General features: G+C 35.2%; 3 protein-coding genes and 1 pseudogene across 3 annotated transcripts; 1 reads left to right on the top strand and 3 right to left on the bottom strand.

Moving 5' to 3' along the window:
- The window catches only part of LOC143567874 (plant intracellular Ras-group-related LRR protein 8 pseudogene), a 1,310-nt pseudogene extending 785 nt beyond the window's left edge, over window positions 1-525 (bottom strand).
- An 18,409-nt stretch (window positions 526-18,934) lies between these two features.
- LOC143567873 (protein TRANSPARENT TESTA 9-like) lies at window positions 18,935-34,191 on the top strand. The gene is made up of 21 exons (XM_077054165.1): window positions 18,935-19,014; window positions 21,556-21,607; window positions 21,699-21,775; window positions 21,886-22,019; window positions 22,178-22,274; window positions 22,979-23,036; window positions 23,360-23,468; window positions 23,564-23,687; window positions 24,825-25,011; window positions 25,103-25,404; window positions 26,380-26,468; window positions 26,547-26,617; window positions 26,784-26,885; window positions 27,057-27,122; window positions 28,115-28,252; window positions 28,333-28,438; window positions 28,523-28,591; window positions 29,271-29,329; window positions 29,429-29,588; window positions 32,102-32,268; window positions 33,760-34,191. Exons 1-21 carry the CDS (start codon window positions 18,962-18,964, stop codon window positions 34,012-34,014), a joined length of 2,475 nt encoding a protein of 824 aa, XP_076910280.1. The 5' UTR covers window positions 18,935-18,961; the 3' UTR covers window positions 34,015-34,191.
- Window positions 34,192-36,157: 1,966 nt separating this feature from the next.
- LOC143567872 (RNA-binding KH domain-containing protein PEPPER-like) lies at window positions 36,158-40,313 on the bottom strand. Its single transcript, XM_077054164.1, has 6 exons — window positions 40,068-40,313; window positions 38,548-38,791; window positions 38,100-38,251; window positions 37,822-38,016; window positions 36,983-37,171; window positions 36,158-36,271 (listed from the first exon to the last, which is right to left on the bottom strand). The coding sequence occupies exons 1-6, from the start codon at window positions 40,311-40,313 to the stop codon at window positions 36,158-36,160; spliced, it is 1,140 nt and encodes a 379-aa protein (XP_076910279.1).
- A 10,721-nt stretch (window positions 40,314-51,034) lies between these two features.
- On the bottom strand, window positions 51,035-54,835 carry LOC143567870 (putative membrane protein At1g16860). The gene is made up of 4 exons (XM_077054163.1): window positions 53,984-54,835; window positions 52,468-52,623; window positions 52,175-52,386; window positions 51,035-51,342 (listed from the first exon to the last, which is right to left on the bottom strand). The coding sequence occupies exons 1-4, from the start codon at window positions 54,782-54,784 to the stop codon at window positions 51,153-51,155; spliced, it is 1,359 nt and encodes a 452-aa protein (XP_076910278.1). The 5' UTR covers window positions 54,785-54,835; the 3' UTR covers window positions 51,035-51,152.
- Window positions 54,836-72,089: the final 17,254 nt, after the last annotated feature.

Here is a 72,089-nt window from a genome sequence, read left to right as displayed (position 1 = left end):
AATTATAAAGTATAAAGCTTTTTTATACATATGTATACATATATACATATACATATGCATACACATACATATGATACACATACTTATACATATGCATATGCATGTGTATAAGTAAAAAGTTTTTTATTACCACACCAAGAATAAATAGCTTAATATATCAAGTAAATTATAAAAGAAGTTATCCATCTATATATGTATAAATTACACTTTTATCAATTAAGAAATGCTATTAGAAAAAAAAATGCAACCAACAAATTCCCAAACAATCCTATCAATAAATACAAACAATTGCAAAATGAAATAAAATGGTACCTGAAGATTATTTTTGGAAATATCCAATTTATAAACAATCCCTAAATTGAGATTTGAGGTTAAAGGAAGAGTGCCTAATGACATGTTTTTTAAATCCACAACTGCATGCATCACACCTTCTTCTTCTTGTGTATTATTTCTCCCAAAATGATCTCTTTTTGACCTTGAAAAGTCAACATTCATCATTCCATGATCATGATTGACCATCATCATGTATAAATGTGGATATATATTTGTATGTTTATCTCTATATACTTCTACAGTACACCAAAAATTTCAGCATTCAACACGCCTAGAATGTGTTTATGTGAGATGAGAGATATATATGAGGGTATGATTTTGACAAAAAAAATTTGTGTTGAATGAGACCAAAGTGGAGAGATTATAGTGAAATTAAAAGGGAGGGAGAGATGTACGGATGTCTTAACAAAAAAATACTCTCTCCTGCTATTTGCACCTTTCTAATTATCAAAGCATCTCTCTTTGAGATAATTATTTGGGAAAATCCCCAAAGTATCCCATTTTTAAATGGTGATTCCAAATATGTTCTTTCAAAATTCAAATTCTTCATTTGTCCCTTTACTAACTCGTCTTCAGCTCTACGTTAGAAAATCGAGACAACATGTTCTTAACTCGCCGCCTCCCCGCCATATTAGCTCATAGTCCGTCGTCTCCCTGCCATGTTAACTCAAAACATATCGTCTCACCTCCATATTAGCTCAAAACTTGTCGTCTCCCAGTTGTGTTAGCTTAAAAAAAATCTATCTTGTCTTTACTAAAAACATGGATCCAAAACTTAATTAAAAAATATTTTAAAGTTTATTGGTTTTTAAGTTCTTGTATATTGGATTTTGGATGATAATATTATTCAGAAAACTCATGCATACCATCAAATCATTTTATATGTAACTTGTTTAGATATAATTTTTTGAATAAAAAGATATATTAATATTAGATTTAATTTTTTACCTAACACAACGGGGAAGCAACGAGTTTTGAGCTAACATGGAGGGGAGACGATGGGTTTTGAGCTAACATGGCGAGAAGGCAACAGGTTATGAGCTAATATGACGGGGAGGCGGCGAGTTAAGAAACATGTCGTCTCGATTTTCTAACGTAGAGGCGAAGACGAGTTAGTAAGTGGACAAAGGGGGTATTTAAATTTTGAAGTGACATATTTGGAATCTCTCTCTGAAAATGGGATATTTTGAGAATTTTCCTTAATTATTTTACCTTTTCAAAATTTTATGGTATTTATTTAAAATGTGTAAATTTTATTGTTCTTTTATTTTATTTAATGGATATGGGTGTGTGATACGAACCCAGTGCTAGACCCGACTGAAGCCGAATGGAGGGAAATTAGATGGAGGGAAATGTTTGAAGTTGTAAGAGATGGGGTGTTAATCCACGATGTTAGGAGTGGGGATTTCAAGTCATACACCTTAGTTTAGTTTAAGTATTTGTTTTTCTGTACTTTGTTTTTGTCGATGTTTTTATGTTATCAAAATTAGGGTTCTTACCTTGTAATTGGAGACCTTTCCTTCTCGAATTGGGAATTTTCATTTTAGTAATTGAATCGTTTGTTTAAGTCTAACTCTAGATTCTAACATTGGTTCCATTGCCGGGAACAACACGTAAATCTTTGCACCTCTAAATCTAACCGTCAATTCCCATCTCCACAATTAATATCGGAAACACATTGGCTCCTCGAACCCGAAATAATTCAGACCCACACCAACCGATCCCTGACCCTGTGACTGTCCAACTGGCATCCATTGCAGCCTCCATGGAATCCCTACAAACTGAAGTTGCCACTCTTAAAGCACGTGACAAGAAGGGGAAATTCAGCGAGGGATCTAGCAGATTTGATGATGAATATTCGTCGGGACGTAGTCATCGCCATTACTGTCCCTATAACAAGATCGATTTTCCTTCCTTCAGCAATGGGGACCCAAGAGGGTGGATTTTAAAAGCCGAGAAGTACTTTTGGTACTATAATATCCCTGAAGATGAAAAAGTAGATGTTGCATTTATGCATTTAGAGGGTGATGCTATAGATTTCTACTCCTGCCTTACCGTTGATCAAGCTATTAACATTTGGGACGAGCTGGTCTGAGCCCTTCAAAAGAATTTTGGGCCTACGGAGTTCTAGAACCCGGACGTGCATTTATGTAGCATCAAACAAACTGGAACTATGCCAAAATATCAACTGGAATTTGCCAAACGTTCATCGCACATGACTAATTGGCCCAAGCACTGCCTCTTAGCGATATGCCTGAACGGCCTCAAGGAAGATCTCAAAACCGATGTCCGAATTCATAAACCAAGAACTGTTTACAAAGTTATGAGTCTAGCTCTTGAGTTTGAATCTAAAGTTATTCATACTAAATCTGGGAAAATTCCGAATTCTTCTTCTTTTTCGGTCAAGACAGATTCGACCACGGCGGCCTCTAGCACTTTAACCCCCGCTTCTGCAACCCATAAACTAGTAGAAGTTCGTTTCACCGATTCGGAAAAACAGGGTCGGTACATTTAGGGGGGGATTCTATCGGTGTGGGGATAAATATAGCACCGAACACCGTTGTAAGACGGGGACCTTTAAACTCCTGGAGATGACTGATACGGGAGAAGATTCAAAAGTAAACGAGCAGAATTGTAATGATAAAATGGCTAAAATCAGCCTTCACGCGTTATTTGGTTAATCGTCTATCACCACCATGAAACTTCCGGGTATTTTAGGCACTACTGAAGTAATGATTCTGATTGATAGTGGGTCCACACACAACTTCATCTCAGGTAAATTGGTTAGTGATCTGAAACTTTTTGAGAGAGCACTAGGATCTATATCAATGATGACATCGTGTTAATCATTGCATTGATGATACGATTATGGTATGAATACGATTAGTGTGTGTTTCAGTGGAGAATCCGGCAGAGTAACGATGCGATATTGTGATAAAATAAGAACTGATTACATTACTGTTAATCGTTACACCATATATAGACGATGACACATTCGTTAACTTAACCCTTAACGAATGTGTCATTCGTTACATTAAAACTAACGAATGAACATACTCATTCGTGATACATTTATCTTAACGAATAGCCCTTCATTCGTTGTCACATTCGTTAAGCATGGTTAACAAATGTGGCTTACATCTTAACAAATGTGGCTTATTCGTTACGGGGCGTTACGGGGTAACGAATAGCTTTACATTAGAGCGAATGGGGATATTTACCAAAATACCCCTTACATTATCAAGTAATATAATAATAAACTAATAAAGACCGAGACATGTACCAAAATACCCCTTACATTATCAAGTAATATAATACCAAGTCGTGTATCAACAAACTCCCCCTCGTCTCGAGCTCTTTATACTTTATTTCTGGAACATCTTCGTCTTCCAGTCATTGCAACTATGAATCTTGAACACATAACAGACTCGAACAACAAGCTGAAACTGCATCGCAAGATCATAATCGCTTACGTTAGCAAATCGGATATGATTCTGAAATAACGCGTCGTTATCAGACTCCGATAAGTTAACAAGCCACATCGGATCGATCACACGAATAACACTCGTGTTAGATCCGGTACCCAATACAATTACCGCTTCACCCGTCCTATTATCATAGTACCATCGGTTGAACATGGTGAATAGACTCTGAGGAAATATCTTCATTGGAGCCCTCTTCATAGTCTTCGACGGCTTAATCTGCAAAATTATTTTTCTCCAGCTAGTGCGAGGATCAATCTCATCAATGTATTTGTGAGTCGGAACTTGAGGCTTGAAGAATTTGAAACCAAATCTGGTCTCATGTTGCAGATGATCATAGAACCACTCAGCCCATTTATCTTTTCCTCGGTTAACAAACGGTCGGTTGGCTAGTGTTCTCACATCCCATCTTAGCATAAATAAAATATCGTGTGGACGCTTGAAATAATAAATACCATGCTCCCACTTGACGATATATACTTTAAGCTCCGCATCATACTGCCAAGCACCCAAGTCACCCTTCACATCTTTTGAACTCTTGTACTTCTTAATTTGGTAAGCTGATGCTCGAACCTTTGCTAATCTGACTTCCTCCTGCTTGTGATATCGGAAGGTCTCGATCATCTTGTTCATACGCTTTACATCTTGCCTAAACATACCATCCAAAGCATGTTTTCGTTTCTTCTCTTTTGTTGATAAGTGACTGGTTTCTGCTTCTTTATTCCACTTTTCTCGATCTCGTCAGCCATTCTGTTTTAACAAAATAAAATATTAGTAAAATATTCAAAAATATTCCACTGATTAACGAACGAGCTTCTCATTCGTTATTATATTTAAACGAATGTCCCATTCGTATGTAGTTATGCATAAGAAATCAGACATATTAGTTAGTGATAATGAACCAGCTTATTCGTTAAGCATTCATACTTAAAACAATTATTCGTTATGAATTATACAAATCATTCGATATCTTAGCGAATAAGAGAATCATTCGTTAATTCATAACGAAACTGATTTATCATTCATTAAATGAATAACGAATCTGTTTTTTTAACTTAAAATTTGACTCTCAAAAGTCAAAATACAAATAATTTTGACTATTTAAGGTCAATGACGACGAATGTCATTGATAAACCCTTTGATTTCTTATCAATTTTCACGATTAAACTCACTAAACAAACTCGAAAACCATTTTAATACATTACATGATGATCATCAATTACTATCATCACCGAGATTGATAGTTCTTTTGAGTTGTTAATTGTTTGGTTTTTAATCAGTTAACAAATTTATCAATTAAACTCTAAAAACCCGATGTAATATCCTCAAACTGATATCATCAAACTCGTCAATACATGTAGAATACAAAGGTGTTAATCAATTGATCTAATATGCAGGTAATGATTTCTAAGTAAAATTTGCAAGAGTTTCTTTATAGAAGACGATGTAATAGTAAACAGGCGAATGACGATTCATTCGTCTGCCTTGGGATTATAAACCCTCAATTATTTCACGTGAATCGAGGTTATTCGTTAATTTTGAACTAACGAATGTCCTCAATCGTTAATTTAAAAAGATTCTTATTCGTTAAACATATAACGAATCTGATCTTTATTTGTTAATACTTAACGAATGATACGTTAATTATCCATTCGTTAACCTAGAATATACGAATGTCTTCCATTCGTTATGCTCAGCGGAAGCGAATGTGTCTTCTATAACGAATGTGGTCATTCGTTATGAATAAATAACGAATGGCATGTCATTCGTTAATACCATATTAACGAATCACCAGTTACTTTAACAAATGAGAGAATGTCTCATTAATGATTTAAATAATCATTTAAAACCAATTAGGGTTTTGAAAATGAATTAAATAATCAATTTAAAATCAATTAGGACTGTATACTATAAAATACCCGAACCATCAAAGATCGGTAATGTTTAACTTAAACGGATTTTTACTTTAATACATTAAGCACGAATTAACTTAAAATTTGGGGTAACAACCTTTTCCTTTTGTTTTGAATTATTCGTTAGCTCGGTAAATCGAAAATAAAGCAGAAAAAGTAAAATATTTTTGGATTTTTAAATTTTTAAACCAAAAAAAAATGCAGAAAATGTAAAGCAGTAAACAACTAACATCTATCAAAGCAGTACATATTTTTGTGAGTCGAGCAGGGAATCATATTGATCAAAATTTCCATCCGTCACAGTTTTATTTTCAGCTTTTATTATGATTGGTTTTAAGTCGATTATTGGTATTGTTTGTCCACTTAAATCTTCGAACAAATTTTTCAGAACTTTTGTTGATATTTCTTAATTGGTTCGATTAAGTACAAACATCAGAATTGATTAGCTCAAATCTTGATTCAAGCTTAATTTGATTTTCTACAAATCACCCCCACTTGACTTAAACCTTAGAATCAATTTGATGTAAAATGATTGATTTTAAGCAATCATAGTCCGTAATCCCCACTACAAAACATACCTCCGTTATCAAGCAATACCCTAAGGTCCATTCCCATGGATGAGTATGCACGATTTCATCTGTCGGTTTACAGATATTGTGTCCCTTGTGATCCGTTTCTTAATGGTAATAAGATGCGAGCAAGGGGACAATGTATGAGTCACAGCATGGTTTGATCAAGTCTGTAATTCATTTTGTACATAAAGTACATTTTTGCGATCAAGTTTAGAGACTTAAGCAGTTACACTGCGGGTTCGCTTTTTCAAGCAATTTTAATATTCATCGAAATGAATACCAGATGTAAAACCACATAAAGACCCAATGGAGTCAGGAACCCTAAAGCATCCCATCAATACAGGATTTAAGGCCATGAGACCATACATCGTTGAAGCGTTAACCACCAACTAGAAGCTTTTTCTTAAAACTGTTTTCAAATTGATTGGAAGGCTTGAGTATGACTGGATTATTACATTTCTGCCATCATCATCAAGACCTTTTCTAGAACCAATCTCCCTTTTTATTTGGCAATTTATGTTTATATCACTTACTAGTCCGTACTTGTTTGTCAAAAGACCTACCAATACATCAATGCAATTAAGCACACAGTCTTTTATTACTTACTTTTTAGTGGACTTAGGATCAAACGACCAATGTACTATCATTTTTCCTTTTTGCTTCAAGACTCATTTTGAGGAGCATTTTTTCAATGTTTTTGACTTTTTCAATATATGAATGTTTTTGGATTTTTTAGTTTTTTTGTACAAACAAAAATCACAATATTTTTAGATTTTTATATTTTTTTCCCCCTAAAAACGACAAACAAAATCAAAATAAGAAAAAAAATGAAAATAAAATGATTCAACCAAGCTATTGAATGTCAGTTAATCTTTTTAAACCGTTTATACCAAGTAAGTATTGAAAACGTGTTTTATCGAACGCCTTGGTATAAAGGTCAGCCTTTTGAAAATCCGTGTGATTTTTTTCAATATCAATAAGTTTCTTTTCAAAACAATGTATGAAGTGATAATGGATTTCAATATGTTTAGTTTTGGAATGTTGAACCGGATTTTTGGTTATTGATATAGCGGCTAAATTGTCAATATAAATGGGAGTAGTAAGAAACTTCAAACCGTAATCCCGTAGATGCTGCTGGATCCAGAGAACCTGTGAAAAGAAACTCGAGGCCGCCACGTACTCCGCTTCGGCTGTAGAAGTTAAGACCGTTGTCTGCTTCTTACACTGCCAGGAAACAAGCCGGTTTCCTAAGAATTGGCAACCCGCTGTTGTAGACTTGAAGTTGATATTGCATCCCCCATAGTCCGAATCAGTATAAGCCGTGAGATCAAACTTATCTTCCTTGGGGTACCACAACCCGATGTCTGGATTTCCCGTCAGATAATGTAAGATGCGCTTAACTGCCGCCAGATGAGTCACTCGGGGACTCGATTGGTACATGGCACATAAACAAACAGTAAACATTATATCAAGCCGTGATGCAGTCAAATACATAAGAGATCCAATCATGGCTCGATACAAGGTCGGATCAACGGTATCCTCTAATTCATCCGGTGATAAACTGTGACCTACGAGAAGAGGTGTCGAAGGGATTTTTCCTGCAGATATCTTGAATCGGCTCAAGACATCGTTCACGTATTTTTTCTAATGGATAAAGATCCCAGAATCAGACTGGTGAACTTGCAATCCCAAGAAGAAGCTCATCTCCCCCATCCAACTCATCTCGAATTTGGTTTGCATCATCGTCTCGAAATCTTTGCACAAGTTGTCGTTCGTCGAACCAAAAATAATATCGTCCAAATATATTTGGACGAGGAGTAGATCCTCACCAACGTTCTTATAAAATAAGGTACAGTTCACAGTTCCCCTCTTGAACCCACTATCAATCAAATGGTCAGCCAACGTGCTGTACCAGGCTCTCGGGGCCTGGTGTAAACCATATAGAGCCTTGTTCAAACGATAAACACGCTTAGGATAGTCTGGATCCTCAAAACCGGGAGGCTGATTCACATACACTTTTGCATGAATTTCTCCATTCAAGAACGCCGATTTAACATCCATCTGATAAACGTTAAAGTTCTTGTATGCTACATAGGCTAGAAATATGCGTATTGCTTCCAGTCGTGCCACCGGAGCATACACTTCAGTGTAGTCAATGCCTTCTTGTTGATTATATTCTAATACGACCAATCGTGCCTTGTTTCTCACGATAACCCCAGGGTCGTCTTTCTTGCATTTATAAACCCATTTCGTCGGTATAGCTCTATTTACTCGATCGGGTTTGTCAATAAGATCCCATACACCCAGTCTTACGAACTGCTGCAGCTCATCCTGCATAGCTTCAACCCAAGACGGTTCCTTGAGTGCCGTCATGACACTTGTCAGTTCTATCTGAGATAAAAAGCGAGTGTATCATGCAATGTTCAGAATCCCTGTTGAGTGCAAATCCGCATAAGCACACAAAATCGGATCATCTGAAGGAGATACGTTACAATTAACCACATCGTCGCATACATTAGCCAACTGGTGTCTTGTTCGAACACCTTCGTTCACATCCCCAATAATCTATTCCTGCGGATGATTAGTGTGAATCCTTAACGAAGGATTCGCAGGTACAGATACATTATCACCAAGATTGGTGATATTTTCCTCTGTTGTGTCTAAAGAAACAGATGATGAGACATCTTCAATTAGAATTGGCTCATTTGTTTCTTGAGCTTCATCCAATGGAATTGAAGACGAATCAACAAAATCAGCATCATCGGAAGATTTAGAAGTATCATTCAATGTCTCTGATACGTTAGGAGTGTCATTTACATCAACAGACGAAGAACTTGGAATAGGAAGACATCGTTCTTCCAAATAAGATCGAATAAAGTCTTCAGGTATCTCCTCAACCACTGGTGTAAACGAATTAAATAACCCATCATAGTCGAATATCCAATCAGGACCTGTACCAGCTAGAGGTGTAGTGTAGCTTTGACAGTCTACGTGATACCATTCTTCTACACATCCCGAAGATAGATTGAAGATTCGCTTCTTAGGAGAGTTATACCCTAATAAGTAACACTCAAATGCCTTTTCATCAAATTTCCCAGCATCTTTCTTCAGCACCGTACATGGACACCCGAGTGGTTCCAAATACTTTAGATTAGGCTTACGATTATTCAGAAGTTACTAACTTGCTTTCTTTAACTTCTTACAGTTAGGACGCGATTCAATGTATAACATGCAGTGTTCACAGCTTCGTTCCAGAGTTGACTGGAAGCTTGGAATCTGCAAGCATTGGTCTAGAAGCTTTGATCAACGTCCAATTCTTTCGTTCAGACACGCCATTATGTTGAGGAACATAAGGCGCACTAAATTCCTGATGTATTCCTTTTTGAATACAGAAGAAATCCAAAACATTGTTTTTAAACTCAGTTCCATTATCACTCCGAATTCGTCTCACTTTCAGTTTGTTAAGTGATTCGATCTTTGTAATAAGGTTCTGAATTAAAACAGGTGTCTGATCTTTAGAACCCATAAATAAAACCTATGAATATCTCGAGAAGTCATCAGTGACCACCAAACAATGTTGTAAAAGTCGTTAGGCAGTCCTAGGCGGTCGAATGGGGAGTTGCGAGTACTCGGGAGTAGTCGGGGATTACTCGGAAAATACCTAAGGAGTACTCGGCCGAGGCGGGTAGTACTCGATCTAGGTGGGGAGTAATCGGGGAGTACTCGGCCGCCTACTCAGGAGTTTTACAACATTGCCACCAAACAATAAAAATCACCCGCAATACTGGCACGATTCGCTGGACCAAATAAATCCATGTGAAGTCATTCCAGTGGCGTGATAATCGAGTTAATCGATTTGCACGGGTGTGACTTCTTCTTCTGTTTCCCCTTCTTGCATGCGACGCAATGATCATTTAACTTGAAGTTCTTGAGGGTTACACAAATCATATTCATCTTGCGAACGTGGATGTGCCCCATGCGTCGATGTCATAGAATCGAGTCTTTCTCCGTGGCCTTGGAGACAAAACACGTTTCAGAGGGTGAAACATGTACATTAACACTTCAAGGACATAAATATCATTTGATCGAGGTGATCGCATGACAACCATTTCTTCAGGAATTGTGTATCCCGATTGAAGGATAACACATTCCTTATTTGTGAAAATAGTAGTATATTTCTTATCACAAATTTGGGAGACACTTAGCAGATTGTGATCTACTTTTTCACAATAATTAACTTTCTCAAATGTAATCCTCCCATTTGAGCCTTCTCCTTCTTTTGTAATCATTCCACCATTATTACCAGCGAATGCAACATAACCTCCCTGTACATATTTGATATTATTCAGAAGATCAAGGTTGCCAGTAATATGTCGAGAGCATCCACTGTCTAATATCCACTTGTGACCTGATACAGACTTGGATGAACTCTACACAAAAATGTAAAATGATTAGTTCAAAAAGGCAGCCCAAGCCTCAGTCTTGGGCTCTCCTTTTGAGATTTTCGGAGATAAGTTTAAATTAACACTTGCATGTGGTATTTGAGAATAGGTGACGGGTTTCTTGGTTTTCTTTTTCAGCTAGCCGTCACGAATTATTCCTGAGTCCGTGTTTTTACAAGTAGGTTGAGCACGGTCAACGAATTTGTTAATTACATTAGATGCTTCAACCTGAACCACTTTCCTCGGGTTGACGTTTGAATACATTATAAAAGATTCATCAATTTGAGATTCTTTTGATTTAGAATTACTTTCAACCAATGGAATAGATTGTTTAGGAGTCAACTTGATATTATCAACCTTGGCTTTGCATTTCTTAGCCACGTGACCGGTTTCACCACATTTAAAGCATAAACGAGAATCTAAAACTTTTTGTGGTGGAACACTTGTCTTGCAATCATGTGAAGGTTGAAGAATATCACTTTTTGGCTGTTCAATTGCTACCGACTTTGAAACTTCTTGAGTTAATCCCTTTTTATGTTTGTAGAATTCAAGATTGGTTGTGCTCAAAGAATTCTCCAATCCCGAGGATTTCACAAACTTTATAGGTTGAAAACCAGGTTTCTTTTGAACATTTTTAGATTTAGATTTAAGAAATCGTTGTTCAAGGTCGGCAACCTTTGAAGTATCATCTTGAAAAATGCTTTCAATCATTTCCGGCCTAAGAAGATTCAATGGAACTTCCTTGTCCGAGAACATTTTTGATAAGCCTTTTATCTTAAACACTTTCCCTTTGGTTGATTCCTTTTATGGATTGATGAATTTCATCAAATCCTCATCAGACACGGTAGGTTTGCCTTATTTCTTTATATTAACAGAATCTTTCGAACTTTTCAATGACTCGCCCGAGGGCTTCGAACCATACATAGCTTGTTCGAATTCCTCAGGATCACACAATATATGATTGTCAGAAGGTATGTTATCATTTTTGACAATCACATCCGGTTCTGTCAATTCCTCAATTGAACCGTCCAATTCATTTTCAGTAAAGACTGAATTGCTTTTAATATGAATTGGTTCATGAATTGTTGATTTAGTGGTTTCAACATTCTCATATTTGACTGACTCAACAACAGGCCTTTCTGGATTTGTAGATTGTTCTACAACAGGAATACTGCTGTAATCTCCTTTGAATGGAGGAGGAATTTCAACATACCCCAATCCTGCTTTACCATTTTTCTTATGATTATTATTGACTACAATAATTTTGTTTAAGAAAAATGATGAATCCCGAAATTTTCCAAGTTTATTCTTTAATTCCAAAATTTCATTTTCTAACTTGGTAATGCAGGTTCGAAGTTTGAGAATTTCTTGAAAATGTTGCTCAACTACCACAATCTTACAGTTAACTTCAGCTTTTAGGTCATGATTGCTAACAGACAACTATTTAATTTTAAGTGTCGATTGTTCCAACAATTTGGATTTTTGTCTGAAGCATTCATTGACCATGAAAAGTTCATTTGTGAGTGTAGTGTTATGTTGTAAAGCTGACTCAAGTTTGACTTTGAGTTCAACACACTCATTAACAACTTGTGAAGTTATTGTTTCCTGTGATTCATTCACAGATACATTAATTGAAGATTTAGTACATACCTCTTCAATCTTAGCCATGCAAGCAAAAGATTCGGTTTGCTCAGGTGAACTATGATCAGAATCAGTCTCTGAATCAGACGTGTCACTTCCATCAAATAAGTTATCACCGCTCGCATCTTCAAACTGTTCGACTGGTTCTACCATAGAAAGATTGGCTTGATTTACCAGTAGACGTTGAGACCAATCCAAACCTTCATTGGCAACTAGAGCTTGTGAGGTTGCCGGCTTATTCTGATCCCCTTCTGAAGATTTCTTCTTATCAGTTCCAGACGAACTTTTTCCTAAAGATCTTTCAGCATTACGAGGACCCGTGTATTCTTTCCTTGGCTTATCACATTCTTTGGCGAAATGACCAAAGTCTCCACAATTATAGCATTTGACTTTCAATTTGTCAAACCCATCTCTTGTTTAGAGTCGGTAGATCTTTTCCCGTTCGTTGCATGAATCTTTTCACTTTTCTGACTATCATAGCCATATTCCACTTAAGATCCATCAACTCTAGATCATCAGGGTCGATCTGATCATAATCCTCATCAGTCAATTCACTGGTTGCAATCTTACTCCCAGCAAGTTGTTCGTAAGATGACATAAATGCACTTAGAAATGCAAACTGTTGCTCTGCTTCTTTTAGATTAACATTTGTTTGAGAGCTTGAGGAACTTGTACCTGATCCTGAATTGACCCCAGATACCATAAAACATACACTAGGCGAACTATTACAATTAGAAGATTCTTCTTGTGATGTCTGTATGAAGAATGTGGTGATCGGGACTGAGCTTGAACTATTACTAGCAGGTAATGAACCACCATAAAGAGAAGAATTTTGATTTTGATTATCCTTCAACGAGGTTTGGCATTTCAAGTCATATTCTCTTTCTTCTAACTTGTTGATGAATTGTTCAGCAGTGAGTTGATCGTTACGAAAATAACCATTCTCCTTCAACACCGGTAAGAAAGTAGAATAAGAAGGTGGTAATGCATTCTTCAAGGTGTCAATCTTGTCCACCTCAGTCGGTTCAAGTTTAACAGTAGTCATTTCCACAACAAGATGACAAAACCGACTAGTCATCTCTTCCACAGTCTCATTTTTCAACAAAGTAAAATTTCGAAACTGAAATTTTACTAGTCTTTTTACTCTCGAGTGTGTTTCCCAAGCTTCGAGTCTTCAAAGTAGCAAATAGAGAAGCACAGGGTTTTTATAGTGCTGTATTGATGAAATATTTGCTCGGGTAATGCCATCGTGAGAGTAGAGTAAGCTTTGGTCTCACTTTCAGCATCCTTAATCTCCTGAGCTTCATAATGTTCATGATCCTTCGTAGTCCAACCAAGTGTTTCACTTCCTACAAGAGGAGCCTTATAAACAACATCTAGAAATCGCACACTACTCGGGTGTACCGAACCAAGATGAGCACGAAACCTCAGTTCCCAACGAGCAAAATCAGATAATTTCAGAAGTTTCGGACATTTATTGTGTGAACCAATTTCGTTATCCATCGACAACATCTGCTGCATTAACGCATTTTGTGAGGCTAAAGCATAATACGTGGCTTGACTCTGAGAAGCCATGAATTCACTCAACTGAATAGTCAAAGGACTAAAACTATCAAATAGCAAAACTAATACTGTTCACAAATAGCTCACTGTACTAGCGAATGAACACTGTTTTAGCGAATGAGTATGCAACTGTGTAACGAATGAGAATAATAGAAAATGTGTAACAAATATGAACGAATCAGAATGATAGCGAATGTGTAACGAATATGAACGATGAAGGGTTAACGAATGGTAAAATGAAAAGTTAACGAGTAAGAGTAGTGAATCTGATCAGGTAACGAATGTGTTTAGGGAACAAATGAGGAACAAGCAAATGACGTTTTAACGAATGATCAGTTAGACAATGTAACGAATCAGTATTCAAACTGATAACGAATCAGTCTTCATATGTTCAAATCGTATTGAATATCGATTCTAAGTCCAGCTATGTCCAAATTAACCAAAAACTATCTCAAAACACTCGGAATACACATTTGAACCTCACTGTACCAGTTCGTAATCACAAACATCCAATTACAAACTCAATTCAACTGTTCACAGACCTACGTTAACATCCATTAACGTCACAATCCAATTACACTTCAATTCCGTTCAATTAACACTCAAGTAGAACTCAATCCTCCATTAACCAATTCAATTACCTTAATAGTGAACCTAATTACCATTATATCAGTCCAATTACCACTAATAATATCCTCTGTTTCACCACTCACTGATTCATATCAATTGAAACTGAAATTTATCAAATCTGTGATGAATTCATACTGTTTATCAGCGAATTAACATGAAGATCCGATCTAGTGGCTCTGATACCACTTGAGAGAGCGCTAGGATCTAGATCGATGATGACATCGTGTTAATCATTGTGTTGATGATACGATTATGGAATGAATACGATTAGTGTGTGTTTGTGTGTGTTTCAATGTAGAATCCGGCAGAAGAACGAGGCGATATTATGATAAAATAAGAACTGATTACATTACTGATAATCGTTACATTATATATAGACGATGACACATTCGTTAACTTAACCCTTAACGAATGTGTCATTCGTTACATTAAAACTAACGAATGAACGTACTCATTCGTGATACATTTATCTTAACGAATAGCCCTTCATTCGTTGTCACATTCTTTGTGCGAGGTTAACGAATGTGGCTTACATCTTAACGAATGTAGCTTATTTGTTACGGTAGCTTTACATTAGAGCGAATGGGGATATTTACCAAAATACCCCTTACATTATCAAGTAATATAATAATAAACTAATAAAGACTGAAACGCCCAAGTCGTGTATCAACACTTTTCACTCAATCTATTTCTTCTTTCGGTGTCCAAATCGGGAATGGTGATATTCTCCGATGCAATCAGATTTGCAAGAACATCTTGCTGCAAATTTCGGACCTAAAGTTATCCCAAGATTTCTATCAGTTTGCCTTAAGGGGTGCTGATGTGGTATTGGGTGTTCAATGGTTAGTATCGCTTAACACAGTTCAAGCAAATTGGAAATAGATGTTTTTGAAGTTCACCGTCAACGGAAAGGAATACAAGCTACAAGGACTACCACCAGACCTTCAGCAGAGAGCTACGTTTAATCACCTCACTAGTTAACCTTCTGAGATGCACACCACTGGACCAGGGGCTCTGTTTTAAGTCACTTGACATGAGGGCAAGTCGATTCTTCGGGCATGTTGCATTGATACGAACCCAGTGATAAAGATAGGTCATGTTGGATCAGCTGGATCAAAGCAAGCCCAATTGAAGCTAAATGGAGGGAAATTAGATGGAGGGAAAATGTTTGAAGGTGTAAGAAATGGGGTTAACCGGTTTTAAGTCATAACTATTCCCACCTTAGTTTGAATGTTTGAAGGTGCAAGTACAGTAGAAACTCGATAAATTAATACTCGATTATTTAATAAACTCACTAAGATAATATTTTTTGCCGGTCCCGACTCGGGGATATGGTGCTAAATTAATAATTCGCTAAAATTATAAGATAATACAATTTTGATAATTTCTTTAGACCCCATATAAAATATAAATTAATAATTCCTTATATATAGCATATTACATGAATGATTTATGAAGGTTATTTGAAAAATGACTCAATTGTCTTTTGCTTTTTGTTGAAATCAATTTCCCCTTGAATCTCGTCTCTAATTTTCCTTAGCATGGTAAGAACTTCTGGTGTTGTTTTCTCATAGCTCAACAAGAAATTGTTCAATGTGATTGCCGCTTTAATAGCTTCGTTTCGCGAAGGGGGCTCCATTGTAGAACTTTCGTCATCTTCTTCATCGATATCATCTTTATTAATTCCAAGAACGCTTTCAATAATTTCTTCATCAGTCAACAACTGTGCAACTACATTTTCTTCTGGGTGAGTCAGAACATTCTACTATAAATTAATAAAATATTAATTAATATATAAATTAATAATTATTAATTTATCGATTAATTAATAACTCTTTTAATTAATAAATTTTGGTGGTCCCAAGTGTATTATTTTATAGAGTTTCTACTGTATTTGTTTTTCTACACTTCGTTTTTGCCGATGTTTTTATTTTATCAAAATTATAGTTCTTACCTTGTAATTGGAGACCTTCCCTTCTCGAATTAGAATTTTTTATTTCGGTAATTGAATCATTTGTTTGAGTCTATCCTAGATTCTAACAGTGTGTTTCATCCTGATATAATTTTCATTGCAAAACTGAGGTTTAGCCTGGTAAAAATTCATGCCGGAGTGTAGATAAAAATAAACTTATCATAAGAGTGTCTTTTGCTTTTTACAAAAAATTATTTGTTAGAAGTTATAAAAAGTTAACATAATCTTAAATATATATAAACGAAACCTTTAAAAGCTCTCTGGTTGTTTCCTACATTCTCTCAAGTCACCAAATTGCTTTATTTGTAATGGAGGCTTCTCATGTATTTGACCCGAATTCACGGATATGGGTCTCACCAAACCCAGATATCCAACAGGTTATAACATCTCATTAAATTAAAAATTAATCTCATCAGATATTTGATATGAATTTTCTATAAAATAGAGATATACTAAAAATTAATATCCGTTTTTTTAAAGATATTATTTATAATTAAGAAACAATTTTATAGTAAAAGAACTAAGCGGGTCATAGGTTTCACCAAACCCAAATAGTTTTTAAACCAAATTATAGCATCTCATTTATTTGTGAAATCATTTCATCATCAAACCCTAAGTATATTCTTAACTTCCTTACAATAAATAAAATTAAAATCCAAAAGAATATATATAAATTTTAGAAACGAATAATGTAAAACAACACTGTAATACGAGGGATAAAAACTAGTTAACGAGGGATAAAAGCTAATTAAGTATAATAAAATAAATTAAGTAAAATACTTACATCGTGTGTTCAAATTACAAGATTACAACGGTGCAAATAGATAGATTAACCGAATGCCAAATGTGTGTTCAAATAACTTTATATCATATAGATATTTGATATATATGATATTTTAACTTACCTTATCATGTTTTAGCGCTTTCAAATAAGATGTACATGTCATCTTCCATTGGCTAATTAGAGCATTCTCAATCCATTCTTCATCTTCATCTTTATAATTATACTAAAAACACCATTTTTTTCTCTGTCATTTTCAATTAAATAATACTTTTTTTATAGTTTTATCATTACGTTTTCTCTCTCATTCACTCGCAACCACTTTAAAAAATATTAAAAAATTATATAGATGAACAATTTGTTTCTCCTTATTTAACCATCATCATCATCGTACTCAGTATATCCCACCAATAGCAATGCTATGGTAGGGTCTGAGGAGGGTAAGATGTAGACAGCCTTACCTCTATCCCATAGGGATAGAGAGGCTGCTTCCGGTGTTTTCTCTCCCCCTCTCATAACCACTATTAACCATCTCTAAAAAATGAAGAACCCCCTTACATAATTTGAAGAATCCATTGGAATGCTTTTAGATCATAATGGTCACAAATGTCATATTAGCTACCTTGTCTTCATGCTTGTCTTGGGATCCTAACGATGTTACTTTATCCTTGGAGAAAATTTTCAAAATGTTTCATTAATGGAGAGAGATTTCATTTTTGTCCATATAAATAAAAGTTTTTAGAAATGTCCCTTGCAAGCACGTCTTTGACGACGTGTTAGGCATCAACGCGTCTTTCAAGACCTGTTAGCTTCCAACGCACATATTTAACGACTTATTAGCCTCTAACGCATCTTTCACGACCTGTTAGCTTCTAAAGTGTCTTTCAATACATGTTTAGCCTATAAATTGTTTTTTTAATATTGCTTTATTATAATTAATGCTATACATATTTGTCTTTTCTTTTATAACTTGTAATATATAAATTTATATATAATTTTAAATATGTAGTTGAAACGTGTTTATTTTTCCTACGTGTTGCCACCGCCTCCCAAATCACCCATCACCCGTATTTCTCCTCAAATGCCCCCCCCCCCCCAAAGCCCACAGCAAACCGTCTTATAACTTATATAAGTTATAAGTTAAAAAATTGTAATTTATAACTTATGAACTCACAAAGTATAACTTTCTCAAATACCTTCTAACTTATAAGTTTCCCCCTTACCATGTCCTATCCCTATCCCTATCCCTATCCCTATCCCTATCCCTAACCCATCTTCTATTGATACTAAAATAAATCATGCTTTTAACTAAATATAAACTTATAACCTAATTTAAACTCAAAAACTCATTCTTCTCCAAATAAACTTGTGAAATAAATCAAGCAATCCTAACATAATAATCCGTTTGCCAGCTCAGCGTTGGCCTCCCATCAGACTGCGGTAATATCATAATCATAACCATAACCTTTGCTTTAACCGGAGTTAATCGGCAACCGCCATTTTCTCGGTCTTCGTTAGGTTTTTAAGTTTCGAATTTGAACCCTAATTGCTCTAATTTTGATTAATGTCAAAATAATAATCATCATAATCATAATCCTGCTGATCGGAGAGAAAATCATCATCATCATCATCATGTGGTTTTCGTTCTGGAGATCCAGAGATCGATTCACTTTAGATCAACTCAGGTTAACTAACTAACTTACTCCTTTTTTCCTTTTCTTTTTAATTAATTATTATGAAGATCATTTGTGTTTGTTAGGCCAAATTATTAGGCATTGAGGTTTAACAAAACTTCATATTATATGCATTGTTTATTTAGGCATGCGTATTTCGAAACCAACAGGATTTGGAGTTTTCATTATTAGGTGAATGCGATTAGTGTGCGTACATGTTTCTTCATAATAATTAGTGTACTGTGCATGTGATTTGAACTCAGCTAACAGTTTTTCCTTTTTAATTTTGTTTTGGATTGAATGCTGCTCTTACGGTTTAGTTATCGGGTTGGAGGATTTGTGTGTTAGGGCACAATTGCACAAATACAATTATTGTGTCACGTGTGTAGTTTCAGTTCGTAAGGGAAGCCAAATTAGCATTATGAAGAGGATTTGTGTTACTTAGGGCAAATTAGTATGATCAGAAGAGCATTGAGGTTTAACAAACTTCATATTAATTGTTTATTTAGGCATTTGTATTTGGAAACCAAGGGGATCTCAAATAATTATAATTAGGTGAACGTGACTAGTGCGTATGTTTCTTCTTGGCATACCGTTGTCAAACGCATTATGGCATATGTCATTGTTTGCTCTAAACAAGTTGCATGTTTGGAGCTTTGCTGTTGGTGCTGATATGTACAAGAACAACATACATTCCGTCATTCTAATCAGAGTTATTATTAATCGTCTGTGATAGAATCTAAAAATTAGACTCAAACCACGATTCAGTTACTGAAACATAATAACCCAATTCAAGAAGGGCAATCTCAAGTTACAATGTATGAACCCTAAGTTTTAGATAGTAAATGTCGACATCCAAAACAAATGTTCGATTAGGCGATTAATACTAATACGGACAGTTAATAGAAACTATAAACTGTTCCCGCTACTGCACTATATGCGAAGCATCTTGATTTAGGGTTTAAGCAGGAATCGAATACTAATCGAAACCGGGCACTTATCGGTCTGTCTGTTGGTTATGGGCCCCTAGGCATTATATTTAAGTCATTGGCATTTTATATCCAGATTCTACACATCCTATTGGCACCATTAAACTTGCACTTTTAGACTAGCTCAATTTGAAATCCTCATATTGTAGGCTGCTTCTCAACCATAGTTATTAAAAGCCCTTGCTTCTTGCGCCTAGACCCATTTCTCAGGTGAGGCTTAATAAATGATCTTCTAGTTCCTAGGCGAGTGCTTCAGCATTGTCTATGTCAAGAACTGAGAAGACAAAAGCCGAGCAAAACAAACGCATGGGGTGCTATTAAAACTTAGATATAGGATTTAGGAACTTGATTTGGTATTTCTAGGAGTCAAGGATATATAGAGGCATGGGCCTGTTTAACAAATCATTTTCAAGTTAGGTCATACTTGATTTGTTATTATCATATAACGTGATGCCATAATTAAGAAAAATGTATCATCAGTTCTTTTCTTGTATGACCTCTTGAATCACATTCAAAGCTAAATTGCAAGGAGGAATACTATATATTCATAAGAATAGTGTCTGATGTATAGGTTATTTTGTTCTAGCTTCTAATGGGAAATTGGGAATAAACATTTTGTAATTTCCCTACTCAACACATGTTAGACTACCTAGGGATGAGCTCGGTACCGTACCGGTACCGAAAATCCCGATCCCGAAAATCGCAAATTCTTGGTACCGGTACCGTGATGGTACCGGTATTGAAGGTAAAAATTCGGGAAATACCGGTACCGGTACCGTACCGATCCCAAAACTCAAAACTTTGGTACCAATTCAGTACCGACGGTACCAAATCGGTACCGATTTCAGGTACCCGGTACCGGTACCAATACCGAATTTGCTCATCCCTAATGACCCATATCAATACAAGGATGGATGAGAAAAAGGTTCAGCATCAAATTACTTAAATTCGGTGCAATAAGCATATTTAAACATGCATATTGCAATAAAGGTTATAAGTGTATAACACAACAAAGAAACTTGTCAAGATATCTCAACTCAAACCATAATAATAATAATAATCCATGAAGCTCAATCAAACTCTTTTGTTATACCATATGCAATAACTCATAATTGAAGCCTAGAAACATTGAGAACCACAAATAAGAAACAAACTGTAGTTAGGTGAAGAGATACATAGGAGAAATAGGAAGCAAATTCAAGCAGATGACGAGTATGTATAAATAATAAAAAGTAAAATAGTGAGGAGAGAAGTACCAAACGGACATCCAAACCCTAGTTATTGGAGCATTGTTATGCAAGTATTTTATGTTTTTTTGAAGTAAATATACAAGATGGCACAAGCATTACTTTTCTAAAACTGCATGTAACCATTTGTGCAAAAAGTGGCATTTCTCCTGTTCATAAAGTTGGATCCTTTTGGCCTGCATCTTATGTTTGCTAAATAGGCAATGATACATAAAACATTTTAGTTTATAAACCAAGATCAAGTTCATAGGCATGGATCTATGTCCATTCAACAATCTTGATCCGTATACCTGGCTATTAATTTTCTTCCGCTGCAGATATTTAACTGACCATCTGATGAAAATTCAAGTTGTTGATGATTTTAACAAGGTAATGCATCCACATTTCAATTATCCATGATGTATTGTATTTTCTTTCTGAATGCACAAAATTGCATATATTTATGTTTATTTTGCAATAGGCTTTTGTGATCGAGGCATTGAGATCAATTGCAGAGTTGATGACATATGGCGACCAGCATGATTCAGATTTCTTTGAGTGCGATTCTTTAGATCTTTACTTTGTTTATACTTTTTCCAATTATGATGTTTAATGTCATGTGTGTGTGTGTGTACATAGGTACTTATTTAATGATGCCTATCTAGCAGGGTTTTTATGGAGAAGCAGGTCATGGGGGAATTTATACGCATACTAAAGATCAGTAAGAGCGTGATTGTTTCAGTTCAACTGCTACAAACAATGAGCATAATGATTCAAAACCTGAAAAGTGATCGCTCCATATGTAAGCTGGTTATTTTGGTAAACTATAAAGATGTGCATCATAGAATAATTACACAAATGTATGTGTTTATATGTGTGGAATTGATGTGTGCATCCTTATTTTCTAGAAATCCTGTATTTACTTGATTTTCTGATATTAATATTTTGGATGATCTGCAGATTATTTGTTCAGCAATGAACATATAAACAATCTTATTACTTATTCTTTTGACTTTCGGAATGAAGAGCTATTGTCATATTATATGTCCTTCCTCAGGTTTGCAAATTCATTAGCCCATCTGCTGGTTTTCAGAAATTGTCCTTTTTATTTAGACTAAATTACAAATTGTAACCTTTATACACAAATTATAAATTGTAACCTTGAATACTAGTTACGGTTTTTAACCTTTAGGATAACACCCATCCATTTGAGATGTTAATTAACTGCAAATAGGTTGCATATAATGGGCAAACATGACCTTTTACCCTAAAAAATCAACTTGATGGAGAATAGATTAGGGGAACCATTTACATTTTCACTTGTGAATTTACCGTGAATGAAGTACCGTGCATCAGCTTATTGTTCATCAAGAACCCTTCGGAATGAACTACCAATCCATAGGTCATATGTTTGAGGCAGAGATTTTAGGAGGTTTAGGGTAAATCGCAGGGAAGAAGGAATTAAGGGGTATGCTACCATGGTGATATTGTTTTTGGGTAAATTGAAAGAATTAAGGGGCTATGAATGTGACGTGTGCAGTTAATTAAAAGGATATTGTGCCCACCATGTGCAACCCGTGTGCAGTTAATTAACGTCTCAAAATGAATGGGTGTTATCCTAAAGGTTAAAGACCGTAACAAGTTTTCAGAAGTTCGCATTTCATAATTTGTGTAAAACATTGAGGTTATAATTTTAATTTACTCTTGTAATTATTGAATGCTTCTGTTGATGTCACCGATTTGAATTTGCATTTGTTGTAGAGCAATCAGTGGGAAGTTAAACAAGGATACCATATCTTTGCTTGTGAAAACTGAAAAAGTAAGTTTGTTTTTGCTCGTTTACTCTCTTAATCATTTTTCAGTTATAAATCGATTTTCTATTATTGACCTTAACAAACACCTTTTTCCAACCACTACCCACATTGCACCCACGTTATAAATGAATTGTATTGTAACAACACCATTACATATGATATTAAGTTGGGATATATGTATTGCATGCCCAACTAACCACTCTCTCTATATATATATATATGTGTGTGTGTGTGTGTACATATATTTGTATGCATATATAATATCTACCACTTGTTGTCTTCTGTTCATATACATGTATTTCATCTCTTCGTGTTTTTGTGCATCTAGGAGGATATAGTTGCCTTTCCACTTTATGTTGAGGCAATTCGTTTTGCCTTCCATGAAGAGGGCATGATTCGTACTGCAGTTCGTGCATTGACACTAAATATATATCATGGTTAGTTACTAGCTTTTAACATCATTTTCACTTCCCCAATTACTCTTGGTATATTATTTTTACTACAATTCTTACTCGTGTTTATTCTTTTGCAGTGGGAGATGTATATATTAATAAATATATCGCTAGTACCCCTCATGGTGATTACTTTTTGAACCAAGTTAAATTTTTTAGAGAACGTTGCGTTAGCTTAAATGGAATGGTATCACCTACCACAGAGTGCGTATAATTTTTTATCTTTATTTAGCATTACTTTATTATTTTTCATTGAGTTCTAAAATAGTTTCTAAATCCCTATCCTTCACAAATATAGGGATTGGTATGGGGCGGCGGTCCTTAGGGTTGTAAACGAATTGAATGAACACAAATGGAGCAAGTTCGTATTCGTTCGTTCACTTTAACCGAGCAAATGACCGGACACAAACAATCACATGGACAGGGTTTTCTTGTTTGTGCTCGTTTGTTAAGAAAATGAACGTGTTCGTTTTTGTTTTCGTTTATGTTCATTCGTTAACAGTATAATTGAACGGTTCACGAATGTAAACAAATGGACATAACTGAACATAAATGAACGAACATAATCGAGCTAAAACCGATTATATTTAAATGTGAACAACAATGTTTTGGGCCTCAAAGCTATTAAAACTGACTAAAGTGTAATAGGTGTAAAAGTGTAAATGAATATATTAATAAATGGAAACGAATGAACTTAAACATGCATAAACTAATGAACATAGATGAACATAAACGAATGCTCATGATCATAAATGAACGAACAAGACATGTGTTCATGTTCGTCTATTTAACTAAATGAACAAATTTTTTGTTCATGTTGGTTGGTTCATTCATTAAATAAACGAACTTCCCATCAAACGGCTCACTAACACTTCACTGAATGTTTGATTCGTTTATACTTCTGCTTACTGGTCCATTTTTTTTTCTGTTCAGTTTAAACTAATTAATAAACTTTTTATCATTCCGTTTTTTTTTCTTTTCAGTTAGAAAATTTAAGCTGTTAATAAATTTGTTTTTAAACTACTGTTAAATTTTGTTATATTATAGCAATATATTACGAGTTTCTAAAGGCATAAGTGCATAGCCTTTTAACAGTTTAATGATATTAAGAATGCTTAATGAACAAATAGTAGAAAATTGCATATGGAAAAACAAACTGTACTATGGAGGTGTAAGGGACCAAGCCTTTAGGGCCTAAATGTGCTTGGACTGATTGCAACTTTTGGACCTAAATGTGGGTCCGAGCCCAGTACAGGTCTTGGGCTCAGGCCCGTTTGTGCATCTTGCCATTTAATCTTAGTTTCATTTAATTGAGCTTTTTTATATTTGTCAATGATGTAGGAACCAGAGTACAGAATCAACCTCTATCATACTCTCAGCAGTGGATGAAATTGAAGACAATCTATATTATCTGAATGATGTTGTGTCTGCTGGGATTCCAGATGTTGGCACGTTAATAACCGACAGCATATTGAAACTCCTCACATTTCCAACGCTACTTCCTTCACTAAGAATTCAAGTTTCTGATGTATAAGTTTGCACCCTGTCATATTTTTGTTATTGTCACTATTTATTTATTGCAAAGATTTGTCTGCTAACATTGAGTCTTACAATTTCAGGGAAAGAAATTCAGTTCTGTCACTTCCCTCTATCTGTTGTGTTGCATATTGCGGATCCTTAAGATTAAAGATCTGGCGAATACTGTTGCAGCTGCCCTAATTTGTTCTATTGAGTCCTTTATGCCAAATTGTGAGGCTACAAATGGCTTCAAGGAAGATCATGTTGAAACTCATGACAAGAGCCATGTAAATGATGAGAAACCAAGTGGAAATCTAAATTCTAGTAGCATGATAATATCTATTCCGAGTTTATCTACTTCATCAAGCTTTCAACTTAGTTGTAGTTCTGCTTCAGTTTTAAGGTATTAACTATAAAAATACCGCTTAATGATTCTGGCAGCAGTGTTATTTAGTTTTCTGCACAATTGTTTTTTAGAGATGCAAATTGCCAAAATGGGTGGGTTGAGTAAGGGGTAAAAATGGGTAGCTTTTGGTACGGCATGGGTTGACCCAGAACACTTTCTCTAGCCTTCTATATTTATTTGTGTAGGTAACTAGTGTGATATATTATCACCGTTTACTATAAATATATAATTCTAATAACAATCTGATGTTTTGTATAAAGCGATTTTTGAGGTTTTATGCTGGTAAATAAATCATTTTTAACGTCTTTTCACCCGTTTGATATGTTTCTCAGTTAGCTACCTTTTTCTTTCTTTACTGTTTAGAGATAAAAACATAACTGACATCATATCCATAAGCGAATAGCTTATGATTGCCACCTCTAATTCAAATTCTTTGTTTGCACTGTATGCTAGAGGCTATTCTTTTGTTGACAATATATATCAATGTCGCATTCCTTACAATAAAGTTATGAATGTATACACACACGTTAGTTTAGTACGATGTTGTGTTATCTTTTTTGGTTTGATTGATTTATGATGCGATTTTTATATTTATTTTATTCAAGAAAAAGTTCAGGGATGCTATCAGTCGGAACTTGCAGATATTGATATGTGGTCTCAGCTTTTTAGATAAGTACACCAGATATGGCCGCAGTTTATTAAATGATCTCAATTTTCAAATATTTTCCACTTGACCAGATTTGTTCAATTTTCTTAAATGGCTGGTCTAGATACCACTGTAAATATTGCTACTCGTTTAGTTTACAAAACCATGTATAAATTCTTGGACTTTCAGCTCTCTAGATCATAGCATTAATCATCTACCACATGTCCACTTGTAACATTTTAAGTTACTTATTAGCATCTAAAGCAATCTATGAATAGTTTGATCTATTTTAGTACTTAATATTTTACTTTCTTATCTTTCTATAGGGATACTTTGATCTCTTACATCACAAGTGGAAACGATATGCAAGTGGTTGGTTCTTTGAGTTTATTGGCCACTTTCTTGCAAACTAAAGGTTTTATGTTGTTAAATATAGTTATATATTGTCACTACTTCTTGATTATGTATTCTCATCGTATATCTGAACTTTCAGAGCTTGATGAATCAATGCTAGATGCTCTTGGAATCCTTCCACAACGCAAACAACATAAGAAACTATTGCTGGTTTGTGCTCCACTGATTTAAGCATTGCAGACCCATTAAACTGATTCAATACTTAACTTTACTTCGCACTTTCTCTTTAGATAATTAAAACCTTTGATAAAGGAGTAATATAGCCTTGTTTTTTGATTAGTGGAAATTTAATGACTTGTATATGTTATCATTGCAGAAAGCCTTGGTTGGTAATGACACTGGTGAAGAGCAGCTTTTTGCATCAGAAAATTGCACATCAAATGATGGTGAACTCAATATATACCTACAAAGGTTAAAGGTATAAAATTAATTCCCCACATTAACCTTCATTGTGAAAACAATATTTTTTCTAGTTGAAATTTAAATAAGAAATGAACATGTTCTGATATTTGAAGGTCCTTAAGTCATTTTCTGGATGTAACTTATTGCTGTCTATATGATCTTATGTATGAAAAGTAACACATTGCAGGATCAATATGAAGTGTCGTGTTCTTACCAGGATGTTGGACAGAGCCCACGTATACATAGATTTCTAGTACGTTTCTGTTAACTATTATTCATCTGTTTTTAGCATGCTGTCATTCTTTTGGAAGTTTGTTTTGCCTCATCAAATGCTTGCCTGACTGGGCAATGGGCATCCTGTTTTATGTACAAAATATTAGACGTGCAGGAATGGGCGGCCGACTGCAAGCATTTCATTTATCCATTTGAAAAAAAAAATTATTATGCCAGATATGATCGTAAAAAACTATCATTACAAGAATTACATTTTCTTGATAAAGTGAGTTAGGAGGTTTTTATGCATTTGAAAACATTGGGTTGACTTTCAACCCGTTTTACCTCTTTTGATTCGTTATCTTTTTAGTTAAACCTGCTGCCTAACCATCTTGACCTACTAGGGATAATTCATAACCCAAATCGACACCTCTAGTTCATATCATATAGATGAACTTGGACACGTATAACCAATGTTTTTAGAAATGGACCAGAGAGCAAACCGATCATCTTACTGGTTCAGCAGTTCGACCAGTTGGACTGGATTTTAGAACCGGATGTCATCATAAATAATATATAAGTTAAAACTATCTAATACAAAATAAATGTGAAAATAATATATGTTTTGGTGTGAGTTTACGGTTATAGTTAATATTAAGTATTAAATATATAAAATATGAAACCTAGAGTAATTGACAGTCATAAAATGAGATTTTGAAGAAAGAAAATGAAAAAAAAAAATTGAATTAAAAAAGCGGGTCCGATCAATAACTGGCTAGTTCAGATGGGAAATGGTTAAATCTGCTTAACCGGACCTGTTCTATGCCCGGTTCCCAGTCCGGTCGTGAAAACAGTTCATATAACTGAAAACTTGAAGAAAACGATTTAGAATGTTGTTTGAAATAAAATAGACTATGGGCAACTTTTAACCGGTTTAAAACACAAACGGACCCATTCGTAAGCAAAAGTATTGAACTTGCCATCTCTACCAATCTGTTTTTTGCTGACAATTTCTAAATCCTTGTTTCACAGGTATTAGACGCGTTGATTAGCCTTTTTAGCCGAAAAAACGTATCAGCAGATACTTTATGGTATGGAGGTTGGCTTTTGAGGCAATTGCTTCCTTATAAGGAGACCAAATTTAACCCTCATCATCTTCAATCCCTCAAGGTGAGTCCAATATAATAAATACAACTGAATTTTCAAAATTAAAATATATGTTCCGGGTGACATTAAAGTTTTGTTTACAGGATTCGTTTAAGGAATGTTGTAGCCAACTTTCTGAAGTGCAAAGAGGACCATGGCCTGATCTACTCATACAAATGATATGTGAAGAGTGGAGAAAATGCAAAAGAGGTACTTAATATTTGTGGAAAACTGTACTAAAATTTATTCTTTTTATTTATATATTTATATTTGACGGTTTTCTACTAATTATAGCAATTGAAGCTTCCTCCCCTCGAAAGGAACCCAAGTCCATGCTCTTACCAACAAAAAAATCCTCAAGTGGTATGACTTCTCACATTCTCAAATCATTAAGATGGCAGGTGGCAATTAATGGTCTATTTGGGCTGTGTTTTATCTTAAGGGGAACATAATCGACCCTCCCAGAATCTATAGTTTATGCATACAAAACCCTTTTCAATTGAGAATTTAGATTTAGTTTTTGTGTTAATACATTAGTTATTTAGAAGTTTAATGAAAATGGACAAAAAGTAGAGCTGTGCATGGATCAATGTGGGCTGAAACCGAATGAAAACGAAAATTCGGTTTTTGAGTTTTTAAAAACCATTGGTTTGGGTTCAGTTTTTTGGGTTTTACCATTTGGACTTGAAATTTTTGGGCTGAAAAAAATATAGAATTTGGGCCTAGAAGTTTGGGTTAAATCTTTTTGTTAATTAACAGTCTATTGCTTATTATGCATTTGAGCTATAACATTTGGGTAACACTTTTTATTAAATTCTTATAAATCAGTTAAAATTAAAAATTAAAAATAAAAAATAAAAATCCATAAAATTTGCTTTTTTCGATTTCATGCACACCCCTACAAAAGGTGTTTACAGGCCAACCAACCTGTTTTAGCCCATTCCAAAATTACCTGTTACCAACCAATCATCTTTCTATCTGTAATTAAGGTAATGTATAAATTCAAGTACTAAAAAGGATCTTCTACCTGATTCTTTGATAGATATTTTACCCATTGAATCATCTTTTGCTGCTGGTGAAACGATGTACGAGCGTGTCCAGGTTTTCCTCACAATCATCTTTACTACATGTCTAATTTTTTTTGTAGATAATCTAATAAATGAAAATATGAACTCTTGATTTTATTATTTTTAAATTTAGGCGTTTGTGCTTCTTCATCAGCTTCAAATTTTCTCAACGGGTAGATCTTTACCTGATCATCTTCCTATTCTTCCTCCAACCGACTTCCCTGAAATTTCCAGAGCAAAATCTGCTGGTCTGAGTATTTTCGGTCCAAAACTGGGCACCGAGATAAAGCTTGGTTAGTTTTGTTTACTTGGTTATTAATGGTCGCATACTCGATTAAAGTTAGTTGAATGGTGTTCTTTTTGAAACCAATATTACGTTGAGAACTGCGAGAACCGCATAAGGCACTCGTACCTTTCACTTTAAGTGCAATACATAAAGGTGTGCATATGTCTTTGGCTAAAACTGAACCAAAAACCGTTATTTTGGTTTTTGGATTTTTGAAAACCGTTTGGTTTCGGGTTTAGGGTTGAGGGTTTCAGTTTTTTTCGGTTTGCCATTTGAGTTTGAAAATTTTTGGGCCAAAAAATAAAATTGGGTCATAATAATATGAATTTGGGCCTAAAACTTTTTGTTAATTAATAACTAACTAGTAAAATTACCCGCACTTCGCGGTGCGGGTCTAAGTTGTTTATTAATAGTGATAGTGAGATTACCCTGCCACGCAGTTACATGAAAACACAAAGTGCTTTAAGGTTGCATGATGGATAGTGATGAAGGAAAATAAAACTTTATTAATTTATGAATACAATGGAATCATTGATTCCTATTCATACGAACACCTAAAAACATAAATAATAAGCTCTGACCAAAAGAGAAAGCATACACTTCTCACATCATGCTTTTATCCGGTTCAACCTGCAATTGTAATGCTTAATTCCGTTAATCTGAAAAGGATTAATAAATAAAGATCAATGAAAAAACTCACCTTTTTTGCAGTAGCTTCCAGAAGTATTAATTTTTTCTTAATTTCTTAGTCTACTATAGCAAATCGACTAACCACCATGCACACTAACTGTACTTTTAGCTGATGTGAATTTTTAATGATTTAACTTCAACACTAAGTAGTAATTACCAACAATTTTTGGAGAACAAATTACACCCTTCTCCACACCCATGTTCAAAAACGCTACATAGAAGACTCAAGATGTCACTTCCAAACCACGGAAAGCAACCTTTTTTTTTATAAAATAAAAACAAAATAACCATGGCTCCTCTAAAACCTAAATTAAACTATGCATAATGGTAAAAAATAACATGTTAAACAATTTAAGGAAGAAAATGTGTTTCCAGTCTTACCCAAATCAAAAGGCCCGAATAAAAAAGACTAACATTCTTGACCGAAGTCAACCCAGTAACGAAATAATCATTGACCAGTGGAAGTCATGCCGACTTAAAAAGAAACTTTAGCAATCAAGTCTGCAACGCTATACAAATTCAGGTTTGTATTTCTTGCTGAATCTACTTAGTGATGTCATTGCTCCATCTCTTACTACACAAAGTATAAAACATCTCTCTTAGTTGCTCTACAGATAAGCTTAATTGACATGTAGCAGATATTAGATATTACATGATCCATCTTTAAAAATAAGGTATGAGTTTCTTTACGCTTTTTTAAATTAACCCGGTGTCGTTTTTAATCATAATCCATTACCGAAACCACCCGACCCAAACTCGATTACCAAACCCGTCCCGAACCCAACACTCCACCATAGACCTGAGTAAACTAAACAAAACAAAAAAGATTAGATCAAAGGTACTGATATTTAATCTGCTACAAAAAGGATAAATTTACCAAGCAAAAATTTAATGCAACTACAAAGAAGAAACATCAATGACATGTAATATGTTAACGGAAAGAATGATTGCTTAATGAGTCAGACTTTGGGTCATTTCCACCCCCATTTCAAACATCCCTCTTAAAGAAAAAAAAACCTAAGTCATAACTAAACCAAAATTGTCACCTCTATGAGCAAGATTTTGATCAAATAACACACCTTCAAGGGTGTATTGCTGTATCTGCAAGTCGTTGCTGCTGCTGCTTATGTTTCTTATTTTTCCTAGTGCAGTGCCTTTTGTTTGTTTTAGTTAATCTATTAATTGATTAGGTATGCCTTGTAGAAATAATGTGTTTAAAAGTATAAAAAGTGTAATGAGATCCTTGTACCTGTGCTTTTCGGAAAAGTATAAACACAATGACAGATTTTATCTTCGAAATCTGCAGAATGCTAAAATTGATATAAACCCTAAGAATTGAAGTCATCAAGCACATGATTACCAATTATACAAATTGAAGTACAGAAATATGTAGGGTTTTTTATTTCAAATTCTTACACCAATAAAGTCTCGTCGGAACCGGCTGCGAAGTTTGAAGATGGCAAAAGAGAAGCAATTGAGTGTCTGGTTGCCATGTCATCTATGACAACAAAAGAGAAAATTACCAGGAAAGGCACACATGTTCCTAGCCGTGTTAACCAAAAAGTGAACACGTGTGGCGAATATTTTAAGCTACAAAGACTTACATAACCACCTACCCTACTGGTTTTCTCTCTCCTATTAAAACATCAATGCGCTATGTATAACTGTACCACTGTTTTATGTATTGTAGTTCTCATCATAATATCAGTTTTGAAAAGAACGCACCCCTATTAATGCCATTTGAAATTTTATAAATTGGTTGAGATTTTTACCTCTAATGTTAAATGCGTGTGAAATGTTAACTCTTTGTTTTAACTTTTTTAAATGCAGTTGATTCGGTGCCATGTAGAATTGCTTTTGAAAGGGGAAAGGAACGTCACTTTAACTTTTTGGCAACTTCTGTTGGAACATCGGGATGGATAATCCTTGCTGAGGTATTGCCTCAGAAACCTTCTTATGGAAACGTTCGTGTCGTTGCGCCTTTAGCTGGATGTAATGTAAGTTTTGTAAATGTCTTTTTTTGTGTAATTTATATTTTACTTTCCAGATCCATCCAACATGATATTGAGGCAATTAAAAGTAAAAATATAGCTAGTTTTTTAGGGCTTGTTATATGTCTATGGCTACGTCAAAACAGTTTCGTGCATACAGTCATGAGATAGGGTAGGGGTGTAAACGAGTCGAGTTGAGCCAGGCTTGTCTAAGCTCGAGATTGGCTCATTTAATTTAAAAGAACCCGAGCTTGATTTGTAAGTACCTTTTCAAAGTCAAGCTGGAATCAGGCTTGGCTTGTTTACTATTTTTTAGTTATTCAGATATCTGTATTCATAACTAATTATATATATATATATATATTATATTTTCATATAAAATAAATAATTTAATTATTTTGTTATCACAATTTTATCTAAGTATAGTAATTATTATGTAAATATATATGGGGAAAGTGAATACGGTGCTATCACACACCCAACATTAGACGGAAAATCTTTCAAAACTACGCCGTTTTGATTAAAAGGTACCAAAATTAATTTGAAATTTCCATATATATCTTTTACTTTTTTTTGGGGGATTCTTCATGGCTCTTCTACCAAAGTTGAGCTTACTAGAAAATCCATGTAAATAAATTATGAAGCTAAACAGGATTGAAGAGTGCTCGCAATTGCAAAATTGAAATTCTTAAAATCACAAAAATATTCATACTTTATAATTTAATTAGTTCTTGCAGTTTCGATTGAAAACTAGCATTTTAAGGTGTGTTTTTTTAATTGTTTCTAGCTTCAATTAAGAAATAGTAATTAAAATTAATTTCAGTTATTAATTACTTTGTATTTTCTTTAATTAATTGGGACAAAACAGTAAGGGATATGGGCATTTCAAATTAATTTTGGTAATTTTTAATCAAAAACGACGTAGTTTTGAAAGGTTTTCCGTCTAAGGTTAGGTGTGTGACGGCACCGTATTCACTTTTCCGATATATATTATATTTAATATGTTAAATAGAGTTTTCATAAATAGTAGGCCTGTTTAGTTCCATTAAAGTTGTGAACCTAGAAAAGGCTTAATATTTGAAGCTCGGGCTTGCACTAATTTTATAAAAGAACCCTATTATAAGCTCGTTCAAATCGAGCTTTTGAGTTTTGACGATCCGATCTCGAGTAGCTCACGAGCAACTGTGCTTGTTTACACCCTAATGTAGGTGAATCTTTGGCACATATCCACTTTTCCTTCCTAAACCCTAAATGTATTACGTGAATCTATGAACGGATAACAATACATATGTGAATCTATGCACGAGTAATTATACATACACGATATGGCGTCGTGGATCATGTTAGTACAAGTCATTATTGATGGAAAAAGGTCTAATATGCGTGTCTTATGGCTAAATGAGTAATGTGCTTTTGATATGACTATATAAGTTTCATGTTTTTCTTTTAATAGTTTTAATTCCTTTAACCAAATTTTATTTTGCATATTCTTTACAGCCAAAAATAGACGACAGGTTTTCAAGATGGTTACACCTTCGAATCCGTCCAACAACTTTACTCTTATCTGAAACAGCCAAAAACGCCTCCATCCCTAAACTAAAATCAAAGCCAACGGTTGATGGAAGATGGACACTTGCGTTTAAGGATGACGCGGCTTGCAAATCAGCTTTTACCATGATTCATGAAGAAATGGACTTGCAATGCAGTGAGGTAGAGAGAAGACTTAAACCTTTGATTTCAGAATATACTTGACAGACTCGGGTTAAAAAGTCTACACTCTTGCTTTTAACGTCATCTTTTGAGTTGTGACCCCATATAAGGTTTTCATCATACAAATAATGTGTTGTGCGCGTTCTAACTAACACCTGGCCGCCTGTCTGTAAATGTCCTTGGTAAGACTACCTTGGCCGGGTACAAAGTAAATACATAGATATAGATGATAACATACTGTCGGTGTAAGGAAAAAACAATTTTAAGTATTTTTTTATGCATATTTAATAAAGAAAAGCTAATTTTTATGTTTAGAGATACCACTTAATTTGACAAACATGAGTTAAAGGGTTCGTTAGACTCGCACTTCTTACTAGACTAATAAACCCCCGATTGGTATATGTAGATGGGTGTATAACATGTGTGTACAGCCGTATGGGACAGTGAATCTGATGGTATACATGTGTATAATGTGATAATACGTGTGCGTACAGGACAGTGAATGTGACGATATACATGTGTTCTTTAGAGATGCCACGCAAGCTCAATGCTTTACTATCTCCCCTTCTCCGTTTTCTCTTAATTCTTTATTTCTTTGAGCGGCTTCTCTCAAATAAACATTTAGGGTCTGTTTAATATATGGGGTAATAGAATGAACGAGAGAATGGAATGAACACGGGAATGAAATTAACTATCACTTTATTATTATTGTTGTTGTTATGCACATAATATATTTGTCAATTAACAGAGCACATAATACGATATAATAATAAAAATATAATAACTACAATTACAATTTAGTGTTATAATTCATGCATGTATATATATACAAACACACATACAACCAAACCGGTTTCGGATATTGTGTTGAGTTGATTAGCCATTTATATCTATTTAAATAGCAGGTAGAACAAAAGGTACATCAAATAGCACGCATAGGATACGCATTTTGAGCACAAAAAGGTACAATACGAATAAAAGTTGGTACATGACAGTAGATTCACATATGATATAGAGAAAGTAATTCCGCAAACAAATAAACATGTTTTTAATGGGATTAAAGTATACCATCAAAGATTTGCGTAACACAAGGTTAAAGATGTAAAGTTATTGCGAGATACTAGATATCATATAACACAAATCCAGGAAAATTACTACTTCGTGCTTGCTTTTTTTATCTATGCATACACGGAAGCAATGTTGTAAAAGTAGGTTTACAAGGCCAAGTATTCACTACAAGGTATGTCACCGACGCGAGTTTCTTTAACTTCGTCTGCTTACTAAGAATCGATCAAAGGTGGTTAACCTTAACCAGAATTGCATTTAGTCAGTGAACTTAGGCTGGTTTGACTTTAAAAAAGTAAAACGTATTTTGTATTTCTATAATATTAAAGAAAAAATATCATTTTTTTTATTAATGATTGGAAATTTTTAGAATAGCTTATTATTTAAAAATATATTTTTCTTATTTATATTGATATTCACCTATTTTGTTATAAATATTAGTAAACTTATGATATTTGACATATATAATATCCGAAAATTAATTTTCTTCATATTTACCATGTCCGAGTACTCCCCAAATACTCCGAGTACACCCAACTCCCCGGCCGTCTATAGTCCCGCCTAGCGACTTTTGCAACCTTGCACAGAAGTAATAGTCTTACAATTTAAATAATTTCAGAAATTCTAAATCTTTATATTCCATTATATGAACACCTTTAGTTTCTTATAAAACTGATAGCTCTTATTTTTGTTATTTAAACAAATTTAAATTTATGTATATACATACATCATCCTCTACCGTTTCCATGTCTAGCTACATTCGCATATCGAAAAAAATGGCATCGTCCGACAGATAAAGCCACATGAGTACTACAAATATGGAAGAGACTACAACGATCTAAGCCAAAACGGAGATATCAATAATGCTTTAGGGTTTTTATAAGGTTAAACATCTTCTGGAAAATGACAAGCACACTATAGACCTAACCACATGGATAGAACTCGAATAATTTCGTATCGTACATTCACAAGACACATATAATGTGTGATGCACAAACGAAACAAGGCCAGACTCAAAAGACAATTTGTTGTCGTTTTTAATCAAAGCATGCCGACAATACATTCACAAAATTTCTAAATGAACGAAAACGATACAAGAAACAAGAAAACAAATACGTGCTCACATTCTGTAACTACTGTATTCACGAAAATCATATGGATCTCGACTATAAGATGAATCTATGACCCGGGAGTAATCGCTTGGAACGGATTCTTTATGGTTGCGTACACAATCCTGGGTAACAATGATAACACACCATTATAACCAATGTTTTAAAAAACCAGTATTTTACTCGTACCGGATTTAGTTCAAAAATGGTACAATCGGTTGAACCGGAATGTGCCAGAAAGCTCAAACGGGTTGAATAATTTACCATGTAATTCCATATAAATACAATTTCAACTCAAAAAATAACCCAAAAGTGTATTAATAAACTCACACTTGAACCAAATACCACACATGAACAATGGTCGAGTCACATAGAAAGTTTGTATTTTGTATATGAAATTAGTCAATTACAAAAGATGTAAATAAACCAGCATTGGATTTGCATAATAAAAATTGGTTGCTTAACGAATTGTTGTTTACCGTGTTTACTCGTTTCAATTTTATCCGCTATGTTCCAAGTCATTTTAAAAAAAATATGGGCCGCAAAAAATAGCAAAAACCTCTTGGATTTAAAACCGGTTTTCCGGTTTAAACCAGTATTTAAAAAAAAAACCGCTGTACGCTGTTCTAGCAAACCGGCCAAAAAATACCAGTTGCCTTACGAAAATCCGGTATAACCGGTTCAACCGATCGGTACGTATCGGTTTTTAAAACATTGATTATAACCCATTTACTAATAAGCTAATAAAAGTTGTGCTTTATCAAGAAAAAGGCAAGTGTTTATATTTATATTTAAAAATAAACTGATTATGCAGTGAATTATCTGACTTCACTAACCTGAATAAGATGTTGAGCAGTCTGAACTTGCGATGAAGTGCCTTTTATTTCAATTACAATTTCATCTTGTAAACCTTCTTGAACCGTAAGCAGTGCACCGCTTGTGCGACGAATAAACGCTATATTTCTTCCACCAGCACCAATTATATCCTCAGCATAAACTAGTGGTATTTGCATCGTTTGTGCGACCTATTTAAACGCAGACATGATATCAAAGTCCTGAACAATAATAATATAGTGTCACATTTATACTACAGGTAAGCAAAACAATATTTATCTCATGGGTCATATTTTAAAATATCATATATGGATGTTTCTACAGTTGACAATAATAGTTAGGCCTGTAAACGAACCAAACGTTCAGTGAATTGTTCGGCAGGAAGTTCGTTTATGTAATAATCAAGCAGACGAGAACAAAAGTTTTTAATCATTTAGTTAAACAACCAAACATGAACACGTCTCGTTCGTTTGCATTCATTTATTTTCGTTACTTTATGTTGTTTTTTTTTTAAGTTTGTTCATTTACATTCGTTAATATCTTCATTTAAATTTTTTAGGCTCATTAAAAATTAGTCTCAATTTGTTAACTTTTTAGGCCCGAGAGATTGTTTTTCACATTCATTTTTAATTGCTTTTAGCTCAGTAATGTTCGTTCATCTATATTCAGTTATGTTTTTCATCAACTGTTCATTTATAATGTTAACGAACGAACATAAACAAACACAAACACATTAACTTTCTTAACGAATGAACACGAACAAAAAGAACCGTGTTCTTGTTTGTTTACAGGCCTAATCCTAAAGATATCAGAAAATAGAGTAAATAATAAGCTCACTCGCCTGCGTTACAAAACGACCACTTGTAGGACCAGTTACAGGAGACCGAATTGTAGATAACCCAGAATCCCGTCCATGAAACAAAAGCCCAGATGACAAACTGGATTCACTACCAACCCGATTACGTGAGCTCGATTGCATAATGGGCTTTTCAGCCCATGCATCCACTCGATGTTCTTGTGTGGCTGTAATGGTATGCTGCATAAAACATAAAAACAGTTCAAGATTCATCACAGATCCATATGATGTATTCAAAAACTAACAAAATGAGAATAACATACGGCTTTTTCAAATAGGGGAAGAACACTATGATCAACCAAAAACTTCCTCAAATGTCCAAGCACTGCTTCTAAAGCTTTCAAAACTTTAGCAGATTCTCCTTGTAAATCAATAACTTTATCTTCTGAGTTTGTGGGCAATGTTGTTACTTCAACTGGAAAAAAGTGTAAAAAATTATTATTATTATTATTATTATTATTATTATTATTATTATTATTATTATTATTATTATTATTATGGGAACGATCCCCTAAAAAGTCTATATTGCCTAAGCAGCCTAAAAAGGATTTTTGTTTTGGATCGAAGCCAGCTCATACGAACTTCGTTTGAACTTATTCCAGTGGCATTGGAACCGGCCGATAAAATAAAAATCTGTTTAGGCTATTTTGGCAAAATATATTTTTTATCTAATCATCACCATATAATATTATTCAATTTAGCAATATGTACCGGAAGAGTGTACACGAACAGAGCAACCGGTTTCCTGTATTGTTTTGATTGATGCTCCTTGTTTTCCAATAAGACTCATGCCTTGATTTGATGACACTAATAATCTAAATGAGCAAAAAGGAATGGAAGCTGCATCATCATCCCCGTCCTCTGGAAAACCATTAACGCGTTTGAATACTTGTATCACAGCTTCCATTGCAGGTGACAATTGAGCCTCTGTTTCTTCTTTACCAGATATCAAAACCTAAAACCAGTGTTGTAAAAATCATGATTACACGCAAATTAATTGGCAATTAAACCAATTCCATTTCACCTAATCGGCCCCTAAAATTGGTAGCAGTCAAAATCGGTTAAAATCTTTGAAGTATTTGAAAATTTCTTATTTTGAAAAATTATATATACAATTTTGTATATACATATATTTATTTTGAAAAGTCACACATAAAATTCCATTCCGATTAATCCGTATTAAGGATTAATCGCTAGTCCCAACGCTACCACCCGACTAGCGCCTAGAGAGTTCTAGCTGCCTAGGGGTGTACATAAAACCAAAAAAACCGAACCGAAACAAAAACCAGCGATTTGGTTTTATGTTTTTGTAAAAACCAAACCGTAGGTCTTGGTTTTGCATGTGATAAAAATTGAAAAAACCAAACAGATCTGACTTTAAAGATTTTCATTTTTTATTTTTTATTTTCTTTATTGTAAGTAATTCATAAGAGATTTACAAATATTTAACTCAAATATTTTAGCCCCAAATGTATAATAATAATAATCAGTTAGTTACTAATCAATAAAATGATTTAAGTCCAAATTCACTATTTTGGGCCAAAATAAATTTTTTTAACCCAAAATTTTCAAGCTCAAATGACAAAACCGAAATAAACCCTACCCAATGTTGTAGTACACTACTAGAACTCGCTAACCGAGTGGTAGGGTAGGGACTAGCGATTAATTGAAATTAATAGGTAATAATCGGATCAGAATTTATATGTATTTTTCCAAATGTAGGGGCTGTTTGGGATTCCTTATTTTACCTCCTTATAAGTCATAAGTTATAAGTTACAAAGTTGTAACTTACGACTTATACACTCACAAAACCTAACTTTCCCAAATACCTTATAACTTATAACCTATAAGTCATACAATAAAGAATCCCAAACACCCCCTTACATATATTTACCAAATATTAATTTTATATATAAAATTTTAATTTTGTCCAATTTTGACCAAATAGCAATTAATTGGCAACTAGTCGGTTGGGTTGCGACTCAGGTATCAAGATTAATCGGCAACTAGTCGGAATTTTCACAACTATGACCCTACAAGAAAACCGAAAATCCAAAAAAAAAAAAAACTGTTTTCGAAATTTCAAAACCCAAAGTTCCTATTTTTTTGGTTCAATTTTATCTTAAAACCGAACCGAATCATGCACACCCCTAACTGCCTAAACCAATTAATATTGTAGCTAACAAATGAAACCCTAGTTCATAAACTGAAAAGGGAAAAGAAACACTTACAATGCGGTCAGGATTAGCAGCCGGACCCTCGAGTACACGAACCCGAGCTTTCGTCTCTTCGCACATCTTCTTAATTATGTCCCCTTTGTGTCCGATTATGCTGCCCACTTTAACCACCGGAACTATCACCCGGAACACGCAGTCTCCCGGCCACCCCGGCCACCTCTTCTCCGGCGTAGTTGACACGTCAGCTGGCGGTGGTGCTTGGTCGGTTGTTGTGATGATGGGAGTCTCTGGTTCCGCCATTGCCAGTTGTGTTGGTGAGTTAGGGTTTGGTTTATGCCTGAATGAATTTACTAACAAAATCATTACAATTACAAATATAAATAAATAAGGGTTTGTTTTTTGGGTCCAAATTATAAATTTCGGGTTAACCCGAATAAACTTTTAGCTTTAAAACTAAAACTATGGGTATGTTTGATCAAACTAGCTATATATATTTAGGAGTTTGGCTATCAAAATGGGCAATATAAAAAAGCATAATATTAAATAGAAATTTTAAATACTAAAAACTTGTATCTTTCGTAGAAGTTTCAAGCTTCAATTTTTTTCTTCAAACCTAAAAGCTTTAAACTTTTTCAACTAAACAAGATTTTTTATTAAGTATTAGCTTTTTCTTAAAAACTTGGAGCTAGAATCTGCTGAAAGCTTCCTACCAAACATACCCTGTATATTTTTAGGTATTATAGGTTAAGACGTTAAGTCTTAAATCAACTATTATTTCCACGAATCGATTATTTATTGTTTATTAATGTTTCAATTTATGGCTAAAATCAACTTTAATCCAACAACCCAATCACAACATACTGAAGACGATTATGTCGGTCTTGTTTATTATGGTTGAACTTTGTTAAATTTTACTCTTTTTAGGATGTTTTATCGGGTTATTTTTGTTTTGTTATTGGTTTTTTTATATTACTAGTAAAGAAGAATATGTTGCATTTAAATTAAAAAATGTAGTTTTATTTTCTAGGATACTCGAAGCCTGGTTAACTCAACACAAAAGAACCCGAACTCAAAGAAACCGTGAGAAATTTGGTTTGGGTTTTAAAACTTTGAAACCCGATAAACCTGACTCAAAACACAAAAAACTAACCCAAAGAACATCCCTGGTTAAGAGTATAGATGGTTGTTTCTTTTTTTCTTTTTCTTGTATGTTGCCCCACAAGTAGGAGTGCATGTGTTAAGTTATTTGTTGTCGATGGTCAGCGGGGAGGGCGACGACGGTCCTAGGTCCGATCATCAAATATAGATTCGTAACTTTTTAAAAAAAGATTTTTATGTATTGAAAAAAATATATGTTTTTAGTGATTAAACTCAACTACCTAATTCATTTAAGTTATTTTTATTAAAAACAAATTCCATAGCCCAAACTAGTGACGAATCTAGAACATAATTTCAGGGGTATCGAAAATTTTTATAAAACCGTACATTAAGATAAATTCCTTTTATTTCTTTCGTGAGTACGGGCTCCCAGTTACGCGTTTCGCGCACCTTAAGTTCTGTTTCGCATTACACACATACCAACGCCGGGTTACTCATTGCGTAATGGCACCATGTTGCCCGTTTCACGCGTATCGGCACAGGTAACACGTTTCGTGCGTACCTTGCCTGGTTAGTAAAGTTGGCTTTTTTAAGTTTTTAATTAAACAGTAGGATTTTAATCATCTTAGGCTTTTAATAAAACTTTGAAAGGTGAAGTTTTAGGCTTTTAAAATTTTTTAGGTGTAGCGTAATATAATTTCAAGGATAATGTAATTAGAGGTGCACAAATCGGGTTTTTCAAATACCTAGTTTTGGGTATGATCGGGTATTGGCAATACCCGGGTCGGGTTTGGGTATTGTCTCTAAAAATCATACCCAATGTATCGGGTTCGGGTCGGGTATAGAACCAAGTATTCTAAAACCGGGTATTTTAATACCATATTTCCGATATTGAAAAAACCCTATTTTTGGGGGTTTTTTTGGGCTTTTTTTCCGGTATTTTTAGGGTATATATTGGAGTTTTTAAGGGGTTCCACCTTTTAGGATTATGTAACGCCCGTTAATTTCCGACAAAAGGTTTAATCTTGTAGTGTTATGTACACCTTTCAGGCTTGACCCGGCATTCTCTCGGGAGCTCCTTGCAAACCTCGTAAACGTTCTCACTTAACTTTCCACCCAAGTTGCTACATACTTCAATTTGGAGGGACTTGGATGTAACTATTTTATATCATAAAGCAAAAGAAAACTCAAACCCTAAACCTATTTGCAGCCGTCGGACCTGGACCCCCCCTGCTCGTTTTTCTTCTGCCCAGACAAGTTTCAGCCGTGAAAACTTCAATTCAAGGTCGGTTTTATGATTCCCCATGTCTTTTACACCTTAATTGATCATATTAACGCGCTTATTGGTCGTTAAGATTGAGTTTTGATGGTAACAGCTTGCTGACAGATTCGTATACGTTTATTGTAGGGTCTGTAACGCGATGTTAATCCACTGTTTTTGATCGATTCTTGATTCCATGATGTTCTACTTTGAGTCTAGTTTCCAGAAAGGTATAATACGTAATTTTTGGACGAGATTTGAATAGTTTTTATGAATTTATAAATTCGAGTGTCAAAGCTGATGCGGGATGACGGATTCTGGTCTGTCTTCCCGACGTCATAACCTTTTTTCGACAAGTCCAAATTGGTTGGTTCCACTTCTGGGAGTTAGTGTTTTGAGTTAGGAACCAAACCAATTGGAATCGTTTAATTTGGTTCGGTAATGAATTTTATAAAAATAAAACCATTTTGTTGCGCGCTGAAATAGCTGCACATACCTCTCTGTGTTAGAAGAATTTTTATGATTTTTGTGTCCACTAGAAAAATATAATAAAAATATTTTTATAAACTTAAGATAGTTATGCAACACTGGTAAAAATTTAATAATTTAATTCAAAGGTTATCCTATGTAATTAAATGCATCTTCGCATGCTAAAATCTGCACGTTTTACTCGTTATTAATCAACAAGTTCGTTTTAGGCTTAATCGGTGGTTTTGGTTAGTTGAAAGGTTTTAGGGGCCTCGGGCCAAGTGTTGGGCCTTGGGCCCAGTTGTTGGGTCTTGGGCCGGAGTGTTGGGCCTGAATGGCCCATTAGGCTAGAGTGTTGTTACAGTCTAGTTTAGTAACGCGTTGTGTATAATTTACAGGCCCTTGCTTGTGATTGTGCTCTTAGGGATTTCCTAGCTCATTGCAGGTGTTCGGTTGATTCAGGTGAGTTCATGATGCCCTTTTTACTCTTTTACGTTTTGGGCTAGTATACACACCGAAATACAATTTTAAACGATTTTACTCGTTACAATGATTTGAATAGTTTTACATGGTCTCACTCGTGATGGTGCATTTTGAAAGCTATATTTGAATTATTTTATATGGCTTAGGATATTTTAGACTCGTTCATGGTCTTGTGTCCTTAAGGCTACATACACTATTGATGGTCTAGACTCGAGGACGTTAGCAGACTTGGTAGTAATTGAATATGAGTAGACCTATCTACTTAGTTCCCGTATGGGATGATATATATATATATATATATATATATATATATATATATATGTAGGAATATATATATGTATGTATATATGGAGGTATGTATGTACGTATGAGGATGTGTACCTTATAGCCTACGATTGTGTAATGATATTTAGTTTCTCGTGACTAAGAATGATGTATGTAGGCTTATTGTTGTGTGTGTGCATGGTGATTCACGGCCGGGTCAAATATATTACTCGGGTTGTACCCGTGGTGAAGAGGCCCGTGTGACGTGATCATCATTTTGGCGGGTCAAATATATTACTCGGGTTTTAAAATCCCGTGGTGAAGAGGCCCGTTGGATGTTGAGCCGTGATCGGGTCAAATATATTACTCGGGTTGTACCCGTGGTGAAGAGGCCCGTATTACGTGCTTTTGGATGTATGAGCCGGGATCGGGTCAAATATATTACTCGGGTTGCACCCGTGGTGAAGAGGCCCGTACCCCGTGCTTGGATGTATGAGCCGAGATCGGGTCAAATATATTACTCGGGTTGTACCCGTGGTGGAGAGGCCCGTATCTCGTGCTCGGATGTATAATCTGTGACCGAGTCAAATATATTACTCGGGTTTGACTCGTGGTGGAGAGGCTCGTGTCACATGCTTAGGTCTTACCGCGTCCGGGTCAAATTTATTACTCGAGTCTTGACTCGTGGTGGAGAGGCCCGTGTACGTGTGTTCGACGATGATTGTATTACTTGGTGAATTATATATAATTTATTTTATTTATACCTTCTCTATAACTATAGCTTTGAAATAAAGTATGAATTATTGTTTATAAAAACTTGAACTCACTCAGCTCAAGCTGACTTTGTGTGTATGTTAGATTGACTTTCAGGTTGAGGATTAGAGATTTCCGCTTGGACGTGCTAGAGACTACTCGGACGGTTGAAGGCACATCTAGTCGAAGAGTTAATAACGCAAACTATTTCTTTTAAATTATTATCATAAGTATTTAAATTTTGGGCATTTGGTCACTTTCCCGGGTTTTGGGAATTTTGATGTTATCTATTCCGCTGTTTACTATTCTGAAACGATTTTAATAAGATGAAGATTTCAAATAAAACGAATATTTTATTTACAATTGATTTTGGACACCTGTACCCGTGTTTTGGGATTTTTAATACTTAAACTTTTCCGCGGTTATTTACTCTGAACTTGTTTTAAATAAAACGAATCGATTGGTTTTAAATTTTTGTGAATTTGGGGAGGTGATTACCAACTGTAGGATTCCCGGGATTCGGGGTCTTACAGATTATCTGTCCATGTATTTTTCGGGTAATATCGGGTATGGATCGGGTATTTGAAAAACCCGGTTTCGGGTATTTGAAAAACCCGGTTCCGCATATGGGACCGGTTTGGGTTTTCGGATATTACCGTGTGCAAATCGGTCCTGTTCCGGATACGGGTTTGATACTGAAATGCATACTCTATCCGTACTCTACGGGTAGGGTCGGGTACGGGTACGGGTATTAAAAAAACCCGGGTATAAATCCTGGTTTTGGGTTTTTTTCGGGTCCGGTTCTGGGTTCAGTTTTTTTGTGCACCTCTAAAATGTAATACATAAAACGTAAAAAAATTAAAAAAATTGCATTTCATTGGAAAAGTTGAGGTGCTACTAGGAATGAGCTTGGTACTGTACCGGTACCGAAAATCGTAAATTTTTTGTACCGGTACCGTACCAGTCCCGTAAACTCAAAACCTTGGTGTCAATTCGGTACCAAAGGTGCTACCCCTTCCTTTAACCCGTCCCTGGTCCAAACCATAACCCAATAAGCTTATTTAAAATTTAATTATTTAAACCCAGTAAAACAATAACTATAGTTCAGATCCAAATATTTTCTCGTATTCGGGCCAATTTTTTTATGATTATCGGGGAGGTCTATGTCGATGGCCTTAATATAATGGAGTTAATGGGTGATAAATACAATTTTTAGCATATTTGTCGTCAGGGGTGAAGGTTAGAAGGAACTGGGGGTGACTCCAGTCACTGCCCTTTTCTCCGTTAATAGGGTAAATTTCGCGATTTTTCCCGAAAATTTTTATATGTATTAAGCTCGGTCACTGCTAATTTATTTTTCCAAAAAGCTACCGGTCACCACCATTTTTTTAAATATAATACCATATCGTTTGATTTTTTTTTTATATAACCTCACGGTTTTTATAAACAAAAGTTATAAAAATTATAAAAAACTTAGTTTTTAATAACACTCAAATTTGGATGGGCTTGTTGTAAATTTTTACATAAAATAACTTAAAAAAAAAAGAACAACCGGGAATTCTTTCAAAACAATCGCCCTACCTGCTGCTTCCCTTCTACCCTGCCTTCTGAGTTCTGAGTTCGCCACCGCACACCGGCCCACCGCCCCACCGCTGTCCTCCGGTCATCCACTGCTCATCCCCGCTCATCCACCACCGCAAGGTAATAGTCTTGTGACATTCGTCAATTTCGGGTCTTGTTTGTATTCGTTTTTGTATTTGTTTATTATGTAAACCGACCCGATTTGTAAACCGAAGCTTATGTTATAATCAAAATGATGGATTTATGTTACAATATTGTTTCACACTTGTTGGGTCTTGAAAACATCCTACCTTTATTTTTATTTTTATTTATTTATTTATTTATTTTATTATTATTATTATTATTATTATTATTATTGTTGTTGTTTTGTGTTTTTGTCTTGATCCATTTTGCATGAAAACTCTTGTGTCTCACACCCATATTTGACCACCAACATTACCTTATACATACACCACATTTCCTCTTCATTTTCCCTTGCTACAACTCAAAAAAAAAAAACTCTCTCAAACATCAAAGATTCAAGGTTATCTTCTTAAGTGTTTTTGAAGGTTTTAGTCTTTCATCTTAATTAGTTTATGTAGCCTTATTAATACTTGTTTATGGTTGTGCAACATATATATAATATACACCCCTTGTTTACCTTTGGTAGTTACTTCTCCGATTCCGGTCGGTGAGGTTTCGGACCTCATAAGGCAAGGCTTCATGGAAGACTTCGTGTCCTTGATATATATACGTCTATATAACTTGTTCATACATATTAATCTTGCTTATTTTAGTTTGTTGGTCATGTTTACAAGTTCCATGGTTATGGGTTTTTAAGAGTCTATGCTTCGGTTTAACCGTAAATAGCTCTAAACCGTAAACCGAACTTTGTTACTAGTTTTGTTTAATAATTGTTTAAACATACTTATTGTTAGATCTAAGTTTCTAAAATCATTTTTACAAATTCTATGGTTATGGGTTTGTAGAATCTTACCTCGGTCTTAACCCAAAACACGATTCGAACCGAAAACCGAACTTTTGTTTAAAGACTTTATTGTTAACTTTTGGTTATAAAACTTAAAGTATTTTTTTTATTTGTACATTATTATACAGGTTCTTTAGTGTTTGGACATGTGGAAACCAAACCGATTCTTACTCGCTTAAGACACGCAAGTGTGTTTTTTTTTAGCCATCATGACTTGTATATTTCTTTAAAAATAGTTACAAATTGATTTTTAAATATTTTTTTAAGTACTTGGAAATGTTGGATTCAACTTGATCTCATAACAAAGTTTGGACCGACAAAACCCAACACTCGCTTAACGTGCGTTGTTAGCTCTAAAACAATGGAACTACATACTTGGTTAAGTCTTATTAAATTTTATTGAGTTATCTCATAACATTCAATATTTTGGAAAGTTGACTTTGGGTTTGACCAATTATCAAGACCCGAACCGACAACCCGAACACTCGATAAAAAAAACCCGTTTTAGTATCTTTATTCCAAAGGGATTTGCATTCTTGCATTTTATCCACCTTATTACTTAACATAGGTTGAATAAATATTAAGGTTAGATACTTTAACCCGGTTTCGAGCAAACTTACATTTTTAAAGGGTTACTATTATAAATTCTTAAATAGTTACATTTTAAAACCTGAACTTTAATTATTTACATTTCTCAACATTTATTTTGTTTAAAGACCTTCAAGACAACCTTTCTAAATTCAAGACTTCTTTTCTTTTTAGGCATTGTGCGTTAAACTGGTTGTTCCGACAAATCTCCAAATTATCATCTTTCAAGTTTACTACTTGAAGGTGAGTACTTCATACCCCATTTTCCATCTTTTATTTTGGGGGTGACATTTCATACTTATTCAACAAAATGCTTATATTTGAATCTTAAACCACAAACGTAGTTGTATACTTTACTTAAATAATTGCTCGATTTGGTGTTCTATGCTTATATGCCTATGTGTTTATCACTTTTGGTTGGTGGAACTATAAAATCCTAGACTATTTGGAATCCCCTTATAGCAAGGTGTCGTTAACGTAATGCAATTAACGATAATTATAAAATCCTAGACTATTTGGTATCCCGTTATAACTAGGTGTCGCTAATGTGTTTAGCGATATCTATTTATCCAAATTACCACTTTTATTTATCGTTTCGTATGCAAGTTTTGTGGCTATCTTTATTATATACTAATATGATTAAACTTATGAATTGCTCACCAACCTTTGTATTGATAAACTTTATTTTATGAAATGTTGCAGGTTTGCATCTTTGTTGATTTATGATTGTGAAGAAAACGACATCAAAGATCTTAGGATATTAGTAAAAATGAACAATATCAAATTTCCCATATTTTGTGATATCTTGTTTATGGTTATTTTATGGATAATTGTTATGTGACATTTTCGATGTTGTGAAATGAAATGAGTTTATTAAATACTGTCATTTTAATTAGTGTCATGTGCTTATGGACAATCGTTACACCTCGGCATGTTCCGCCGCCTTTGGTCGGGGTGTGACAAGTCTATTTCCTCTATCTTTGTGTTGTTAAATCAAGGATTATAAAATTAGGGTTTGTAATTGTGAATTGGGGATTTGAGGAAATTAGTCAATTAAGCTTATAATTGGTATTGTATAATGAAATTTTACTTTAACTTACCCTATTGATTCTTTTTAATTAGGTAAATCATGAAAAAGCTTGATACAATTTTTTCTTTTTTTAAAAAAAAAGGATGATGAACAAAGGTACTCACCCCCCTCTTGGCTCTCGTATTATTATCATATTATGGATATTTTAGGTCTTGTTTTTTTTAATTGTAATAACAATCGTTTTGAATGAATGAAAAAAAATTAGATATATAGATGTCATATTTTTGATCCGACCCGACCCGAACCACCTACATGAACCGAACCACCGACACGGCCCGAACCATCGACACGAACCGAATTGCTGACCCGGAAATTTTTAGGTCCGTGACTTCAGTCACCGCCATGGCGAAGCCCAAGCTTCGCCACTGTTTGTTACTGAAAGTTGTCATGTTTGTCTAATGTTGGCCAAGTATATTCCTCGTCGTACATTATCAAATTAAAAGTTTATCTGTGATTTAATTAATAAAAATTAAATAGTTGAAATTGCTAATTTAGTGATGTATGATTTAAAAAATATGAGTAAATAATCTTCTTTTATTAAGTGTGGCTCATACAATACATATCTTGTTTTTGTATACATGGCAAGCTTTTTGATACGTTCTTAACACATCAACAGACAAATCAATGTTCAATTGCAAGTCACGTTATTAATATCTGGATTGGAACCACATGAGGGTTCGGGTGACCCTTCGGCCACCCTCCGACGATACATGTTTGGCCCTTCATCCAATGGGGTTTTCTTTATTGTGATCACATGCATTTTTTATTGAAGAGTATTTGTAACAAAAATACATTTTGTTAAAGAAGAAGAATGATGCATGTAAAAGGTTATCATCAGATTTTTTTTTTTTAATCTGTAAAGTTGTTGCAGAAGACGTAGAAGACGCCTTACACATAACACATGAGAAGACAAAAATGATAATTTTGCAAACTAATCTAAGTAAAAAAAATGGTGTTCAAGTTTTAGTAGTCAAAGTCTACACGTTTACCTTTCAAAAACTTTTATCTTATTTTTGAATCAAATACTTAATATAACTATAATAATAACTTTAATTATTAAAAAATAGGTCTTGTAATCTATAACATTTTATGCTTTTATATTTGTTTCTACTTTGTTCATTTGTTTAATTTTAATCTTAAAATATGTAGATTTTGAATTTATCATTCTTTTATACAAGTAAAGAAACTACTATTTCAGACTAGCGGATATATAAGTATAATACACACACACTTACTTTGACCTTTGGTTAAAAGTTTCAGGTTCCACTACTAATTATCATCCAACTCCTGAAACTACTTTGTAATCCACATTGGTTGTATCAGGTTTCTTTAATCCAAAGAAAAACAAGTTTGTTGACTAGCATAAGGTAAAAGAAAAATTAAGTACAAAGAAAAAACAGATATATTAAAAATGAAAGAAACATAACAATTCAGATATTTTCTCAGTGGTAGTAATACCTTCTCAACTCAAGTGATGATGTTACGAGTCCTATGAACAAATCTTGTTTATAAGTAGGATATTATTTCTATCTTTAAACAAATATTTCAATAATTTTTTTCTTCTTAAGAACATAATAAGTTACCCTACTACACGAACATAAATTTAGGGATTTTTAAGTCGTAAATATTTTTTTTGTATTTAGAATCACAACTCTTTTAAGTTCGTATCAATATACCACATGTTTTGTTACATATAATCAACTACTCTCATTGAAAAATCAAACCCGCTAAAAGAATAGCCTTTCTAAACGACCGAATATATTAAAATCAGAACTGAACCCCATAACCAGTAGCTAGGAACCCAAAAACATACAAAGGAAAGGAAACAAGAAAAAAAAAAAGCAAAAAGCCCTAATGAACAAAAAGCCCTAATGAACACAGACTAGGACGGTAAGACTACTTACAATAAAAATTTTAACCCGCGTAAACATAGGGGGTACAACATGCACACATGATAAGAGGATGCATTTAGCCGAACCCAAAAATATTATATCCAGTATGATTACAACAAAACAATTCTAAACAAAATCTAGACCATTTTCAACATGCTTGACCTATTTCTTCATCTATTTTTATTCTATACAACTAACCCACAAAAATAAACTACAAATCAAATTTACCCATTCATAAATAAACGAGTTAGAATATTCACACCCAACAAACAATTACAGCACCAACAATACAAGGGGCGCATTGAAATCGAACAATGACCCCAAAAACCCGCTCATCTAGCGGTCTCTAAAAACATTGTCAGCCTATCTTGTTTACCGAACCCATGCCAATTGTTGACTCGACAAACACTAAACATACTTGTAATCACATGTTGTTAAAAAACACTCCCCACAAAACCATAAAAGATTAAAAAAAACACAAAAAACCCCCCTTAAATTCTTCAAATATTTTTTAAGGAAAACCACAGAAAACTGTAAACTTTTTCAAGTAACAAGTTGCCCCCAAATGATCCATCATCACACAATACCACTAGCAAAGCACTCCCACATAATATCAAGGGATGCAACCAAACATCCTATACACCTATATCATCATTTGGTCAAACTTTGACTTACCAAGTAGCAAAACGCTACACTACACGGGAATAACATCGGCATCTGCCGAGTCAAACGTCAAAACAATGCCATCTACGCTTGCGGGAAGCGAACAGCTAGTCCACTGGCATCCGGTTGGAACGGGCTCTGGTGGAGCAACAATCATCAAAACATTGTCTTTTCTTTCAACAACTCCCATCACACTCACCTTTGTGCCTTCTTTAATGTACCTATGTTTCAAATTTACAAACAAATGGAAAATCAGACAGAAGTAGATCCACAAGGTTCATATTCAAAAATAAGGGTCTAAAGTCTAAACAAGTTGTGTAGCAAGTCAGCTACTTGAGATCGGCTTATTAAAATCCAGGCTTAATTAAGCTCAAGCCTGAATTGGATTCAACCTCGAGCTTCATATATCCAGCTTAACTAGGTTCACGAGCCTAAACGAGCTTGCCTTTTATATAAATATGATAATTCCTATATTTTATAACTATATAATTACATAAAAAGTTTATTATATGTAAAATTAAAACAGAATGATTAAAATAATGTGTTTTGCAACATATTACGATTATAATTATAAATATTTATACGTGTATTATAATATAATATGAAAAATAATATGTTTGAAAAATGATTAAGAGCCAATCTCGAGCTCTCTTAGCTTAAACGAGCCAAGCTCAAGCAGGTGAGCTCAGTTCTTTACAACCCTATTTAAAATAATATATGAATAAGTTCAATTTATTATTATGAATAAAATAATTAAAACAATATATGGTTTGTTACATACATACGATTATAATTATAAATATTCATATATGCATATATAGAACAATTAAATATTTATAGAGTAATAAACAAGCCTGAGCCGATCTCTAGCTTGAAAAATTATTAACAAGCCAATCTCGAGCATTCTTAACTTAAACGAGCTGAGCCCAAGCTTAGTTGGGCCCAGGCTTGTCTCGTTTACAACCCTATTTAAAATGAAAAACTTGAAGTAATGGGTCATAATGGTTTTTTTTTTTTTTTTTTTTTGGGGGGGGGGGGGAGATGTTTGCATACCCTTCTTTGAGTCGCATCACACGATCATCACTAGACAGGTGTCTCTCAGCCAACCATCTTTTGAATTGAGGGGTCATATCTTTGCTTTCCTGATTAATATCAACAACAGCAGATTCCTCAATATATGGAGTCACGCGGGCCCCATAACCGGTTTTAACTAACGCCCTCAACCCAGATTGGTAATCAGATATATAGAAATCCACAACATGCCTCTGCAAACATGAATCAAACACATGTTCACAATCAATTGTTACTTATTTAACAGCCACAAGATCATAATATGTTTGACTCACCTCTGTGAACCGGAGACCCCAGGTGAACCGGCGATGCGTGGGATTGGCAGCTTTTGAATCCCAGCCTCGGTATTCATATAAACTTGTGGATGTATAAACGCATCTGGGAACTCTTTCGAATGATGACTCTAACGGTACGTTTCCACAAGTAACAATCTTTACAGAAATTCAAGATTTTCTTGATCAGCAAAACCAATTTTATGATGGTGGATAAGTGTACTATTAGGAATATAAATAATGATTCCTTAATAAGATAAAACAATCTAATCAAATTAATTACCTACTGCATGAACCTGCCCATTTTATTCTCATTTAATTTATTGTTTGGTTAAAGAAACTTCTTACAAGAATGCAACTTTCGACCATTTTAAGGCAAATCAAGTTATATTGTAATATTATTATTTCTATATGCTAATATGTAGTGTATGCGACAAAAAAATTCGTAATTTAATTAGATCACACCGACTTATTTGCTACCATTGCTACTATAGTTACCTCGTATATATTTTAATTGGCTGGATCAAATCTATTGTAATTAGCTTATTATTTATATTTGAATCACCTGACTTTTTAAATATCTTGAAAATTAAGGGTATATATAAGATCTGAGAGGAAAAATAATAGGTATGCTATGTATAAACTAGAATAATGTATGCATAGGCCATCTAAATTTTAAAACCTTGGAGGCCACCCAAATATCAACTTGATTTTGTTTATAACAACTCCCAAAAAAAAGACAAAAATGCCCTTAATTTAAAGCACTTGCAACATTTAAGTTGTAAAACGACAAAAATGCCCCTAAATGTAACCAAATATGTGCTGACAATACATGCAGATTTTCTTTTGAGTAAATATAGTGGCAGCTTTGTCATTTTACAAATCTAAATACAGCCAAAGTGATCTAATAAGGAAAACATAATAAGACCTAACAAAACCCTAGAGATAATCACATAGGAAAACGACATAGAACAATTATATCTTTAGCAAAATTGATTCTTTCGAATCTTAGTCAAATTTCTGATACATTTTGCTTTGACCTACCCAAATAATCAAGGATCAAATTGGGTTTTCATCAAATTTGTGTATGCAACTATTCATCTATTCTATTTCACATTTAGATCCTATCATGCATATTGTAAACAACTTGACTACTATGTGCGTACTAGTATTGAGTTTTCTAGCTTAAGTTAGAATCATGTTCCTTAAAGTGCATTAATATAATAAGCAATAGTGTGGTATTTCCATAGTCAAAATAGACAAAGATAGTATTTCTATTTCCATAATCTGATAATTACTATATGTAAGGAATTATGAGATACTATTAGGTATGCTTGATTTGATTTTTATTTTTTTCTAGTACTAGGTAAAGTATCATCAAAGTCCAAAAAGAATCTACGTTTCCGGTCGTATCATCTACTTAAAGATAAAATGTGGCAATAATGGACACTAAAACAAACGTCAAACGGTATGTATATATAAATGTATGCATAAACATGAGTGCGTTTGAGTAACATACCCCTGTAACCTTGACAAACTGGCCATCTCTTGCAGTTCTAAGCTCAGCATCTGGGAACTCAGATATAAACTTAATAATCGCTTTTCCATCATAATAAACATTCCAACCAAAAACCAGGCTCACAATAGCAAAAAGCACAACAACAACAATAAGAAGAATCGGATTACCAACCGCTGCAAGTATAAAAATCGCAGCAATAAACCCCATCACAAACAGCAAAACCATGCACCAAAACACCAGCTTCGGAAAGCTTCTAAAGAACGAATGCGCACCATCCTCACTCAAACGAGTAACAGCATGGTTCTTAACCATTGATGCGGTTCGCAACTTGAACGAGCCTGACGAGTCCAACGGGCCTGATGACTTAATGGGCCCACCCGTTGAGCTAAGCGGTCCAGATGTAATGAGCCCTGTGGCAGGGAGAACCGGAGCGAGAGGACCAGAGTTTTGGCGGGAAGAAACCAACCCTCCAGTTTGAGGCCCGGATGACTTTCTTATCGGTTCCCCGTGCTTGTTTAACGGGCCAGAACTGGTTTTCTTGATTGAAGTGGATCCTGCAACATTGCCTGATAAAGAACTCATTCGGTTCAAGGAATGTGAGGTTAATGGTCCACTCGTTAGTTGACCGGATTTTCTTGCCCCTTCAAACATCTTTCCTAATTCACCAGACTTCTTAATGTCACCGCCAGTGTAAGGCACCGCGGTTGACGACATTGTCGGAGCCTTTTCTTTTGGCGGCTCGGGACGCCCTGATACATACAAACCATTGTTCAGTTGATGAGATGTGATCCGAGAACTCATTGTTGAAGATCTTAAACGCGGTTGAAAACTTGAAACTGATCTGCACGAAGGTGTAACGAACTAACGCCAGCAACTGGTTTCTATGTATGATCAAACCTACACAACAATATCATATTAACATCAGTTTTTTCAAACACTTCAAAATAACAAATTCAACTTCAAATTGCAATAATCAACTTAATCAGACCATATTACAATCGTGAAATTCAGAACTCAAACACAAAGTAAAGACAAAATCATCTATGTTAAATACATATATGAATATTGCATAATTAGGGTTTAGTTGAATCCAGCCCATAGGCACACGATAGGTTCACCTAGGGTTTCATTTACCGTAAATCAATTCCACGAAGGTAAAACGATTAGCTATTGGTTTCTATGTATGATCAAACCGACACAACAATATTATATTATAATCAGTTTTCTCAGACACTTCAAACTATCAAACGCAGCTTCACATTGAAATAAGTTATCAAATCAAACTACATTATATTTGTGTAATTAAAAACTTAAAAGAAAAGGCAGAGACAAAATCATTTACGTTAAATATAGATATAATAAATATTGTAAAACACCTAGGGTTTCATCCATTGTAATCCAGTTCAGTTAATTCAATCAAAGTTTATTTCGCAATCTACAAGTAAACAATCAAAGCAGGTCACATCAGTAAATGATAACAAACAAACAACATATATATACAAATTAAAATCAGGATTTAGTTAAATACCGAAATAATAACTATCGTAATCAGAGACGACATTACATTTGCGGGATACAAAATCATGTATGTTAAATATAGATATAAATATTGTATAATTAAATCCAGCCCATAAGCACAAGATAGGGTTTCATTTACTGTAATTCAATCAAATGTAGAAGTAAACAATAAAAAAGCAGTAGCAGGTCACATCAGCAGATGATAACAAACAAACAAACAAACATATAATAAATTAATTAATTTAATTTAAAGTTTGTGATACAGCAACATTTTATTTTGGGGGCAAATGAGATTCCAATTCCACCAAAATCAGATGCAATTAGTAACAATTCATGGATCTAAATCAAATATTGTAGTCACTGCAGAGATCGGAATTGATTCAACATATCGAGACTGATAGCGAATTTTGAAGCAGAAGATGAATGTAGGTTGATTAATAATTGTTATGGAAGTTGGAATGAAAAGCCCTAAAATGAGTGTAACGGATGGATGGAGAATTGAATAGAGTGTGTACCTGGAGTGACTACTGTGGTGTTGCTGATCATATGATATGTGACAGATGATGAATGGATGCTTGCTTGCTTTGCTTGCAAGCCTACTGGTAGTATTTTATTTTTATTTTTTCACTTTTTTTAATAACATAGAGTGAACAGAATGATATGAGATGGATGATATCTTTTATAATTTTCACTAGATAATAATAATAATAATAATAATAATAATAATAATAATTTTGTTAAAATTCGAATATGATGTCGTCATATGTTTTATGTCATCTTAAAACCTTTTCTTGACACCTTGTTTTATGCTTATCTACGTTGGGGATGAAATCTGGACCGTACCGGTACCGACCGGTTCCGAAAATCATTAATTTTTGGTACTGGTACCGGTATCGAAATCTTCGGTTCGATACCGATACCGGTACCGGTAATAAAGGTAAAAAAATCGGGAAATACCGGTACCGGTACCGAAACTTAAAACTTTGGTACCGATTTGGTACCGTCCGTACCAACCGGTACCAGTACTGAATTTGCCCATCCCTAATCTACATTATGTATCTACATTGTTGTCACACTGTGATCAGACTATGTTGTTTTAATCGGGTCCACACTGGTTTTCAAAGTTTGACTTGAAGGTTCCTCCAGGAAATCATGTCACCGGCTGCCACTTGACAGTCGTTGTGTCACCATAACCACAAGAATAGAACTTTCTGTCAAACACGCAGTGGGACGAAAACCCAGATGGGCTCACGGTTCAAACTAGCAGCCTTTGCACAAGTCCTAGCTTGAATCCTTCATTGGCAATATCCACCCAAAGTGACACAAGTAATTATCAAACTTGAGTCTCCACTGGAAAACCAAAACTTACGACTAGGCCACAGTTAGGGGACGTACAAATGTTGGCTGCTAGTATATTTGATAGGCTCCGTTTTTTATAATTTATATCATTATATTAAATACAGATAAAATCTTATATATCAAAACTTTTATACTGATTCGGTACCCGTACCGAATTTGCTCATCCCTACATTATACATTAAAGGTTATAAACGAAGAACAAAATTATATATCAACAAACACCGGATTATTACTAGATGCGACAAGGGAAAAAAAAAACTTGGCGATATTAGGGATGATATCATAAATTTTAATAGATATTTAATTTGATTAAAAAAAAGGAAAATGATGTTGTGATATGTTTTATGTTTATCCTTTTTCTTTCTGGACAGCATGTTTTATGTTTATCTACATGTACTCCTTATTATAAATGTTTTATGGTAATACCGTATTTGCTTTTTTTATAATATCTTATACAATAAAAGTGTATATAATAGAAAAACAAAAGTATGCACCAACAAATGCGACATTTGTTGGTGAAATAAGCTGGTGAAATTAGTGGTAACTAGGGGTGTGAAAAAACCGAATCATAACTGAACACTAAAACGATAAGTGAAAAACTAAATGTGAACCGATTGAACTGATCGGTTATGGTTGAGGACATCTCCATAACTGAGCCATCGGTTATGGTTCAGTTTTGTTCCCTTGATTAACCGAAATTAGACCAAGTCATTCATATTTCCATGCATATTTCTTTGTAACCGAGCTTGGAACTTACATATTTAAGCTTGGAATCAACATAAACGAGGTTGAAACAACATAATCAAACCATTTTCGGCCGGAATAAAGCAATAAAAACATTGGACAACTAACCGTAATTAACTAAAACCGAACCATAACCGAATCACTTGTAATTACAGCTCGGTTATGGTAAAGGACCCTGCCATAACTGAAACTCGGTTATCAATTTCAGTAGAGCCTAAAAACCAAACCGACTTTACGCACTCCTAATACTCGGTTCTCAGTTTCATAGGTCTCTCACAAATGTCACACTTAAACTTAATTTCTTTGCTTGCCATCTTTTTTATCTTGATTCTAAAGTAGTAAAGTGTGAAGCTTTTCATGTGTATGTTGAAAACCCATCAAGAGAAAATTAATCGGATTATGTTTTACTAATTATGGTAACCTTTGAACGACGAAATATTTTTTATAAACCCGTTTATGTTGTTTTTATATTGGCATCGGGTATGAAAAGCATGACGAAAGACGACATATGTTGGGTGCCCAATAACCATATTAACCCTTTAACCTATGATACGGGTTTTTAAAGTTAATTCTGTATTGAAAAATCATTTGTTGCTAAGTCCACAGTAACTCTACAGCGATCACTAAAGTGAGTAATTTTAGTGATTTACAGAATGTGACTACGATTCAAATAATCTACCACTATATACATGTTAGCCAATGTGTGTGTAATGCGGGTCTAGTCATTGAAGTAAAGATATTGAAATGCATTTATAGAAATGTAATTACGATGAAGAAAATCTATCTAAATGATACGTTTGTTTCTTAGACAACTAGGTATTAAGTGTGCCAACTATAAGTGTATCTTATATTATTTACTTCTTACTATACTAATAAACAAAAATAATAATGTTATAAATATATTAAAATTATGGTTATCAATTCCTAATATAGATTAGCTTCTTCTTTAAGTTTTCTTTTCTTATAAAGATCCCATTGTATCTCACATGTATTATACACACCTAATGAATAAAATCTCCATCTTTCTCTCTACATCTCTTTCTCATATTCTTTGGTTATTAGACTTGTTTCAAAACACGTTATCAACACGAATTGCCCTGAAGCAGGATCTCATCATGAGGAGAAGATGAAAGTCAATGATTAGCTTGCCAAAACCCTAAGGGTGTGGCAGTCGTCTCAGCCAAATGAGGTCTTCATTATAACTGATCATGTAACAAGACTAATCCTTGTAATTTGTGTTTATACTAATAATATGTACGCCCCTTTGATTTGTAAGAGGCTGATATTTTGTTTCCATTAAACTAACTGGAAACAACAACAATTAATTTTTTTTTTGAATTATCTATTATTTTACAAATAGAGTATTTTGGTTCGATTTCATAAAGTTTAAAGGACGATTGAAAAGTAGGTTAAGATATTGTGTGGTTTATGAAATCACAGATAATAGTTATTATAATTTATTTTTCTGATAAATCAACTTTTAATTAATCAAAACGATATAAAGTTAAAATATTCAATTCACATCTTGTATTCCGAATTTGTTATATGCACCTCTATGGCTTGAAACAATATATTCTGGAAATCACATATTACTTAGTAACCAGTTAATATGTCAATTTGTTTAACCTTATTTTTCTTTAGTTTGAATAGAAATAAGTTAAATTATATTGAAAGTTGTTGATTTCATATGATCACGATCAGATTAATATCTAGGCAATTGATTGATTATTTCCCTTCGTACAGTTCTCGAAGTTTGGATAAAATTGTAGTTAATCTGTTTATATATTCTAATATAAAGTTGTATGATCGATGTTTGTGGGGATAAATAACTAAATTTTCGGTGATATGTAACAAATGAGTTTAACCCTTTTCATGCAAGTATTAATTTAATAATTTTATGTTCTTTTAAAAGTTTATTCATATCGAACGATGCAGTTATTTTTGGTTTGGTGGTATTGTTTGGTGTTATCTAGTTTTATGAAGGTTTTTCTTTGATGTACTTCTCTATATTCTGCTAGTAATAAAATCAAGAATGGTAGAACATTGGTGTTTTCATTATATAATTATTTGTTTTCTTTGATGTGTTGCTCAATATACTTGGCCATGTTTTGTTGACCACACCATAAACTTTCACATTCAAGATGGATTTAGGCAATATTCTTTATTTTGTTTAACTAAAGAAAAATTAGATATCCTTTTATTATAATATCTGTAACAGAAAAAAAAAAGGGACGGTTAAGATTCAGTAAGGTATATAATAATATAATTCTAATTTATGTTTCAAGGTTTATGATTTCATGTTCTTTGTTATCATAAAAAAATAGTTTATAAAGTTTTATTGTAACTTGTTTTACATGGTGGCATGTAATAACGTCATGAAGTGTAATGCTGAAGTATACCTTTTACTATATACGTTGTTATATTTATATAGATTGTATTGAAAAGAACAACTAAACAAAAGTTGTGATTGATTAATCACTACTTTTATAAAAGAGTATAGGTTTCTCTCATAAAAGAATATAGATATGTATTTATATGACACTCAAAGTTTCATACCTCATAACTCATTATCTATTGAAGGTTATAACATTTAGAACTAATGAATTATAAATGGATTGGTCATTACCTACTTCTCAATTATTATATGAAGAGAAGAATAATTATGAGGAAAAACCAGATAAGACAAATATTCATTTATCAAACCTCAAGTATGCTCCTGAAGAAGCATATCATTAAAACGTATGAAACGTTTGAAGTGATTCTCTATTCGTTTTTGAGAAAATTATGAATAAACCATGAAATTTGTTTGGTTTTATATCATTTTCTGAAGTGAAAGTGACTATGTATTGATCATTGCGATCGTGGATATAATTGAAAAATTGTAACGATTATCGACCATCAGAATTATAGTGATAGTCATAATAATAATGAGATCGACCACCGGAAGTGTCATAAATATTAATCATATATGAGAACAAATTATGGCAATATAAAAGTGAAATCGCATGATCACTTGAGAAGATGATAGTATGTGTGACATTTGAGCCAAAACAAGGTACACCTCAGTACGTATTTACCGATTAAGCAAATAAACGCCTTTTGCATAACAAACGAACGATTAACCGAATGGGTTGAGTTATGACCCAGATATCTCTGGGGGGGCCATCTATAAGTGATATACGTTTAATACAAGCTAAAACATTAGAAATATGGCCTTAGTTTGATAGCAAACAAGTTAAACGAAAATATGCTCGTTTAACTACCCGCTATAGATTTAAACGCGAAAGATAGTTACAAACCAAGCATTGTATCATCCGTTAAGCCGAAAAAGACTTACCAAACACTTATTTGAAATGTTTTAAGCGATCCATGAAAATATTTTTGATTTTTACAAACATATAGTATGTTTTTATAATTTTACACAAAACTAGCCGAAAAACACTCGTTTTCGCGCTGTTTAACGCACCCGATAAGTTTTTCGCGCCAAAAACCGAACCCGAACTAAATTTGGGCTGGGCTTTTCGTATTTGGGCTTGAGAAACCAGATTATTGGGCCAAAACAGCCCATCTTGGGCCCAATCTTTCTTCCGGCCGCAGCCGCCACCCCCCCTTTATTCTTTCACATTTAAACTAGATCCAAGACATATCCAACATTATTTCTTGAAAACTCTGGATACAAACTCTGCTCCAGCCAGAAAAACTTCAAACCCTAAGGTAAGGGGCTTAAATAAGTAGCTTTTATGCTTGTTTAAACTTGTTTAATACCATAAAAACATGTCTTGGTTACTAAAAATCATTCCTAACCGTGTAAAAATCCTAAAAATGGTCCATAAATATGTTTTGATCATTCACATGGTAAGGAACCTGTTTTGATAGTTTTTTTTGGCCATAAACACGGATTAAAGGGTTGAAACGACGTTTTTACGGTTTAAAAGTTCGTTTTTGTGCACTAGCCGAAACCCTAACTTAAGGGCTGTTATGTTGATGAAATATTGCTTGGTTTGTGATATAGGACTTGTACCTAGCTTTCTTAGAAGCACAAGAACCTGAAAACTTGATTAAAAAGTCGGAAACGAGCCAAACCCGCTAAGGTAATGCCGAAACACTCGCTTACGGGCTATTTAGGTTAAGGTTGTGATGTGCATATTTTTAGGACTTGAAATTTTTCAGGGACATCAGGGACCATGTCAATGAGTCCCTGTTCAAATTTGGTAATTTTTCGTCAATCCGAGAATATTTGGCAAATTTATTACCGAATTGGGACGTTTATTTGGGAAAAATAGCTAAAATACTTCAAAAATTATGAAATTTTTCTGGGAACTCATATTTGATGTTTTTTGATCACATGTGAATTTTAGGATCATTTGGAGAAGTTTAAAGGTGTTTTGTTTATTTGCGTTCATGTGAATTTTTATAGCCGAATTTGGGCCGAAAAGAATATCGCATGAGCTTTTTACATTCTTGAATTGAAACAGATTGAATTGGGACATGGATTGAGCATTCAGGAATTTTTGTGGAATTTTTGGAAATTGTTTGGGGTAAACGGACGATTTTCAAGCGAAATATAGCTGATAAAATGAATTTTTATAAATTAATAAATCAGTAAATAAATTCCAGAAATATTTTTATTAAAATCTACATATTTTAATTGATAAGTGGTTAAATTTTCATAATTTAATGATTAACGGTTAATTAATTATGCTAATTTGAATATTAAACAAATTCAGTTTTTATAAAAACCGGCAAATTCGCGACTAGTGAATCAGCGGGAATATCAAAACACCAAGAGTGATCAAAAATCATATTTTTGGACTAATTAAGTAAAAATGAACTTTTCTATGAGGAACCTGGACAATCCGGGTGGATTGTGCGCGTTTCTTCTCAAATCAAACTGAATAAACGGAAACGGGCCCGTGGCTAATCCGGGACCCTAGTATGTGATCTTTGTAGGTTCCCCGGACGGATCACACGAGATATCCCGATATACACAGGTGCGGAATCCCTGTGTAGATCGTTACGGACGTAGAACACAAGCACACGTACACACGATACGAACAAAACTCACGTTATATTGATAACTCGAACCGTGATACTTACAGACTCTCGACCTCACGTCAATAGACTTACTGAATTACACGTAAATAACCAACTCGATCAACTAAAACTCTAACCCGTAAACAGTAAGCCGTACACTATATAAATACACGACAACTTCGCCTCAGGCGAAGTTGTCCGTAACTTCGCTCGTTCAACAAGTTCGCCTAGGCGAACTTGTCAACAACTTCGCTTGGTTAACAAGTTCGCCTAAGCGAACTTGTCAACAACTTCGCTTTTACAAACAAATACACAAACAATATTACAGACTCGATTACAGACATTAGACATATGAACTACTGACATCTATGCACCAACAGACTCCCCCTTGGCAGTAGCTTCATATCTTGATCTTTCAGCTCTTGTCTCGTAATCCTGTATCTTTACGCGTGCACTCCTTCTCTAACACACACCGTGACTACTCGCTGATATTTCCTTGCTTCATCCTTCCAAGCAGGAATATAGAATATCTTCTTTTCATTCAACACTTGCAAATCAGCTTTCGATAAGTTAACAAGATGCATCGGGTCATACACCCTCAGCACTTCTTGTTCGTCTTCGTCTTCCATCACGGCTTCAGCAGTCTGGCAATCAACGTACCACCATTTTAGATTCATCAACACATCTTGAGGCATATTCTTCATTGGAACCTCCTTGATGCATCGGATCGGTTTGTACTTCATCGCCATCCATGGCTTGCCATCTGCTCTCAATACCCTTTCTGTATCCTCCACGAGCTTTCCCTTCTGTGGCTTTAATAGTTCAAACTTCTTTTCTTTTATGCTTTCTTTCCACACAATCTTCTCAATCACTCTTGCCATGTTATTGTCACTTCTATTTATCAGGCCCAACCTGGCCAAATCCTTCACCTCACATTCCGGCAACGTATTGAGAGATCTCAACATTCTCTTGAAGTATTGAATACCATCATAACGCTTCACCACAAACAACTTCATCTGTTCATCATAAATCCAACAGATAATTCCCTTCTTCGACTCAGCATAGCCTTTGATGTTATAACTCTTCTTGAACATGGCTGGAACAGCAGGCTTCTTGGTCTTGATAAACCAATGAGCACAGCCTTCCTTCCACCTAGGCTGCTCCTCCCACTCAGTCTCATCCATCTCAACACCCATGTCGGCTTTCTCTACATCAGGGATCTCGTGTTCAACGTCTTCTTCTACTATCTCCCCCTCTTCTATCCCATCTTCAATCACAATCTGCTCACCGATCTTCTCAATCACATCACTCGGCAGCACATCTTCATCAAACAACACCTCATCACTGAACATGTCATCGTCCAGTTCCTTCAACGCATCAATCACGTCATCCTCAACTAACACCACATCATCACCACCAGCCGCGTCGGTAGACTCCCCCTCAGCTGTGGAAGTACCAAGTGCTTGAGAAGTTCTTGGCAGCTCACCACCTGCATCTTTCGATGCATTGGGATCATCGTCTCGGTCATTTCTTCTTTTAGTCCTGAGCTCGTCGCCCTTACAGCTCATCTCCCCCTGAGATGCCAAGAACTCCTTCAAGGCATCTATGATTTTCCCATTCTCAACCAGGAGGGATGACTGTAGTTGATTTGCTTCCACTAGGCTTTGAATAGTCTTTGATTGCTCTGCCACGATCCGCTCTAGTGAAGCTATCCTCTCTGAGTCTGACATAGGCGAAGGCGAGACACCAGAAGCAGGCGTAACCGCAGGTGGTACCATACCTGATAACCCTGCAGCAGTAACGACCGTTGACTCTACAAATCGTGCAGCTACCACCGACTGAGTAAGCGTTGGAGGCGGTAGAGACACGATCTCCGGAGTCGACGTCTGGATGGTAGTGGTGGATGGAGTGCCAGCAGCTGATGTAGCCACCATGGGAACATCCGCAGCGCTTGTACTTGTCACCTGTACAGAGGAAGGAACAATAGACATACCAGACAGTGCGGCCGGAGCAAAACGTACAGTCCTTGAAGTCTCTCCAGCTCCCATGCCAGCACCTGTCCTTTCCCTTCTTGATCTTCTTATCAGCTTATGTATGTCTTCTTCCTCTTCCGACTCTTCATCATCCTCCGTTCTCTTTCTCTTCCCTATCGTTCTCTCTCGACCATCAACCGTCTCCCCTCATTCATAATCTCATCCAAATCGGAGTCAGCCATCGACGTTGCTGCTCTAGTCATACTCACACCCGAACCTTGTGCAGCCGAGACCTGCACCTCTTCAACTTGATCCATATCAAAATAACCTTGACCTTCAAAGACAGCGTCAAGATCTATATCCTCAGCAGTTGATACAACAGGCACAGCAGGAGCAGGAACAGCTTGAGTTGCTCTTGCCTGTCGCGGTTGTGGATCTCTGAACTCGTCCCCACGAGCAGGAACATACTCTGGGTTAATTAAAAACCCAAACAGTGGAGTATGCCTGGGACGACGTTCAGGGTTGCTCCTTGCACTCGACGTGCGGCATTGAGCAAAGATACGTTTGCTCACCGATTCCACGTATCTTATCGGGCGTCTCTGAGGTAGATTTGGAGCGACATGGTTCAATATCATCTGGATGAACCGTGGGTACATAATGAACCGCTCCCGAGACATCGCCCTTCTTTGTCTATCAATCTCGTAGAAGACCATTTGACTGAAGCTATAACGTTTGTTATAGGTCAGTGCAGTCATTGCAGACTGCATGGTCGCACCCATACCATCAGTGCCCGCCTTCCTCCCAGACATGCAAACTATCATAACGTGCATGAGGAAGCGCCACTGATCTAGAAGGAAACCCTTCCTCCTCTGGGTATCACCTAATGGACCAGAGTAGCCCATTCGGAGAAACGCTCCATCACGAAACGGAGCCACGAACTCGGTTGGATCGTCTCGAGTCTCCTCTCCAAACCGTAGCGCCACCCGGATCTGTTCAGAATTGAACTGAACCTGTTGATTGTTCACCGTCGCTCGCATGACCGGGGGCTCAATACGACAGTCGTATTCGACCGTCTGCCAGAAGTCTTCGATATTCGATAGAGATATCGGCAGTGTGTTTGTGATCGCATGAAAAATCCTCGAGCGCAGGAGGAAAGTGATGATCTCGCGATAGTCGTCCACACCGCTCGCCTCCGGGTCTAGAGTGATGTACATATTGTGACCCGGGAAAAATTGTCTCTGATTGTCACCATCATCTCCTCCTGCACCTCCAGCACCAGCTACCGCAGCCATATCTGCAACAAACTAACCAAGTTAGATAATCGTTAATGAATAACATAAGTTCGCTGGTTACCATGAGCGAAGTTGTGTTAAACTCTATATAGGCGAAGTTAAAGTTGAGGCGAAGTTGGGAACAACTTCGCTTCAGCTTTAAGTTCGTCTAATTTATATTAAGTAAAAAAAGATCCAGGCGAAGTTAAAGTTAACTTCGCCTCATCTCAACATCGCCACAGGCGAATTTAAGTTTCAGGCGAAGTTACGGATAACTTCGCCACAGGCGAACTTAAGCTTCAGGCGAAGTTACGGATAACTTCGCCTAAACCCTAACTTCACCTGAATCTAAATCGGCGACAGTGAGATTATGGAACAACGTGCAGTTGATGATTCGGCTAGTTTAGACGATTAAGTACTCTTTAAACACAAGTTTTAAGGACATGTTGACGATCAGTATGTTTATTAACACGTAACAACAAGTTTTGAAAATCGGTTGAACGTCCGACGATTCGAGGTTAATAACCCGGTTGTCGAAACAACCTTAGTTTAAACAAAGAACATATAACATATGATAAACGAACCCTAACAACCTTTAGATCGGTTTGAAATCGAAGAACAAGATAACACGAAGGATTAGTATAAGTTCGCTGTGAATACTATAAGTTCGCCGGAAAAGTCGGATAAGTTCGTTGTTAATTTAAAAAGTGATGAACAGTATGTCGATTGAACATCCTTATATAGGGTCTGGGGTTATACAGGCGAAGTTACGAATAACTTCGCCTAGGCGAAGTTATTCACAACTTCGCCTGTTTAACAACATCGCCTATATTTACAAAATCAAACCTTATAATTTGAACATTTTTCAATTAACACTTTAAAACTTCCCTTTAAGAAATAAATGACATGATCAATTCTAAGTAACCATTTAAAATATCATAAAACTATCTAAGTACAAAAACTTAAAAAATTTACAGTATAAGGGATCAAATTTCAGTCTCGATAGGGACTGCTACGTTTTAGAAAAGATCCGAACAGGAATCATACTAACTACGTGTCTGTCACATAGATCCGTGTTTAGCTGTATTATGACATATAGAGACAGATTGTAAGCAGGTATAACTTAAAGTGGTTTTCATCGTTTCTGTGATACGAGTTAGGTTCGATTAAGCCTCAAAATTTAAGTGGGCAACAACTTAGAAATATTGATGCCTCCTATCTATCCTCAAAGCGTATTTGGCTTTCCCCAAGTCACCCCGAATTGACTTCGACCCATAGTGTCTGATTAAGTTGTAAGTACTCTTCTTGATCTGCTTCCCGTTCTTCTCTCTTACCCAATGATTGTGAAGTCTTTATTTTATCATCACTAATATGTTTCAATAACTTCAAAAATATATATATATATATATATATATATATATATATATATATATATATATATATATATATATTTTACATAGACTTCAAAGTAGATATTAGCTGCAAGTCCCGAATCTGGATCACTGCAGTATCTTGAAACGCTATCTTCACGGGAATCAGAACACACATGGGCTCGTGTATGACTGGGTAATCGCTTTTCTGCCTATCATTCGGAAAGATATATATGAAGACATGCAAAACTCTTAAGGAGTTTCCACGTAAAATCAAGTAGATTTAGTTTGTATCACGTCTACTTTTACGCACCATAAAAAGTTACCATGACATACAATGACTGTCCTAAAGCCTTTTAAGCCTAATAACTTCACTAGTTAAGCACACAGAATTAGTAAACTATCATTTTCCAAGGTTGGATCAATTTTCCGTTTAACATAGCTAACGAACTTCTTACGAAGTAACAGACTTGAAAAATAATTTCATTTCCCTTTTTTTTTTCCAAAATTTTAACATTAATCGCCCCGACCAAAACAAAGTCTTCAGGTAAACGGCTATCCCGAAGATCCAATGGATCAGCTGGACCGACCACATACTAGTATGTGTCATTCTAACTAAGTATGATCGACTAATTTTAAGCGAAAGAACGAAAAACTCATCATAAACCGCCCCGGTCACTATCAGTAATCTGGTTAATGGCTATCCTCAAAATCTACATGTAGAAAATGAGGACCAAAACATATCCGAAGACAAGTCCTTCAAACTGATGTAACCGACATATTTTTAAGCGATTAGTGATGTTTTTTTTTTTTTTTAACATAACATAAGAATAGCATGGTTACTCGGGATTGATCATCCCATTCAGTTCAATAAGGTTTTGAAATCTGGATTTGTCAAACGCTTTAGTGTATAAATCAGCGAAATTATCAAGCGTATCCACCTTTTCAAGAATTATCAGTTTCTTCTCAGCACAATCCCGTATGAAATGATGACGTATGTCAATGTGTTTAGTTTTACTATGTTTCACGGGATTGTTAGTTACTGAGATAGCAGCTGTGTTATCAATGCAAATAGGAGTAAGTAAGAAATTCAGACCATAGTCGCGCAATTGTTGTTGTATCCAAAGAACCTGAGAGCAGCAGTTGGATGCTGCCATGTATTCTGCCTCACAGGTTGAAATTGCGACTGAAGTCTGCTTCTTGCATTGCCACGACACTAATCTGCCACCAAGAAACTGACATCCTCCAGTTGTTGACTTCCGACTCTGATTGCACCCTCCATAATCAGAGTCTGTGTAAGCGACCAGCTCCAAGTCTCCTCCTCTCGGGTACCACAACCCCAGCTTCGGCTTGCCCTTGAGATACCGCAGTATCCTCTTTGCACCTTTCAAATGAGATTCTTTTGGATTTGCCTGAAAACGTGCACAAAGACAAACAGCAAACATTATATCAGGCCTAGATGCAGTTAAGTACATTAAAGAACCTATTATTGCCCGATATTGAGTTGGGTCCACATCTGCATCACCGTCTACTTCAGCACCCAATTTGTGATTGACGCAGATTGGAGTATCATATGGAGAACTGTCCTCCATCTTGAAGCGCTTGAGCACATCATGAACATACTTCGTCTGATGAATGAACATCCCGTCCTTCCTCTGATCAACCTGCAATCCTAGAAAGAAAGTTAGTTCACCCATAGCACTCATTTCAAACCTTTTCTTCATGACGGCTTCAAACTCCTGACACATGGAGACTTTTGATGCAGCAAATATAATGTCATCCACGTAGACTTGTACCAGCAGGATGTCGCTTCCATCTCTTTTGAAGAACAACGTGCTATCAATTTTCCCTCTTTCAAAACCATTCTCGAGCAAGTAATCCGATAAAGTTGCATACCAGGCACGAGGTGCCTGATGTAATCCATACAACGCCTTGCTCAACCTGTACACGTGATCTGGATAGTCTGGGTCAGGAAAACCCAGAGGTTGCTCAACATACACAACCTCATCAACTTTCCCATTCAAAAACGCACTCTTCACATCTAGCTGAAACACCTTCATCTTTTCATAAGCAGCAAACGCTAAAAACAATCTTATGGCTTCCAACCTAGCGACAGGAGCGAACACTTCGTTATAATCAATCCCCTCTTGTTGATTAAAACCTTTCACGACAAGCCTCGCCTTGTTTCTTATAATGATCCCCTTATCATCTCTCTTGCACTTGAACACCCATTTTGTGCCTATCGCATGCACATTCTTTGGTTTTTCAACCAAAGTCCAAACTTCCATCTTCTCGAATTGAGCCAACTCTTCTTGCATGGCTTCGACCCACGAGCTGTCCTTTAAAGCCATTTGATAATTCTTCGGTTCAATCTGGCTTATAAAGCAGGTATACAGGCATTCATCGATTATTCCTGTCTCCTTAATGCTTGTATAAACACAGGTATGTTAATTCAAGCTACTTCTCGTTTGTACACCTGAGGACACATCACCAATCACATTATCCAAAGGGTGATCTTTATGAATTTTTGTGGTCGGAACAGAACCGACATGCAAATTATCTTCCAAATTAGAAGAGATCTCATCAATGGTTGTTTCATGCTGAGAGTGAAAAGGATTGATAAATTCTTCTTCAGTTGAGGCAGCAGGGGTACCAATAGTGTTTGATGAGGAAGGTTGACACTTATCAATCAGCTGTCTTTGCAATAGATTTTCTTCCTCATCGAGTATCATCTTCGTCGCAGCTCTTTCTTCTTCTTCAGAAATCTCCAAATCCGGTACGTTAAACGACTTAAAAAGCTTAACATAGTCGAAAAGCTCAGCAGGTCCATTGCTTGGTTTTGGCGGTTGGTAACTTGTGATGTCGGTGTTACACACCACCTCCACCTTGCAAGTCGAAGTATTGAAGACACGTCTGTTGGGAGTACCAACAACATAACCGACTAATATTCCTTCATTGGCTACTTCGCCAAATTTAGAGTTTGTCTTCAAGATCGAACAAGGGGACCCGAATGGTTCAAGACCACTCAAGTTGGGCTTCCTTCCATGCATAAGCTCGTAACATGTTTTACCAAGTCTCTTAACGGTTAATACTCTATTCAGAACATAGCAGGCTGTAGCAACTGCTTCAGCCCAGAACATCACAGGAAGCTTCGAATCTGCCAGCATAGTTCTGGCTCCTTCAATTAAAGTTCGGTTCTTCCTTTCAGCCACTCCATTCTGTTGCGGAGTATACGGAGCGCTGTATTGATGTTCAATTCCTTTCTGAAGACAGAAGATCTCAATTTCAAAATTCTTGAACTCCGTCCCATTGTCACTTCTGATGAACTTAACTGTTTTACTCATGACGTTCTCAACTTTGGTAATCAAATTCTTCACCATTTGAGCCGTCTCATCTTTCGATTTCAGAAAATATACCCACGAATATCGCGAGTAGTCATCAGTGATCACCAAGCAGTAAGAAGTACCTCCTAGACTTTTTACATTCACTGGACCGAAGAGATCCATGTGAAGCAGTTCTAGAGTACTGGCAATAGAGTTGACCTTCTTGGTGAGATGGGATTTCTTGTGTTGCTTTCCCTTCTTGCATGCAATACATTTGTCTTCAAAGTTAAAACTTTTCAAGGGAACGCCCATCACAAGCCCATTCCTGACAATGTGGTTCATTTTCCGAAGATGAATGTGCCCCATTCTCCTGTGCCATAGTTCGGATTCTGATTCGCTTGCTTTCGTCATTAAACATGATTCTCCCGTGGCCATTTCAGTAGACCTCATATCCATCACATAAGTGTTTGTATCACGTGGAGCTTTCATCACTATCCACTCGACTGGTATCTGAAAACCAGGCTTCAACACGATCGCCTCATTCTTCGTGAAATGAACAGTATACTCCTTATCACAAATCTGCGACACACTCAGCAGATTGTGCTTCAGCTCTTCTACAAAATTCACATTCTCAAGTGTCATTTTCCCATTGGACACCGTTCCTTTTCCAGTAATTCTTCCTCCACTTTCACCAGCAAAACTAACTCTCGCTCCTTGAACAGGTTTTAAGTTGTGCAACAAGTATTTGTTGCCCGTCATGTGCCGGGAACAGCCGCTATCTACAATCCAAAGACTGTGGGCAGCCCTGTTCAACTGTTCCTGCACAATAAAGCAAATGATTAGAATCTAAAGACCCAAGACCAATTGTCTTGGATCTATACATCCCGTACTTCTGCTTTCCAAAGTTAGCATTTGGATAATTCCTGTCAGTCCTATTAGGAAATCTCCTTGGAAATTGAGTGTAAGGCCTTCCAAACCTATGTGTATTGAAAGTATTATATCTAGCAGTTTGGTTATTAGCATTGTTAAACTGAGGTTTGTTTCTGTGAAAACCTGAATTAGTTACATTTCGAAACTTTGAAGGGTTTTCATTTTTAGCAGTATTAAAATTACCATTAGACTTATGCTCAGTTTTAATAGGCCTCACGCCTCTGAATTTAGGCGTCAGAGGACAATCTGCAACAAGATGTCCTAACTTATTACACCTAAAACAACTCCTATACTCCATTTTCTTTTCAAAGGTTGTTTTGGATGTCGAGGCAGTGTTACCGGCCGTCCGTCTCACATAAGGTGGGACGTACGGGTTGAGTGGAGTACTCTTTTTATAAGTTTTATCTTTTTCTCCACCAGTGGGTAATACTACCTTCTCTTTTGTCTTACCCGATTCGGACAACTTATCCGAATCTGATGAGACTGGACTCGTAACAGAAATATTCACACTTGAAACAGGCGAACTCGTTTCGCCACTACTAACACTTGATTCTTTACTCGTAACCTTGATTGGAACTGTCTGA

Source organism: Bidens hawaiensis, unplaced genomic scaffold (genome assembly GCF_021521415.1).
Source record: "Bidens hawaiensis isolate Kalapana, Puna unplaced genomic scaffold, B.hawaiensis_p1.1 tig00023670_1, whole genome shotgun sequence".
Taxonomy (NCBI): domain Eukaryota; kingdom Viridiplantae; phylum Streptophyta; class Magnoliopsida; order Asterales; family Asteraceae; genus Bidens; species Bidens hawaiensis.
This window is presented reverse-complemented; position numbering and strand designations above follow the sequence as displayed.

Coding starts and splice junctions, on each gene's coding strand:
- LOC143567873 (XM_077054165.1), top strand. CDS start 18,962: ATGTGGTTTTCGTTCTGGAGATCCAGAGATCGATTCACTTTAGATCAA. Junction 21,776..21,885: donor CATGATTCAGATTTCTTTGA/GTGCGATTCTTT, acceptor CCTATCTAGCAG/GGTTTTTATGGAGAAGCAGG. Junction 29,589..32,101: donor GGGCACCGAGATAAAGCTTG/GTTAGTTTTGTT, acceptor TTTTAAATGCAG/TTGATTCGGTGCCATGTAGA.
- LOC143567872 (XM_077054164.1), bottom strand. CDS start 40,313: ATGGCGGAACCAGAGACTCCCATCATCACAACAACCGACCAAGCACCA. Junction 38,792..40,067: donor CTGCTAATCCTGACCGCATT/GTAAGTGTTTCT, acceptor CACTGGTTTTAG/GTTTTGATATCTGGTAAAGA. Junction 36,272..36,982: donor CTGCTCAACATCTTATTCAG/GTTAGTGAAGTC, acceptor ATTGTTACCCAG/GATTGTGTACGCAACCATAA.
- LOC143567870 (XM_077054163.1), bottom strand. CDS start 54,784: ATGAGTTCTCGGATCACATCTCATCAACTGAACAATGGTTTGTATGTA. Junction 52,387..52,467: donor GGGGTCTCCGGTTCACAGAG/GTGAGTCAAACA, acceptor TCATGTTTGCAG/AGGCATGTTGTGGATTTCTA. Junction 51,343..52,174: donor GTGATGCGACTCAAAGAAGG/GTATGCAAACAT, acceptor TTTGAAACATAG/GTACATTAAAGAAGGCACAA.